General features: G+C 42.4%; 1 protein-coding gene across 1 annotated transcript; it reads right to left on the minus strand.

The window, feature by feature from the left end:
• Positions 1 to 47,999: 47,999 nt before the first annotated feature.
• LOC124616107 (lysozyme c-1-like) lies at positions 48,000 to 60,022 on the minus strand. The gene is made up of 4 exons (XM_047144367.1): positions 59,832 to 60,022; positions 49,348 to 49,436; positions 48,522 to 48,582; positions 48,000 to 48,306 (listed from the first exon to the last, which is right to left on the minus strand). The coding sequence occupies exons 1-4, from the start codon at positions 59,971 to 59,973 to the stop codon at positions 48,173 to 48,175; spliced, it is 426 nt and encodes a 141-aa protein (XP_047000323.1). The 5' UTR covers positions 59,974 to 60,022; the 3' UTR covers positions 48,000 to 48,172.
• Positions 60,023 to 62,284: the final 2,262 nt, after the last annotated feature.

Consider the following 62,284-nt stretch of genomic DNA (forward strand, 5'->3'; position numbering starts at 1 on the left):
AAGTAACTTACGCTAAGGACAACACACACACACACACACACCCATGCCCGAGGGAGGACTCGAACCTCCGACGGGGGCTGCCGCGCGGACTGTGACAATACGCCGAAGACCGCGCATCTACCCCGCGCGGCTGCCCATCTGGGAGAACATTTGAAATCCACTTGCACGCATTTTTTTTCATTCATGGACTTGTATGGTATATGTGGGTAAAGGAAAAGATATATGTAAGCAAAATAAATGAACACATTGGATCATCTGTCCTCCAGAGCCTGAATGTAAACTTGACAGAGCAATATATGGTATAAAATGTGCTCTTAATGATTGAAAGGCACATCATAAATGCAAGATCCGTGAAATAGATCTGCCTGAGCCGTTTCATTAACATTAGCTCATCTGAAACATTTTGGCATCAAGTGTCGGCAGCTTCTTCGTCCCCGTGACGTTATTTTCCTGTCCTCTTTTTAGGAAAATGTCGGTTGCGTAATCTCAGGCTGTAGCGCCAGTGTGACTAAGCCATTGAAACCCCAGCTTATGACTTTATAGCCTGACACCCACTGAATCAACGAGGAGTCCCACTAACCCGTATGACTGGACGGTCGATCAGTTTTACTGGAACTGTTGACAACCGTCAAGAATCGAAGGACCAGTTCTATGCTTGCGATATAAAGCCAGGAATCGCTTTTGCAGAAGGGAACTGTGGTATAAGTGCGAGTGCGCATTGTAGATGCCATTTTATTCCCAAGTTAGCTACTCCTCAGATAGCGTACCCATTCGTTTAGGCTGCCAACGCAATTCGAACTTGCGTATAGCCAGGCGAAAGTTGTGATATTCAGATAATTTTACCATTGTCTAGAATGAAATTTTCACTCTACAGCGGAGTGTACGCTGATATGAAACTTTTTACCATTGTCTGTTTGCAAAAATACTGTAGTAATGGTAACACAGAGGCACGAAAATATTTAGGTGAGGCTCTTTGGCTCGAATGGACTTGTGCTCAGTTTATTTACTAGACAAAACTAAAACATATTGTATTCTTGGTGTTCAAACGAAATAACGAATTGAAATTTGAAACAGTGGTAAGAAAAACACGTGGCCGAGCTGACGCCACGTACTACAAATATTTAAAACAGTAGAATTGTACAAGAAGACACAGGAGCGTATTCTTTCCGTCATATTACCTAGTTTCTCATTTAGAACATCGAAAAAACTGAGTTCAGCTTCGTTCCTCGATCGACAGAGAAAATGTAGTCATATAAAGTTCGATTCGATGTATTCTGCGTAACAATTGGTCCAACGATTCACTTTCTTATGCCTTTTCATTCTGACGAATAATTAGCAACATATCTGCATTACAGATTGATTCTATAGTTATCTCTGACTACCTATGAAACTTATTCTCCATATAACCTAGCTAACCCAGCCCGAAATCGCCGTTTAACCTATCACCGAGTTATACTCCAGTTAGGCGTTATTCCGAGCTGATGCAACCTGTTTCCCGCGCTATTCCGAGAATACAGGTTAGCCAGCATCTAACTTGAGTTTGGCAATTCACATACAACTTGCGTTAGTGGTGACAGACGTGACTCAGATTTACTGCACCAATCCTAAGGGATTAGAGGTCACCCACAAAGGCAGCTGCATAAAATGCGTCATTTTTCGTTCGTCTCTAACATTACGAAGTCGGTTCAACGGTAGACAGGAGTTGTCAATAATAGCAGTGCTATACGCCATAGGACTGTATAGGCAGCGCTGGAGAACCACCGAAATGTCACAAACTCCTGTGGGAGACGCTTCAAGAGAGACTTTCTACTTTAGAGTGAAACATGCGATCAGAATTCCGAGAAACCATGTTCCACGGGCGGCAAGGAACACGCTACTTCAACGGGTGATGTCCTCCATTAACAAAGTCTGGTGCATACACTAGAGTCGCGACATTATTTTATTCACACGTACTATTCGCAGATGTAATATGCAGGTGTTCCACATACGACATAAGCACCGCGTCCAGCGTTGCACGGAAACCAGTACCGGATAGACAGTTTCTGATCACCGAGTGGTGCTCTTGACGTTCCACAGACCTTGTGGCAGGTGGTAGGTGGCAGTTGGCCTACCAGCTCTAGCCAGAGGTTCCACAAACAACTTTAATACAGTATCCAACATTTAGGCAGCTTCCGATCACAGCGTGACGTTCCTGCCATTCCGCAGACCCTGCGGCAGGTGGCGTGCCTGTTTCAGCCATGAGTTCCACTAACAACGTAATAAGCAATGGTGTCCAGCGTTGTATCATACTCCGGCCTTTGCTCGGACCTTGTGGCAGGTAGCGTTTCGATTTTCACGACTACGTTTGTCGGGCAACGCGACCACGCAAAATAATCGACATTGGAGTTCTGAAAATCCTTGTTAGTTACTTCCAGAGCCTCTGCATGACGTCACCAAAATACAACTTCTAGTTGGTATGCGAACATATACTGCAACCTTTTTTTAAGAGAACCAATAACTGAAGAAAGAACTATTTTTATATCATCAAAAAAAAAAAATAAAATGCAGAAACACACATCATTGAAGAAGTCTCACAGAGATAGTTCAGTAGTCCAAATTCCATCGTGCACAAATTTCAATAGCTAGTTGCAGTGTTGACACCGATCAGCAGAATCTAAATTTGTCAGTCTAGATACTGCGGCTGCTTTGTAGTGTTGCAGTTTGAGTTTTGTGCAAAGTTTTGTGAACAGTCGCTACACAAATGCACACCAGTGTGAAGTGCTTAATGGCGTAGCGATTTTCTCGGATATCTTTCCAAGGCTACTCCTTACTTTTCTAATTTATATCTTATCTCTTCAGAGTTGCGTTCTACAGACGCTCCTAGCTTACCTGCTCCTTTTTTCGGCTAGAACTGCAGCCATAACAGCCATCGTGCTGAAACAACGATCGGAAACTTTCTACGCGGGTGTTGGTACCATGCGACGTTGGACACCGCGGATACCTCGTAAGTGAAACACCCAGCATACGTGCGTGGGACACCCGTTTAAAAAACGACATAACTTCATTAACGACAAAACCTAGCTGTCCTACAGCTGGCTGTCTGACCCTGTTCAAAGCTGTGCGGAATAGGATATCAAAGCGCCAGACACACGCTTTGACGAGAAGTTTTCAGACATTTTAGGAATGTATTATGTCTTGAAAATCGAAAATTAAGCGCAGAAAAAAGTGTTCGTGAATCAAGAGAAGCAGTAAAAACTGGTGTAGCCTTACGCTGGTTCTGTAATTCCTATTATTGTTTTACATCCTTACGGAAGTCAAGCTAAGTGGCGGCAGAGTAGCAGTTTATTTCGACAAGGGTGTCTAATTCAGTGCGAAAAAGCATTTTTGAAAGTGCTACTTCGACATGCTCCAAATTCTTTCGAAAAAAAAAAGAACAATAGCCAAGTGAGAACGGCTGAACAGAATTTTCCTCTCTGCTCCTACCCGAATTCCAAGAAGTTGGGTTAATTACAGTGTTACGTGGCTCGTGGGGACAAGCCATAGTCCTGTGACGCGTGTCTCACTGTCGTGGACCGGCGCTTGTTAATCAACAGAGGCATCCTGGTCATTATTCAAATAAAGTGTTTTGAACGAAAATGCACGAAATGATGTGCTGCCTCCATCAATAATTCATGTCACTTTCAATTTTTGACGCAGAAGAGTACTCATGTGCTAAATCAGTAAACATTCTCATCTGCATAATGACATCAGCTGTGAGAGAAGTTCAGTTGTATTGCAAGTGGCGATATGACAAGTATGCCTGTAGTAACTCGTTCAGAATGCGAAATGTCGGCGAGAAGGATGAGTTGCAGCAATATTTTAATCTTCCATTTGCGATTTAAAACCTACCAACTTCATACGATTATGTAGTGAATCCTTCAGTTTATAGAGCGAGAGCGCACAATAATTTCACACTCTGACCGCTTCTCCTGATCAATCGTGCGTTGAGGATTTACAGTTTCTTCAGTTATCTTAAAGAAGATAAGTAAACTACATGCTAGATTATTCCTTGAAAGATTTACAAAGAAAAGACTTAAGAGGAGAAGAAATAACAGATAGGGACTGTGGTGTCACCGCCAGACACCACACTTGCTAGGTGGTAGCCTTTAAATCGGCCGCGGCCATTAGCATACGCCGGACCCGCGTGTCGCCACTGTCAGTGATAGCAGACCGAGCGCCACCACACGGCAGGTCTAGAGAGACGTACTGGCACTCGCCCCAGTTGTACAGCCGACGTTCATAGCAATGATTCACTGACAAATACGCTCTCATTTGCCGAGACGATAGTTAGCATAGCCTCCAGCTACGTCCTTTGCTACGACCTAGCAAGGCGCCGTGTTCAATTGATATTTATTATGTGAAGCATGTATCATCAAGAGCGATGTTCTACAATTGTGGATTAAAGTTAAGTATTATATCAACTACGTACTTTATTTGCAATTCTCAAGATATTGTCCTGTTCCAGATCTCACGCCAGTCAGCGTGTAATTAAACGCGTGCATTTCGGCCTCCTCTAGAAAAACAGTGTTGGCTCTTCTGCCAACACTACAGGGACAGTTTCAGAATAAACGCGTTACAGATGGGAGGATCCTAATGTGAGGAAGAAGAGAAAACAGCTCGAAAGCTAGGCGAGAAGTGGAAAATATAAGTAATCATAGTGGCTGTATAGAGGAATAATGGAGCGAAGGGAGTTGAAAAAAACCTTAAGTGATAAACTGAAATAGCTGCATAGTCCACAGAACGCTTCAACGAGGGAAGTAGGAGAAACTCCTTCAGTAGCTTTACAATTGCGCTCACCCGCCATCTGTTCATGATGCATGTCTAGGATATACAAATGGCGTAGAAAAATGGATGACAACAATCTGTTCAGGTGTAGTGGAAGTTTGGTATTCAGGTTTGATTGCGTTGGTGTTTGAGTTAAAGTATCATTTAAATAAGAAACGTAGTTTCATGCTGAGTTCTTGAGTTGTTCATTTTACAATTCTGAGTCTATAAAACGCAGTGACGTGTTTATCTGAGTACGCATAATTTTCTTTCACACAAGTAACAGTACATACGTTGTCGTAATGTTATATTCTATGTTCGTTCTACGGAAAGCACCGCTACGTAAATCGGTAACTTACAGCAAGAGCAGAATTAAACTTACGACATTGGAAGAGAACCGTTGAGTTAGATATATTTGCGATACGACACGCAATAATAATTTAAATAAAAAGGTTTTTAATATAACACGTTTTTAAAACGGACTAAAAGATATAAAATATATTCTCCAAGCCCCATAGAGATCAATACAGGCAGATAGTCCTGAAAATTCGTGTTTGTGAATTTTTAATAGCTATGACCAATACTTTAAAATATAAAACGAAAACCATGGGAGCATACAATACGAGGGGCGTTTGAAAAGTCCGTGCAAAAATAAAAACTACTTAAATGTTTAGGGTAAACTTTTTTATTTTTCAACATAGTCTCCTTTTAGACTTACACACTTCGTCCAACGCTGTTCTAATTTGTTGATCCCTTCCGAATAATAGGAATTGTCCAAGTCTGCAAAATAGCTATTCGTTGCTGCAATCACCTCCTCGTTTGAATAAAATCTTTGTCCCGCCAGCCATTTCTTCAAATTGGGGAACAAATAGTAGACAGAGGGAGCCAAATCTGGAGAATAGAGGGGATGTGAAACGAGTTGTAATCCTGTTTCCAATAATTTTGCGACCACAACTGCTGAGGTGTGTGCTGGTGCATTGTCGTGATGGAGAAGGACTTTTTAGTGGTCAAATCGCCGGCGTTTTTCTTGCAGCTCGGTTTTCAATCGGTCCAGTAAGGATGAATAATATGCACCTGTAATAGTTTTACCCTTTTCCAGATAGTCGATGAATATTATCCATTGCGAATTCCAAAAGACAGTCGCCTTAATCTTTCCAGCCGAAGGAATGGTCTTCGCCTTTTTTGGTGCAGATTCTCCCTTGGTAACCCATTGTTTAGATTGTTGTTTGGTCTCAGGAGTATAGTAATGTCTCCATGTTTCATCCACAGTGACGAAACGACGTTTAAAGTCTTACGGATTCTTCCGGAACAGCTTCAAACCATCCTTGCAACACCTCACACGATTCCGTTTTTGGTCAAGTGCGAGCAATCGCGGAACCCATCTTGCGGATAGCTTTCTCATGTCCAAATGTTTGTGCAAAATGTCATGTACCCGTTCATTCGAGATGCCCACAGCACTAGCAATCTCAGGCACCGTAACTCTTCTGTCATCCGTCACCATATCATGGATTTTATCAATGATTTCTGGAGTCGTAACCTGCATAGGGCGTCCAGAACGTTCAGCATCACTTGTGCCCGTATGGCCACTCCGAAAATTTTGAAACCACTTATAAACTGTTCTAATCTAAGGTGCAGAGTCACCGTAATGTTTATCAAGCTTCTCTTTAGTCTCCTGAGGCTTTTTTCCTTTCATAAAGTAATGTTTAATCACCACACGAAATTATTTTTCGTCTATTTTTTGACAGTCACTCGACTTCCTTGATTCACACGAATGCAAAACACAAAGAAATAGACCAATATGACAAACTTGGTGTGCGTTCTTTCCAAAGATGCTACTAACTAAACATGACCTCGATACCCGCCGATGGTGCCATCTCTCGGACTTTGCACGGACTTTTCATAAGCCCCTCGTAGATATTTGATCCATGAATAGTTCACGTAAGTTAGTAACAATTTCATTTCTCTGCAAATGATATCAACTGTTGTGTGATTTTTCTCGCCGACAATTACTCTCTACACTCTTTACTGTCATTTTCTGTTGCCCCTCACGTTTTTCATTTTAAATTTTACGAGTATTGTCATAGTTATCAAAACTTAACAGGCATCAATTTTCAGGACTATCTGTATGAGGTTAGGAACGTATACGGAGCAGGGAGAAATCGTTTTGTATTTTTAGTCCGTTTTAAAAACTTATTATATTAAAAAGGTTTTGTAGTTAAATTATTACTTTCTCCTTTTTGATCTTGTGCGTGTGAAATTTTTAAATCGATTTCAAACATATTGATGAGATTACAGCAGACATATTGTAAATTTCAGGTTTATTTCAGTTTCTGTTCACCTGAGTCAACAAATATATTCATTCCTCCTACGTCTATGTCCCGACGAGACAGTCAAGATAAAAATTAGAGACAACATACCTCACACAGAGGTTTGCCAGCAACTGTTCTTACCACGAAGCTTTCGCGACTTGAACAGGTAGAGGGGAAAAAAAACAGCGGTATACGGAAAACCCTCCGCCACACACCAGCCAAGACAGCTGCTCAATATCGCAATGTCGTCCAGTTCTGAGCTATGTTAAAAGTCTCAAGCCTTTATCTTGTGGGAAAGTTAGCGCAAAATCAGTTGCAAAATTTGTACCGAGTAGACAAGAAAGCGACCTAATAAAAACGTTTTAAAATACTGCGTCACCGGAAAGACACATAAGTCTACTTTAGTTTGAAATGTTTACGTTGTGTGTGGAAGTCTGAGGCACTACATTAGGCTGCGGTGCGCATAGACCGTTACGTGAAAGCAACTGTGAGGTGTTTCCCCGGAGGCCGTGTCGCTCTACACGTCGTCTGCAGCGCAGCGGTGACGTCACCGCGGCTGGTTCTTCCCCGCGCGAACAGGTCCAGGTTGTGCACCAAAGATCGGTATTTCACCTCTGTGTCGACGGAGGCCGCTGTCTGCCGAGTCACTGTACCAACCGGTGTTTCACCTCCGTGTCGATTGTGGCCGCTGCCTGCTGCGCCAACAGGCCACTTCGTCGCGACTATGCGGTCCTTGAACTTGGGATAGAAGCGGCGTTTGTATAGGGTTCCCAAATCCGGTTTCAGGTAACAGCGACTTCCCAGTGTGACTAAACCGTTTGTCTGCTTTTGACTTACTGAATCTTCCTAAGACTGTCTACTAAAACTTCTCAAAAATGATTACATCAAACAAAAAGGTATTGCTGAAACCCCAAGGAAATTCTGGTCTTACGTAAAATCGGTAAGCGAGTCCAAGGCTTCCATCCAGTCACTCACTGATCAGTCTGGCCTGGCGACGGAAGACAGCAAAACGAAAGCTGATATTTTAAAGATAGCATTTGAGAAATCTTTCACGCAGGAGGATCGTACAAACATACCGCCCTTTTGAGTCTCGTACAGATTCCCGTATGGAGGAAATAGTGATAGACATCCCTGGGGTTGTGAATAAGCTGATTGGGTTGAAAATAAATAAATCGCCAGGTCCTGATGGGATTCCAATTCGGCTTTACAGAGAGCACTCTACTGCATTGGCTCCTTACTTACCTTGCATTTATCGCGAATCTCTTGCCCAACGTGAAGTCCCGAGCGACTGGAAAAAAGCGCAGGTGACGCCCGTATATAAGAAGGGTAGAAGGACGGATCCTCGAAATTACAGACCAATATCCTTAACATCGGTTTGTTGCAGGATTCTCGAACATATTCTCAGTTCGAATGTAATGAATTTCCTTGAGACAGAAAAGTTGCTGTCCATGCATCAGCACCACGGCTTTAGAAAGCATCGCTCCTGCGAAACGCAACTCGCCCTTTTTCCACATGATACCTTGCGAACCATGGATGAAGGGTATCAGGCGGATGCCATATCCCTTGACTTCCGGAAAGCGCTTGACTCGGTGCCCCACTGCAGACTCATAAGGTACGAGCATATGGGATTGGTTCCTAAGTATGTGAGTGGCTCGAAGACTTCTTAAGTAATAGAACCCAGTACGTTGTCCTCGATGGTGAGTGTTCATCGGAGGTGAGGGTATCATCTGGAGTGCCCCAGGAAAGTGTGGTAGGTCCGCAGTTGTTTTCTATCTACATAAATGATCTTTTGTATAGGGTGGATAGCAATGTGCGGCTGTTTTCTGATGATGCTGTGGTGTACGGGAAGGTGTCGTCGTTGAGTGACTGTAGGAGGATACAAGATGACTTGGACAGGATTTGTGATTGGTGTAAAGAATGGCAGCTAACTCTAAATATAAGTAAATGTAAATTAATGCAGATAAATAGGAAAAAGAATCCCGTAATGTTTGAATACTCCATTAGTAGTGTAGCGCTTGACACAGTCACGTCGGTTAAATATTTGGGCGTAACACTGCAGAGCGATATGAAGTGGGACAAGCATGTAATGGCAGTTGTGCGGAAGGCGGATAGTCGTCTTCGGTTCATTGGTAGAATTTTGGGAAGATGTGGTTCATCTGTAAAGGAGACCGCTTATAAAACGCTAATACGACCTGTTCTTGAGTACTGCTCGAGCGTTTGGGATCCCCATCAGGTCGGATTGAGGGAGGACATAGGAGCAATTCAGAGGCGGGCTGCTAGATTTGTTACTGGTAGGTTTGATCATCACGCGAGTGTTACGGAAATACTTCAGGAACTCGGGTGGGAATCTGTGGAGAAAGGAGGCGTTTTTTCGTGAATCGCTACTGAGGAAATTCAGAGAACCAGCATTTGAGGCAGACTGCAGTACAATTTTACTGCCGCCAACTTATATTTCGCGGAAAGACCACAAAGATAAGATAAGAGAGATTAGGGCTCGTACAGAGGCATATAGGCAGTCATTTTTCCTCGTTCTGTTTGGGAGTGGAACAGGGAGAGAATATGCTAGTTGTGGTACGAGGTACCCTCCGCCACGCACAGTATGGTGTATTGCGGAGTATGTAAAAAAAAAAAAAAAAAATAATTCCTAAGGTAAACTCGTGTGCTGTGCAAAACTGTGAATATATTGAATTATACTAAGACTTACTATGATTTGCTCAACAATGACCACAAATTGAAGCTGTTTCCATGAAGATGTAATTCTATCTTGAACGTAACTTCTAAAATAAATGCGCAGATGAACATACAAAGAAATTCTGACGTTTTTACATTAAATGAAACATTCCTCCGTATCCTAAAAACAAAAATGTCTGGAGGATTTGTTAAGTGAAAAAAATCGCCCAGTAGTTTAATGAACATCGTGAACAATTTCATTGATTCATTAGAATAATGATGTAATATAAGACTTCTTTCTCCATTTTTTGCCCTCAGAGGAAAAGTTAATAGGATTCCTTTAACAAGCACTAATTCGTACGATTTTTCGACATTCACTTCTCTTTTGGCCAGTAATAAAAAAAAAAGTGAGTTTCCAGTTAGCATTTTCGAATCTTACTGGATGAAGACCGAAACTTGTAAACCGAGTGACAAAATTTTGTAATACCAGGAAATAAGAAATTAATGTGCTGTCATTAGAAGTGCACTATATAAATAATTTATTACTGATAAATATCGTTGCCGTTATAACATTATCCTGCTATTTATTTATTTTTTATTTATTTATTTATTGTTCCGTGGGACCACATTAAGGAGAAGTCTCCATGGTCATGGAACGGGTCAATACATGAAATTATAACACGATTGTAGAAACAGATAAAATGAAATATAAGAAACATATTCAGTTGTAGATTGTAGAAACAGATAAAATGAAATATAAGAAATATATTCAGGCGACACGTCGTTAGTTTAAATAAAGAAAATCAAGAATGTAACACTGGAATTTGCTTAGTTTTTTAGCTCTTCCAGGAGCTCCTCGACAGAATAGAAGGAGTGAGCCATGAGGAAACTCTTCAGTTTGGACTTAAAAGCGTTTGGGCTACTGCTAAGATTTTTGAGTTCTTGTGGTAGCTTATTGAAAATGGATGCAGCAGAATACTGCACTCCTTCCTGCACAAGAGTCAAGGAAGTGCATTCCACATGCAGATTTGATTTCTGCCTAGTATTAACTGAGTGAAAGCTGGTAACTCTTGGGAATAAGCTAATATTGCTAACAACAAACGACATTAGAGAAAATATATACTGTGAGGGCAATGTCAAAATTCCCAGACTATTGAATGGGGGTCGACAAGAGGTTTTCGAACTTACACCACACATAGCTCGAACAGCCCGTTTTTGAGCCAAAAATACCCTTTTTGAATCAGAAGAATTACCCCAAAAAGTAATACCATATGACATAAGCGTATGAAAATACGCTAAGTAGACTACTTTCCGTGTTGAAATGTCACTTATTTCAGATACTGTTCTAATGGTAAATAAAGCGGCATTTAGTTTCTGAACAAGATCCTGAACATGGGCTTTCCACAACAGCTTACTACCTATCCGTACGCCTAGGAACTTGAACTATTTCGTCTCGCTTATAACATGCCCATTCTGTCTGATTAAAATATCAGTTCTTGTTGAATTGTGAGTTAGAAACTGTAAAAACTGAGTCTTACTGTGATTTAGCATCAAATTATTTTCCACAAGCCACGAACTTATTTCATGAACTACATTATTTGATACTGTTTCAGTATTACACACAAGATCCTTCACTACCAAGCTGGTGTCGTCAGCAAACAAAAATATTTTTGAATCACCTGTAATACTAGAAGGCATATCATTTATATAAATAAGAAACAGCAGTGGCCCTAGCACCGATCCTTGGGGAACGCCCCATTTAACAGTGCTCCATTGGGACTGAACATCATTACCACTCTCAATATTGCGGAGAATTACCTTCTGCTTTCTGTTCTTAAAGTAAGAGGCGAACCAATTGTAAGCTACTCCCCTTACTCCATAATGTTCCAACTTCTGCAGTAATTTTTTGTGGTCAACACAATCAAAAGCCTTCGTTAAATCAAAGAAAACACCTAACGTTCGCAACCTTTTATTTAATCCGTCCAAAACCTCACAGAGAAGAGAGACTATACCATTTTCAGTTTTTAAGCCATTTCTAAAACCAAACTGTACATTTGACAGCAAATTATGTGAATTTAAATGCTGCAGTAACCTTGTATATACAACCCTCTCGACAACTTTAGCAAACACCGATGGCATAGAAATAGGTCTATGATTATCAACATTATCCCTGTCTCCCTTTTTATAAAGTGGCTTCACTGCCGAGTACTTTAATCGGTCAGGAAACCGACCACTCCTAAGGGAAAAGTTACAGATATGGCTAAGTACTGGGCTAACATACATGGAACAATACTTCAGTATTCTGCTAGATACCCCGTCATATCCATGAGAGTTCTTGTCTTTAGTGATTTAATTATTAACTCAATCTCCCTCTTGTCAGTATCATGGAGGAGCATTTCAGGTAACAGTTTCGGAACACTTTTTTCTACGAGCACTATATGATTCCCTGTTGGGACTAGGTTTCTATTTAGTTCACTTGCTATTCTTTCTCTTATTTATTTTGTAGCTGCACAACTGTCATATTAAATATCTATCTTTATGCTAGAGATGCAACCTGCGATTACATTTTGTTATTTTTAATTAAAGACTCTGTTTATTGAATTTTAAATGTAGCCTTATCTTTTGTTCTGAATTATCTACACACTGAGAAGAATTTTTGTTGTGTTCTGAATTTATTTTTTATTTCGAAGTTCGTAGTGTTCGCTTAAAATGTTAATTGCATGTTTTGTCAAATGTGTGGAGATATCTATTTCAATGATGCCACTGTATTGAAAACAATGTCTTTGTCAGTTGACTAGTGGCAGCATCCATTTGGTACCAACTAGTGGTAAAATCTTGTGCAATATCTGGTTGCATCGAAATATATGTGAAAAGAAGTAAGTTTTCGTTCCACAAGTAAAGTTGTTTTAAAAATACTAAACAGAAGTGATAACGTTACCAACCAAATACGACTGTTCTTTTATTTGAGAGTATTTATTTATTTCTGAATATTACGGGTTGAGTGATAAAGGACACTATACATCCTTCTCTTGAAAATACAGTCATTCTTTGATCCGAAACTAAGTGAATTACGAAGACTTTGATACGACTGAATGTTAATATCTGACTGATCAAAAGAGTATTCTCTGTACTCAATATGTTTGAATATGTTATGCTTCTTATCTTGACACTGTTTCCGTATCTGTAATGGATTAAGCAAAAACCAGTAATTTTTGTAAAAGTATAATAAAACTTTACAGTCGTATTGTTGAGGATTTGTCTTAAAGCTAAATGCTTCCTGCTAAACTGATTTACTCCTGTGTAAGCGGTGAACTAAAAGACACACTGTGGTACGAAAACAGGAATTAAATGAAGGACGGTAATTCTGTCACTCGTTTAAAGAAAGAATCGCCATTGTAGTGCTCCAAACTGTTCGTTACTCTTTCATCTGGTCAAATGAAAAAACGATAACCTTCTCATTAATGTTGGGCATTTCGTTGAAATTAAGGTAACTATACTGGTATGTGTGTGATACTAATAAACAAGTCGTGCAGTTGTTAAAATCAGTGCTTTATTTCAGTTACAAATGAGAAGAATTGTAAATGTAGGGTAGAGTGTTATTACAGGAAATCAGCTATTTACTCTCCGTCACTCGCTTAGGCGTTTGTTTCAAATTTCTACACAGCTCACACAGAGGCGGCCGCAGGCTCTTTACATCTGTGGTCTAACAATAATATGACAGATGTGTGTGTGTGTGTGTGTGTGTGTGTGTGTGTGTGTGTGTGTGTTTAACTCATAGTTGCTTGATTTTATGCAGAAACCGCTTGAAAATGAGCCATGGTCAAAACAAATACCGGGAAAATGAAATAACATAAAAAGAATTAACTGCAACTGTGATGGCGCACGATTATAAAAATGGATTTCATACTATTTACTTATAATGAGGAACATTATATACAAAAACTTTTCAGGAAAATGAAACAGAGTCGGTGGAGACAAGTAGCTATGACACTGGATTGCAGATGGAGCAAAGGACATTTTTGTTGGTTTCCAAAAGATAGGAAAAGACGAAGACAACGAACTAATAGAACATGGGTAGTTGCTATTTCAAAAATTTTCCATCGAATGCTATTAATCGTAAAAAGGGTGACTCATACATAAAATATAAAGAGATACGTCCTTCTTCGTAAATCACTTGTGGAGGCGTGTCTCTGTGTATATCACGAGGAATTTACGTGGAACCCCCACCTTCGAAACACTTATTGGTTGCGATGTTTATATGTGGACCAATAATTGTTTGAAATATTGGCTTGGCTCTGAGCACTATGGGACTTAACATCTGTGGTCATCAGTCCCCTAGAAATTAGAACTACTTAAACCTAACTAACCTAAGGACATCACACACATCCATGCCTGAGGCAGGATTCGAACCTGCGACCGTAGCGGTCACGCGGTTCCAGACTGGAGCGCCTAGAACCGCACGGCCACACATGGCCGGCGTTTGAAATATTGTAAAAAGTCAGTATGAATTTCAATTTTAAGTCGTATTACTGAGAAACAAGTTTGTTCAGTCTCCGTTTCTAATAAACGCAAAAATTGTTAAAAACAAAATTTTCATTGATTCCTGTCTGTGGGGCTATGTATAGTAAGTTCTACAATTTTGTCCAGAATAAAACAAAAACAAAATGAGGAAACCAGTGCGTCTCAGAATTGTCTTCCAAAACAAAACAAATAAATATGGTATGGGATATTATACTGAAATCTGCGGATTAATTCGCGGATTCAGTATAAGAGCTAACCGCAAGAGATATTTTATTTCGGTACGAGTAGCGCATGGTGACAGGTTTACGTATCGAGTTGAAACACGTACTGTGCTATACGGTTTCGCTCAGGATAGAGACTAACAGAGATTATGGAAACGTGATCTTACGCAACTATTTCCTAACTTGTAACGATTTTATTTACTTATTATCAATATAAGCAACAAATTACTGATTGTATTGCCTCATACAGGTCATGCTTTTGCTGAAATAAACTATAACGTTGCTTTTATTTCTGTATACAGAAGTACCATGGACAGCATATCGAACTAATGAATCTATCCTGAGGCAATTCGGCATCAGAACAGGACTGTCGACTTTTGTCAACGAAAATAAGTTACAATAGTTTTGTCTTGCAAGAAGGCAAGAGGTTATGGAAAGAACAGTGATAGAGGGAGAGGTGGACGGCCGAAGAAGTAAAGGACGCGCACTATTACGGTGGATAGACCAGATTAAGACCTTGACCGGGATGGGCAAACAAGTCACCATGCGCCAGTCAGAGCTTCGTAGGGACATGTTGCCAACGGGCTTACCACATATGTTGCCGCTACATCCTTGCGTTTAGTTAGATCAAAGAGAAGAGATTGGAATTTAAATAAAAATACATAAAAGTAAGTAGAGCTTACCAGCGAAATTCGAACCAGCAACTTGACCACTACTCTCAGTTCCTGGCGAGAACGGTGCTCGTCCGGAGTTTGTTTGCACATAACACTACTCGGAAATTTTCCAGTCGTCAGAGTCGATTTAGGATTATTACGCTACAGGTGTATCATTAACGTGTCATAACAGCCAAACAAGTAATGTCAAATTCCCTGTGTATGTGATTCGTAAAAACGATGAACAGCAGGAAAACTAACTGTATAATTTCAAATCCCATTTAGTACAGTTTGTCAGAACAATGAATCAATATATGGCAGAGCTCCGTAATACTCTACTCCTTGGGTCAAGCGCGAAAGTGAAAGATACGAGCGACGAGCGGGAGAAAAACCTGTCGCAGACATAGCGTATTTCAATTGTGTGCGATATGTGCACTGTGAAAGCTGCATCAAACCAGTCTCAAGACTGAAGACCACAACAACAACAACATGTGCACTGTTTTGCAAAATCGTACCGTCGCGATTTCACCGTACAACCAGATACTGCAGAAACAGGAGACAATACTTACAGCCAGTTGTCGGGTAATCTCTCAACTCCTTCCATATCAGAATTTTAGGAATCCAGGTCACAATTGGAACTGCCGTCAGCTACACCGATGAGGAGACGATCAACAGAAGCATCACGAAGCGAACCAGTTATCGGATGCACCTTCGACCGGACAGCAGATTTTACAAAATCGTCAAAGCACTCTAATACACACGACGGTCACCGGAGACGATGTACTTAGTTCTATTTGTCTTTCCGAGAATCTGGTAGACTGAAATGTTATTTCTGATATCTGTGATATCGGTAGCCACGGAATTTTTAAAACCTTCTCAGACATAATAAGCGCAATCCCCCTGCTTTTTAACGCTTTTCCGCCCGCCCCCTGGCAATACCTCTGTCAGCATAATTAATCGCAACAAATTTCGAGAAGCTACAGCGCGGGAAAGCGTTGAAAAACATCGTTACCGATCCAACAGGTTTCAGAAATAACATCTGAGTTTACTGAAGACTCAGTGTTGATGTATTAGGTGCTCGGGAAGAAAAACAGAACAAAAATAAACTGCGTACTCCCCACATTTTTACGGCACCTGGAACGACATGAGCGCAAGAGCACCACTGTCCAATGATACTTGAAACAAGTTAACATGAGTTAAATATTTAAAACGGTAATTGACAAAAACATTGCTTTAGTATCCCTCATTATGCCATACACACTAGAATAACAACTAAAAAACTGATACGTAGTAAGTAGGGCCTTCTCTTATTGACGCCGCAACAAGTGGTGTAGGCCCACTGCGATCCACAACCAATCACTGAGCGTGCCGATAGAGCATTAGTTACATTAGGATTCAATTACGGTGTACAATATATAGGAACTATGAGTAAATATCAAACATCTGAGAACAAAGTTTTGTACACTCTATGTGTCTAGCATCGATTTTCTGCAGAGTGCGTTCGCAAATGTCCACTCACTGTCAGTACTACAGCCGGCCCGTGTGGCCGAGCAGTTCTAAGCGCTTCAGTCCGGAACCGCGATGCTGCTACGGTCGCAGGTTCGAATCCTACCTCGGGCATGGATGTGTGTCATGTCCGTAGCTTAGTTAGGTTTAAGTAGTTCTAAGTCTAGGGGACTGATGACCTCAGATGTTTAAGTCCCATAGTGCTTAGAGCTATTTGAAAATTAGTCAATATTACAGTTTTCACGGCTGTTACTCAGCAACAGTATACTAGTTTCAACATAGTATTATACAGCCAACCGGTTGCAAATAACTGTTAGATTCGTTGACCTAGGTTTCAACACCTACTAAGAATCATCAGAATGAAATCTCAATAAATCGTAAAATTACGTTGCTAAAAGGCAATGGCCAGAATTTGGAGCAGCTATGCTCAAATCAAAAGTGAAGTAAAACGTCCCAGTCTTTGCCAAATGTAGGAACAACAACCTTTGACATGAAGACATCCTTAGGAGGTGTCGAAACCTAGGTCATTGTATATAACAGTTATTTGCAATGTCAGTACAGTTTGTCTGTTTGGGCTGGTGGCGAGTTACTCGATGCGGACACGACTAGTTGAAAGGCGCGACCATCGCAGAGCAGCTATTAGCTTTCAGATAGTGCCGAACAACTAACTCCCGGTCACAAACACACTGTGAGAGTACGAAAACCTCACATATATCCGAGGCCAAAGATGGTCCTACTGCCAGCCGTAAAGAATGATCATCACTCCCTTCACCTATACAAAATCATTCAGTACAGTGATTTTAAAAACTCAGAAATTTTTCTTAAGGGGTTTAAAATTAAATACCTACGGTAGACATAATGAATTGTGAATATATGGGATCGAATTTAAAACTGTTGATGCAGTCGTCTTGGGTTCACAAAGTGGTTGATGCAGATCTGCATGCGAGCCTATTTTGAGCAAACGTCTTCTTCTCTGCATAACTACTGAAGCCTTAATCTCCATCTACAATCTCTCCCCGTTCCCCTCCCCTAATTAATAAATACATTATTAATTAAATATTACCACAGTCAAAGCGCATGTGACAGATGTAATCATACACATAGAATGTATAAAGAGAAGAACGGTCACATCATATCTTAGTCAAATCGCCATCTCTTGTTTCTTCCATTAAATAAACTTTTATTTTAATTTAAAATAATCCACAATCTATTGTGTATCTTATTTATTATCACTACCTAAGTTAGCTACAAGTTTAAACAACATTGTAGGTGTACATTCGTGCTTTATATATATTTTTATTTGTTACTTTTATTACAATACTTTTGTAAAATTCTCAAAAAAATATACTAGTACTAAAACTGAATTTGTGTGATCTAACAAGTAAAATCACAATGTACGACCTGCTATATAACAACAGGTAGCGGATCTCTAATTGATAATCAATAAATAAATCCCCTTCACCTGCCCTACTCTCCTCCTCTTCCAGGTTTAGCATCCATTAACGACTCAGGATGCGTCATACTAAGCGATCCCTACTCTTAGTCAAGTTGTGTTATAAATTCCCTTTCTCCTTAATTTTACTCAGTACCTCCTCATTTGTTATCCCGTCCTGTCTACCTAATCTTCATCATTCTTGTCTAACACCACATCTGAAAAGCTGCAACACTCTTGTTTTCTGAACTGTATACCGACCACGTTTCAACTGTGTGTAAATCAACCGTCCTGACAAATACCTCCAGAAGGAAATTTTACAGTAAATGTTAACAAAATTTTTCTTTCCATTGCCATTCTGCCCCTGTTTCGGCCTTGGTTATTTTGCTGTCCAAACAGCAGAACTCGTCCACTAATTTCAGTGTCTCATTACCTAACGTAATCCCCTCGCCATCGCCTGATTCAGTTCGATTACGGTCCATTACAATGTTTTATTTTTGTTGATATTCATGTTTTCTGAAGACATTTTATGCTCTTCAACTGCTCTTCCGAGTTCTTTACCGTCTCTGATAGAATTGAAATGCCATCGGAAAACCGCAGAGTTGTACTTTCTTGTCGCTGGACTTTGATACTTTTCACAAATTTCTCCTAGGTTTCCTTCATAGCTTTCTCAATGTGCACATTGACGTCCCTCCCTTTCGCATCCTTAATGGCAACTGGTTTCTGTACAAGCTGTGCGTAATCTTTCGCTGACAGCGCTGTCTGCTACTTACAGGATTTCATAACAGAATTTCGTATAATGTATACCAGTGAACATTGCCAAAAACTTTCGTTAAATCAACATACGTAGAGTGTGTACTGCATAGTGTCTTCTTCCATTTTTCCAGAACCCAAACTGAATTTCCCCGTGGTTGTCTTAACACTTTTTTCATTCTTCTGTCTAGGAAAATTATAAAACGACAGGTACAAAAAAAATGGTTCAAATGGCTCTGAGCACTATGAGACTTAACATCTTAGGTCATCAGTCCCCTAGAACTTAGAACTACTTAAACCTAACTAACCTAAGGAGATCATACACATCCATGCCCGAGGCAGGATTCGAACCTGCGACCGTAGCGGTCGCGCGGTTCCTGACTGAAGCGCCTAGAACCGCTCGGCCACCGCGGCCGGCCGACAGGTACAGATAAATGGTGAAGAAGAGTTCAACAAATGATACATTGCGTGAAACACAAGCTCACTGTTTTTTGAAATGTTTAGAAATGTTCGGTGTGTCCACCCTTCATCAAACGGCGCACATCTAATCCATCGATAATCCAATTTTGCCTATACCTGACCCAGGATATCTGGGGTCACGGTAGGAGCAGCTGCTGTGATGCGGTGCCTTCGAGAATCTGTAGTGAAGGTGGAACATAAACACTGTCCTTAACGTAACTGCACAAGAAAAAATGGCAGGGTGTCAAGTCGGGCGAACATGTTCGCCACTCGGGTTGCGCCACGGCAGCGGCCGCAACACGCCTCATTCAGCGACGTCACAGCGTCTCATTCGGGTAATCACGTACACAGTTGTGGAAATGTAGAAGTATAACGAAATGTCTGCTGTCAGTTTCAGGCTGTGGCATAAGGCACAACTGCAGCATGTCGAGATAGGTGGTACCTTCGTCAGTTCTCTGGGCGAAGATGAAGGGTCCATAGAGAACTGTTAGACACACGAACTAATTGCCAAATCCACGTTCAATAAAATCTTTGAAAGTTTATCTTTCGCATACTGTACCATTTGCTACATTATGTTTACATATCAGGTGACAATTATTCAACTACGTAAAATAAAGTTGTCATAACTCCTCAACGGTTTTCGGAAGGACGTTCAAACTGCATAGTTGGCCGCGGGGCGTGATGAGAATTAGTATGCGCATGCGCACGCGTCGTGTTGTTGTCCCGGCGGATGTTCGAGTTCTCCCTCGGGCATGGGTGTGTGTGTTTGTCCTTAGGATAGTTTAGGTTAAGTAGTGTGTAAGCTTAGGGACTGATGACCTTAGCAGTTAAGTCCCATAAGATTTCACACTCATTTGAACATTTGTTGTTGTTGTTGTTATTGTTGTTGTTGGCCATTTGCACGTGAAAATGTCGCGGTACAGCGTGCCTGATCTATACGTATAGCGCTTGTAAAGGCCTACTATGCGAGCAGTAACAGCCCTACTGCGGCTCAGAGGAAGTTTGCGACCGAGTTTGATTAGATTAGATTAGTTTTTCGTTCCATAGATACGTGTTGAGGAGATCCTCGTGGATGTGGAACATGTCACTTTTTTTTTAAATCTGAAATAACAATACTGATAGTATGAATATATACAATACATCATTTGTTTCTATTAAAAAATTCGTCAATGGAGTAGAAGGAGTTGGCCACTAGTAAGTCTTTCAGGCTCCTTTTAAACTGATCTTTATTTGTAACTAAATTTTTTATGTGTGCTGGCAAATTATTGAAGATGAGTGTTCCTGAGTAGTGGACCCCTTTTTGAACTAAAGTAAGTGCTTTTTAAGTCCTTGTGCAGTTCATTTTTGTTCCTGGTATTGTATGTATGAACTGAGCTGTTTGTTGGAAAAAGAGATATATTATTTAGGACAAATTTCATTAAGGAGTAAATAAGTTCAAGCTGCAGATAACCGGTCCAAGTGTGGTAACAATTAAGAAATTGATTCCGAAGTTTGAGAAAACGGGTAGCGTTCGTGATGACAGTATTGGCAATGTCGGTCGTCCAAAAATGGTGAAAACGCCTGAAAACATCGAGAAGACACGCGGTGTGTTTCAAACCAGCCACAGGAAATCGATGAGACGAGCTTCACAACGGGTGGGAATCGACCGGGAGGCACTGCACCAAATTGTTGTTGAAGGCCTGCATCTCTCCCCATACAAAATTCAAACCCATCAGCCATTAAGCCACAGGGTCATGGAACACCAGTTGTGTACGCCCACACTATTGTCCACAGAACTGACGAACAGGATTTTGATGTGAATATTGTTTGGTTTAGCGACGATGTTCACTTTCATTTGAAAGAGTTCGTTAGTAAGCAAAACTGGTGCATTTGGGGGACTGAGAATACTCATTTCGCGATCCAGAAGTCTCTTCACCCTCAAAGGGTGACTGTATGGTATGTGACGTCCAGTCACGAAATAATCAGTGCGATGTTCCTTGATGACACGGTGACTACCGAACGGTACGTGAAGGTTTTGGAAGATGAATTCATCCCCATTATCCAAAGTGACCCTTATTTCGACAAGAAACCATGCAAGACGGGACTCGACCCCAGCGAAGCAGGAGAGTGATGTTCTGCAGGAGCACTTTGGGGACCGCACTCTAGCTCTGGGGTACCCAGAGGGCACTGGCATGGGCCTCGATTGGCCGCCATATGCTCCGGATCTAAACACATGCGACTCCTTTTTGTGGGGCCACGTAAAAGCAAGGTGTACAGCAATAATCCAAAAACCATTGGTTAGCTGAAAATAGCCATTCAGAAAGTCATCGACAGCATCGGTGTTCCTACACTTTAGCGGGTCATGCAGAATTTTGCTATTCGTTTGCGCCACATCGTCGCCAATGATAGCGGGCATATCGGACACGTCAAAACCTAAATCTGAATGTCTATGGTGATGTTTACATGTTGAATAATTTTAACCCTGTATATCATGGACTACACAACTGCCCTGTGTTTTGCAGTCACTCCTTATTATACTGGTAAGCATGCCATGTCATCAATCAGACAGTGGCATCATATGGGTTTGTATGAAGTGGTGAGGCCAGCACACCGCACCCCGGCTGTTGTCGGGTTGGGAAATCTGGTGCCGCTGGTTGGCATGAAGAGGCCGAGTTTATCCCGTTGCAGTCCTCCCACCAACAGAAAATCCATAGCAGTAACGGAAATCGAACCCGGGTCCGTCGCATGACAGTAAGCTAAGCTGACCGCTCAGATATGGAGGCGAACATTACCATTAAAGTGACGGCTCGGTAATATTCACAATTATCATAAAAAATGGTGAAATGGCTCTGAGCACTATGGGACTTAACATCCGAGGTCATCAGTCCCCTAGACTTACAACTACTTAAACCTAACTAACCTAAGGACATCACACACATCCATGTTCGAGGCGGGATTCGAACCTGCGACAGTAGCAGCAGCGCGGTTCCGGACTGAAGCGCCTAGAACCGCTCGGCCAAAGCGGCCAGCACAATTATCGGAAGCTGCCTTTTTGGAAACAGAATTATTATATTCGTCGTGAAGTCTGAGGGCATGTCTTGCATACCCAGTGGAGTAGTTTTTTCGTGGCTGAGTCTACTAATGATCACAGTAATTTAAAGCTATCTGTTGTTGTTGTCTTCAGTCCAAAGACTGGTTTGATGCAGCTCTCCATGCTACTCTATCCTGTGCAAGCGTCTTCATCTCCGAGTAACTACTGCAAAATACATCCTTGTGAGTCTGTTTAGTGTATTCATCCCTTGATGTCCCTTTAAGATTTTTAGGCTTCACGCTTCCCTCCAGTACTAAATTGGTGATCCCTTGATGCCTCAGAACGTGTCGTGCCAAGCGATCTCTTCGTCTAGGCAAGTTGTACCACAGATTCTATTCAATACCTCCTTTACCCATCTAATCTTCAGCATTCTTCTGTAGCGCCACATTTCAAAAGCTTCTATTCTCTTGTTGTCTAAACTTTTAATCGTCCATATTTCGCTTCCACACGTGGCTACATACCATACAAATACATTCAGAAAAGATTTCTGACACTTAAATCTATATTCAATGTTTACAAATTTCTACTTGTTTTGCAAATCAAACTGCCTTTTCCTGCTGCTAGTTACTTTATTTATCCCATACGCGTTTCGCCTTCTCCTGTTCTAAGGCATGATCAGTGGGATCTATAACGATACATTTTTGTTAGTTATAGATTATCAAACAGCTCACTTCGCTATTTTTTGTAAAAAAAAGTAATTACTTACGATTTGCTGATCTGCGTTTCCTCACATCTGGTCTGGAGGTCGCACTACCACTTTTATCACTGCCACATATTCTTATCTTTGTGTTCTCGCCATCCACACACTGTTCACCATGTTTCTCACTCCTTTTTGTGGTAGGCTATTGTTCTTTTTTGTCACTCGATACAACTATTTCGTCGTACGCTTCTCTTCACAGCCTAAATATTGCGACACCATTACGTGGAGATGAAACACAAAGATGGGAATACATGGCAGTGATAAAATTGCTAGAGCGACCTCCAGACCAGAACTGTGTCGTTATAGGTCCCACTGATGATGCCTTAGGACAGGAGAATGCGAAACGCGTATGGGATAAATAAAGTAACTAGCAGCAGGGAAAGGCAGTTTGATTTGCAAAACAAGTATTTATATGCTTGCTGCGAAGGATGGCCACACAAACAAACTTGTTAAAAATTTCTTTTCATCAGAAACGCTTTCCTTGCCATTGCCAGTTTACGGTTCAAATGGCTCTGAGCGCTATGGGACTTAACATCTGTGGTCATTAGTCCCCTAGAACTTAGAACTACTTAAACCTAACTAACCTAAGAACATCACAAACATCCATGCCCGAGGCAGGATTCGAACCTGCGACCGTAGCAGCCAGTTTACGTTTTGTATCCTCTCTACTTCGACCATCATCAGTTATGTAAAAAAAAAAAAAATTATCGTGTGTGCGTCACGTGAAGCAATTTGCGAAGTAGAGACTTGGCGTACAAACCCATCTAATTAAACTGACCCCATTTCTACAGAGAACTAAGCAATGTGCACTTCACGTGCGCGCTACAGTCTCGAAAGGCGGCGTCAGCAGTTGGGAAGATAGCGAGCGGAGCAAAAAGAAAGCTCACGGTAGTTGTGTGTAAGAGCAGACGCTAATGAGTTTTGAGACAACAGCGCCGTTACGGGCACAATGTGTAGCTAATCAGCAGCGGCGGCGTCGAGTGGTGCGCGCAGGTGGGGCAGGGGACCCGCCGCGACCCGGCGGAAAGCTCTCGAGCAGGAGAGCCGCCAATATTTGCCGCAAGTGGCTGTCTGGCCCGCTGGCGCCGAGGAGCGCGCGCGGTCTAATGGGGCCCGTGACCCCAGCGCTCTGCTCCTCGGCGGTCGGGGGGCGAGGGAGGGACAGCACAAAGAGGCGGGCGGTCCTCCGTTCGAGCACCGGCCGGGCATTTCCCGGCCGACAAAGCGGCCCCGGCCCCTCCCAGCGGCCCGGCGAGAGGTCGCGGGTTCTGTTCTGGGCGCGCATTGTGCCCCGCGACCCTCCAATTAGCGTCGACCCGTTGCTCAACATGGCCGTCTTTTGTTCGCGCCAAGATGGCGGCCGGCCTCATTGTGCGCCCCGCAATGGCCGATGCCAGGCAGCCAGCGGGTCTTTGTACCCACCCTACCTCCCCGGCCCGAGCAGCGCTTTGTTACGCATTCCGCCGCTGCGTGTACGCGCTGCGCCGGCTCTGTTTGCGCTCTTGACTTATCCCCGTAATGACCTATTGTTTACGTCGGGAACTCTATTGTCCGAGACTTTTCCAACATGTGGTTTCCATTGTAGCCCGACGGGGCTCTCTCTCTCTCTTTCCCCTGTAGCAGCTTCCGCTGCTTTGTCTGCCCGTCCCTCTCCAAAAGCAATTTTACCTGATACGCCATTTACGATGAAGCGCTTAACGGGCTCCTGACATGTAGCCACTCATAAAATTCGCGGAGCTTCTCGAGAATGCTACTAGCAACGGGCCCACTGCCGGCAGTTGCTGCTCCTTCCCTTTTAACCCCTGACAGGGCTCTGCAGCATCCCTCTACCCATTGTTTTGTACTCGCCCCTCTCCCCCCCCCCCCTTCCACCCATCTTTTTAGATACCCTTTAATATTTATCTGTACTCGAAACAAAATGGGCATCTAAAGTTTGAAGCGTGCGAAATTACAAAGTCCTTATAATTAGAATCTTGCTTCCCTGCAGTATTGAAGCTGAGTGGATGGTGAACCCAGAACTTTCTTCCTTCCTTCACTCGTTTAGAAGAATATGCGAAGGGTAACCAGATCGAAACAATTATTTCTTTGTTTATTTCCCGGTATGTGCCTGTCGTGGTTAGGGTGACCAACTATTCCGTATTTCCCGGGGCCTTATAATCACTCATTCCGTTTAGTGCTCTAGTAATATTCCTTGTAGTGGATAGAAAACTCAAAAGAGAGAAAGGATGATTATGATGATCAGTTGAAGTACGAATATCGGCGTGCATGAGAATTAACTTATCAGTAAAATGGCATTCATAAAACGGCATCCAACTTCATTATCATTTAATTAAAATGAATATAGTTCGTTTTCTGGAACGTGCTATGAGCACTTCAGGTAGCGACGACGGCTGCCGTTCCATTCCATCATTGTGTGAAGTGGACCAACAAGGAATATTTGCTGGGATGCTGAAAAATTATTAGACGAGGACAACGCGTAAATTAACTAATACGAGTTAATAAAGTAAATCTCCAGATTTATATAATTAAAGTACTTTAAACACTCATAATAAGGCCACCTTCTATTACATCCGTTGACGAAGACGTCTGCGACAGAAGAGAAACAGTGCAAGACAGTTTTGAGACACAAGCATTTGTTATAAATCACGATGTCATAGTAAATAAGTCATGGAATATATTTATCGTGAGATCTGGAAGCTGTGATAATACTAACTGCAGGAGTGCGTTCTCCCATGTTACAGCTTTTTTTTTTTTTTTTCGCGGCTTCGTTGTTGACCGCCTGTTTCTCCTGTGTATGTTGTCACTGATCACTGTGATAATTATTAATGCCGCGAAATAATATCGATAGTCTAAATTCTCTGAATGACGGATCTCGAAAAGTTTTCGTATAATAATCGGTACTGTTGTTGATACATAGTCTCCTTTCTGTTCGCGCTTCCACGGAAAGAAGACGGTTTCTTCATTTACATGTACATCTACATCGATACTCCGCAATATTCCTTACGGCCCATGGAGGAGACTACCCCGTACACTATTAACAGCTTCCTTTCCTGTTCCACTCGCAAACAGAACGGGGAAAAACGACTGCGTATAAGTCTCCCTATTTTATCCTCGTTGTCCTTACATGCAATATACGTAGGTTGGAACTTAAATAGTAGCAACTATTTATTCACAACCGATACAAAAGAGTTACATGTTTGCACCTGTTAGTGTCCTTCAACGTAGTCACCAGCGTTGTGTAGAAAGCGTTGCCAGCGATGTGGCAGGCGTAATATACCGTTAGCAAAGCCTATTCAGTTGATCGTGCGAATGGAGCGGTCTACCGCCTGTCGAATCCCTGGGACAGTTCTGAAGCAATTGCCACGAACTGGTTCCTTCATCTTCGGAATCAAATCAAAATTACAAGGACTTACGTCCGGGGAGTATGGTGGATGGTACAGTACTTCCCAGCCCCGTCGACCGAACAGAGCAGCCACAGCTTGCACTGTATGTGCCCGGGCATTGTCGTGCAAAACGATGGGTGGGTTGGGCAGAAAGTGTCGCCTTTTCTGTCGCAAAGCTGGTCGTTTTTGGAGCATCACCTGCGACCAGCTTTGGGAAAGAACCGGCGACTCTTTCTGCGCAATCCACCGATCATTTTGCACGACAATGCTCGGGCACATACAGCGCAAGCTGTGGCTGCTCTGTTCGGTCGATGGGACTGGGAAGTACTGTACCACGCACCATACTCCCCGGACTTAGGTCCTTGTGACTTAGATTTGATTCCGAAGATGAAGGAACCAGTTCGTGGCATTCGCTTAGGTGTGATGTCAGTTTTCGCTCTTCTCAGTGTTAACAGCAATGTGTGTACTCGGTGACTGCTACTTACAAGGCAGTATGAAGAGCGATCTGTGATCGTGGGACGTGGGATCAACATGTCATCAGTTCCTCCAGCTGTTATTGTCAATAAATGTATCCTAAAGGTACAGCTTTTCTTTATTCAGGTAGTTCCTCATTTGGCGTCACGAGGCTGAGTGGACCCCGTTCTATATTTCCCACCTAACAAAAAAATCTGAGATACCGAGAATCGAACCTGGGTCGTTCCACACCGAAGCTAACTATATTTTCTTGTTTCTTTCTATCTGTGTCTTCATCGTTTTTCTTTAACAATTCTTTGTGGATGTCACGTGATATCTTTCAAATTCCCTTGATGAAAATTTCACTTAGTGTATATCAAAATTACGGGCGGTGGCCAGTCCCCGGAATGGACACGCTGGGCTAGCATACCAGCACCATTCGGCTACGGAGGCGATGACTCATTGTCATTAATTCTTCGAACGAACCCATCCATCGTATTCGGTTAATAGGAAGTGTAGAAACTGGAACAAAAACATACTATTCCGCTGTTTGCTATCATTATCTCTGGAACTGTGTGAGTGCAACGACTTCCGTTTGCGGTTAAGTTTATCAGTTGCTGCACCGGAAGAAGTATTTTTCAACCAGCGGACGAGAGGAGAGAGTTACATCAGCCGCACTGATTTGAAACTGATGCGAAGACGGAGTTATCAACATCCTATGCTTGCAATACCACTGCCATCACAGAAGGATCTGGAGTTTTCACTGTTTTTCATCTAAATATGTTTCATTATATAGTGCCTCTCATTTTAAGAGGAAAATCAGATTAGGTTTCAACGTACCATCGGCGATGAGGTCTTCAGAGGCTGATCACAAGGCCTGAATGGACTATGGTGGAGGCAGAAACCGTCCTGATTTTCAGCTTAAGCGAGGCAGGCAATCGATGGGAAACCTAGATCTGGCAATATGAAGTGAGCTCAACTTGTAAATTGTTCTTCATCAAGATTTCGTTTACTCACGGATAGTGTGCATGGAGGATGATCTTGCATCCCATCCTGAAAGGAGGTGTTCCTGAGAAGCCTTTCTTCCACATGTCTGATTTCAGACTCTGCGGTACTTCTCATACTCCTGAAGAGAAAATTCACGTTTGGGCCTTCGCTCCACTGGAGCACGCGATGTACCCAGGGCTGGTTCGATACCATTTTCCACACAAACGACATATTATATGGCGTTCTCCCTCTTTCCATTTTTCTGCACAACCAATGTACACTCCTGGAAATGGAAAAAAGAACACATTGACACCGGTGTGTCAGACCCACCATACTTGCTCCGGACACTGCGAGAGGACTGTACAAGCAATGATCACACGCACGGCACAGCGGACACACCAGGAACCGCGGTGTTGGCCGTCGAATGGCGCTAGCTGCGCAGCATTTGTGCACCGCCGCCGTCAGTGTCAGCCAGTTTGCCGTGGCATACGGAGCTCCATCGCAGTCTTTAACACTGGTAGCATGCCGCGACAGCGTGGACGTGAACCGTATGTGCAGTTGACGGACTTTGAGCGAGGGCGTATAGTGGGCATGCGGGAGGCCGGGTGGACGTACCGCCGAATTGCTCAACACGTGGGGCGTGAGGTCTCCACAGTACATCGATGTTGTCGCCAGTGGTCGGCGGAAGGTGCACGTGCCCGTCGACCTGGGACCGGACCGCAGCGACGCACGGATGCACGCCAAGACCGTAGGATCCTACGCAGTGCCGTAGGGGACCGCACCGCCACTTCCCAGCAAATTAGGGAACTGTTGTTCCTGGGGTATCGGCGAGGACCATTCGCAACCGTCTCCATGAAGCTGGGCTACGGTCCCGCACACCGTTAGGCCGTCTTCCGCTCACGTCCCAACATCGTGCAGCCCGCCTCCAGTGGTGTCGCGACAGGCGTGAATGGAGGTACGAATGGAGACGTGTCGTCTTCAGCGATGAGAGTCGCTTCTGCCTTGGTGCCAATGATGGTCGTATGCGTGTTTGGCGCCGTGCAGGTGAGCGCCACAATCAGGACTGCATACGACCGAGGCACACAGGGCCAACAACCGGCATCATGGTGTGGGGAGCGAACTCCTACACTGGCCGTACACCACTGGTGATCGTCGAGGGGACACTGAATAGTGCACGGTACATCCGAACCGTCATCGAACCCATCGTTCTACCATTCCTAGACCGGCAAGGGAACTTGCTGTTCCAACAGGACAATGCACGTCCGCATGTATCCCGTGCCACCCAACGTGCTCTAGAAGGTGTAAGTCAACTACCCTGGCCAGCAAGATCTCCAGATTTGTCCCCCATTGAGCATGTTTGGGACTGGATGAAGCGTCGTCTCACGCGGTCTGCACGTCCAGCACGAACGCTGGTCCAACTGAGGCGCCAGGTGGAAATGACATGGCAAGCCGTTCCACAGGACTACATCCAGCATCTCTACGATCGTCTCCATGGAAGAATAGCAGCCTGCATTGCTGCGAAAGGTGGATATACACTGTACTAGTGCCGACATTGTGCATGCTCTGTTGCCTGTGTCTATGTGCCTGTGGTTCTGTCAGTGTGATCATGTGATGTATCTGACCCCAGGAATGTGTCAATAAAGTTTCCCCTTCCTGGAACAATGAATTCACGGTGTTCTTATTTCAATTTCCAGGAGTGTATTATTTGACACCCCACCATCCCTCGTATACTTTCACCTGTAGCTATTTTCGCTACTAATTGCTATAATACACCCTTTACACAGATATTGACTGCACCTTGGCGCCCCTAGTCGTGCCAAATGACCGCTTATGTCCCTTGGGCTTTAAACCACAAAAGGCATTCTCAGAGTTTTCTTTTTGCTTTTCTTTACGCCCATGTTACTTTCGTTCTCTCGGAATTGGCATTTTTCCGGTCGTCACACGAATCTGTTCCAGTCTTTCTGGGTTTTTCTGCCAACTGCCAACAAATTTTTCTATCTAATATGTCAAATTATGCTATTTTGCTTCCTTCCTTCATCTATTCTTTCATTACAACGATCCATTTTATCGCAAAGATTTTATATACTGTGAATTTTTTATGATTCCAAAAATTTTCTAGTTAATCTAGTTGCTTCCAGTTTTTCAGTTCCCTCACAGAATTATGACCCGCGTTTTGCTGTATCCGAATAAAATGTGTGTCTTTGCTGTTTTCGTGGACTTACTACGAGAACCCCTTAAGTGCAGATTTGGTCATTTTTGGGTTATTTTTGCATTCTGTATCGCCGGCCGGGGTGGCCGAGCGTTTCTAGGCGCTACAGTCTGGAACCGCGCGACCGCTCCGGTCGCAGGTTCGAATCCTGCCTCGGGCATGGATGTGTGTGATGTCCTTAGGTTAGTTAGGTTTAAGAAGTTCTAAGTTCTGGGGGACTGATGACATCAGAAGTTAAGTCCTATAGCGCTCAGAGCCATTTTTTGCATTCTGTATCGGAATATGAATATCTTTCGTTTGAAGAAACCAGATAAGTGCAATTGAAGTTAAACAGATGTGGCAGATGTCTTTTAAGTGCATAGTTGAATAATTAGTTGTACTTAAATAATTCTTGCTGCACTTTGTCAACAGGCTTGATGTAATTACTCGAGCAACAATAATCCATCAAGTGCACTTAATGGTTTACAGCAGAAAAACATAACACGATGTATCGGAGATAAGTTTTATAAGTAGGTTGTGGTAAGCTTGTGTTTCTTAGCCTCACCTATCAGAAAATTGATCTAAATTACAATGCAATAATATTAATATTTAAACAGTGTGCCAAATGTTATTGTCCGTTATTTGAAAGATGTCGGAGGTAAAATTTATTAGCAGTCTGTGGTAAACACGCCTTTCGTATTCCCAACAGCCAGTAGCAATGCGGCTGTTTCAAACTTGGCTTGTACTTGTAATAATATCACTTTACATGAAGAAGGTGGCATCAGTATTATTGTAGATTATTTTAATTTTCGTGCAAGAATAGCTAAATGTCCAGTGTAGCAGAAGCTGCTGTGCCGTAGTATTGCGCCAGTTACTTACAACGAGTAATTCTAAAAAGTATTTCCAATAGGTGCCCTGCAAGTGTCAATGGCCATGAAAATGATACACACAGACGATAAAATTGAAGGTAAGCAGTAAAATGATATTGTCAGATATACTGACATTTGAAAAATACATAACTGAATTTTATTTCATACCTTTTCTTTTAAGGATACGTCAACTGGAAGCAGAGCAGATGATGCAAGCACGGTATACGCTTAAGTCCTCACTCTGAAATTACAGGCGATAAACAAAAGAAGAAATTGTATCAGCGAGTGAAACGGTCAAGCATAGCGCAGAAGAGATTTAATTTGACTCAGATTGCTTCGTCAGTGAACCTAATTATGAACCAGGTCCCAGCGATACAAAAAAATGGTTCAAATGGCTCTGAGCACTATTGGACTTAACATCTGTGGTCATCAGTCCCCTAGAACTTAGAACTACTTAAACCTAACTAACCTAACGACATCACACACATCCATGCCCGAGGCAGGATTCGAACCTGCGACCGTAGCAGTCGCGCCCCAGCGATACAGAGTGTGCAGATCTCTTGTGTAAAGAAATCGATACTGTAACAGAGAATGACAGACGTTAACGACCGAGATGGAAGAAAAGTGTTGCCAGAAGATAAAAGAAGAATACAATTAAAAAGTATAAAATTGAAACTGAAAAACAAAAACCAATTAATTGTGAAAGATGTAGATACAACCGCAACAAAATGTTCTAATATGAAATGAGGTACTGCTTTCGTAGAAGCTTCTGGGACCGCGTTTATACAAGGCAGAAGGATTTTATTCTTTGTAAGACAGTGAGTGTAAATCCAGCACGAAGACGAAATACGGATCCGCCACTGAAACAACGCAAGAATCCTAAGATTTACTACGTGACTAAAGATCATAAAAAGTGAGTCTACAAGACCTTCTGCAATAAAACTATGTATTTCGGGTGGTGTCATTGACACTGCATATAAAGGGAAAGGCGAGGGTGGGCTTTTCATAATTTGAGAGGCAAAAGAATTCTACATAAAAATTAAACCAGATGATGTGCATAGAGTTGAGAAACACACAGAGAAAAGTTTACTACAGTGGAATTACTCAAGGAAATCCACAAAAATATATCTAAGTTGTACGGTCTGTACAAGGAGGAATGTAAGAATTTTAAACCAATCAGTAAAATAACTTAGAGAAGATTATTTTGTCAGAACGACAATCTTGCCTTCTACAAATCTAAAAGTGTCAATGTCAAAAACATGTGAGCTATGAGAAAGCAGATACTAATGAAGATACTAATGAAGAAAATAAAGCACCTGGTAACAGAGTATAATGAGCATATTGCAAGGAAAAATGAATGCGACCAACAAAAAGCTGCTGATAAAAGAAAATGTAAATACGGTAAGACATTTGTGTGTACCACATTTCATTTACAATCTGTCTTGCAGATACCTTCGAGTGAAGTCAGTCAGATGTACTATGGGCTGGAAATTTGTACATACAATTTCGCTCATGAAAATAGTAAAAAATGTACATATTAAAAATACAAATCGATCATCTCTTTTTACAAAAAAAAGTGATAGCTAAAAAACTATTACTTGTTGTTTTGTTATATCTTTGTTATTTCGTAGAAAATAACCTAATCCCTACAAATGTAAATGATGAAGAAGGAGGATTTCCCGAAATCATTATTGTTGGACGTGGCTAGTTATTTACATTTTGCTGCATTACACATGTCTTTTCTTCAAGAATAGTCACCTTACGCATCAGCAAAAAGCGTCTTCAAATATTAAACTTCAAGGTAAAAAAAAAAGGAATTAATAATATTATGTATAGTCATAGCAGCTTTGTTACACATTACCACTGAGTTACAGTGACTATATAATTCATTATTAACATTAAAATGCTAACTGCTGCTAGCCACATGTTTTGGCGTGACACCTCTCTAGTTGGCAACGGCCTTGCCGCAGTGGGATACACAGGTTCCCGTGAGATCACCGAAGTTAAGCGCTGTCGGGCGTGGTCGGCACTTGGATGGGTGACCATCCAGGCCGCCATGCGCTGTTGCCATTTTTCGGGGTGCACTCAGCCTCGTGATGCCAATTGAAGAGCTACTCGACCGAACAGTAGCGGCTTCGGTCAAGAATACCATCATAACGGCCGGGAGAGCGGTGTGCTGACCCCATGCCCCTCCTATCCGCATCCTCCACTGAGGCTGACACGGCGGTCGGATGGTATCGGTAGGCCACTCGTGGCCTGAAGACGGAGTGCTAGCTTTTGTGCACCTCTCTAGTTGCTCTTCTATGTGGACCACCAGTTGTGGCGCCAGCACTGCTGTGGAAGAACTGGTTGCGTGGGGTGTTGGCTGCAGCCCCACCACTGAAGGTCTTCTCTTGAGGTGGGCTGAGGGGTGGTCTTGTGGTTGGCTGCCTCAGCGATTAGGTGGAGTTTGCCAGGACACTGCCTAACCAACAAGTGCACGGCTTCCCCACAGAGACGTCCCGCGCCCTGACAATGACGACAATGCTTGAAGACTTTCGAGTAAGCACTGACACTTGGCACGTTTTTGTGCATTTGAATGGTGAGGACTGGGATGCGGTGGGACAGAAAGAACAATTTATTTTCTATTCTCTTTATTTACATATGTACATTTTACACTCACTGTGTTGAGCAACGTTCTCCAAAGAAGTTGCTTTATATGAGCCTTAAATTCAGCTTGTATATTATTCAGTCCTGCAAGTGCCTCAACATATAGATGAGTAGATATACTATCACCGAATTCTGCTTCAGTGGACTTGATACTAATAGGCTCTCATGGCACAGGGTGAATACATGTATTTATTCACTGCTGCAGTTACATTCAAATACCAGCACGTTAGTCTGTCTGTAGCAGTCGCTAACATATAGTGCAAATCATCCAAATTCCCCACACTCGAATGTTTTATTTAAATGCGTTTATCCTCTGAAGTTAATTCAATCATAGCTTCCCTAAACATATCCACTGTTGAAACTCTCCTCTCATACATTTTAATGTCAGTTGGTGATTTTAATGCACCACTCTCTCTTGTCATCTACTTCTTTCTATACTCCCACATCGTACACAGATAGTCCTGTGATGCCAAAAACGCGCCGAAAGTTCTCTACTTCTACCGCCATCCCAACGTCACTGTCGGGTTCTAGACCTAAATTCACACTTTTAGATAGACTAACAGTCAAATTATATGAGTTGGTGAAAAGCAGAACACTTCTGCAACTTAACTGAGACATGGCGAGTTGACGAAACTCTGATGTCTGTGTATAATAGTAGCATGAGTGCAGGTCTGATAAATCTGGCAGGTAGTCTGTGGCTTGCTGCTACATTTCAGCTGGCGTTTGTTGCTCTGCTGAAAAAAATACAAAGGTATAATCGAATATATATGGTTTTTGCCCCAGCCATGCTGACAGCACTTCGTACTGTATACAAACCTGAAATGGTCCTTATTGGGCGAGAGCAGTGTGGGGGAAGAGAATAGAGTGGGGAGGGAAGGATGAGCGGACGGGAGGGCGATATACGCAGTTGTGTCTGCTGTAATATGACACCGGAACAAAAGTACTGACTGATCCTGAGTCAGCGATTTGATCGCAACCCACAGTGGTCCCATGCTGCGGTGCCTCACTGCAGTCTGTTAATGAATGAACGAGCATACAGAATAGGTTACTAGATATGTGAGTGGTTCGAAAATTTCTTATTAACAGAATGCCTTACGTTGTACTCGACAGCGAGTGTTCGTGAGAGACAAAGGTATCGCCAGGAGTGCCCTAGAACATAATCTGAGAGACAGGATGAGCTGATGAAGCTGTGGTGTACGGGGACGTGTAATTGCTGAGTGACTGTCGAGGGTACAAGATGACTTAAAATTTCTAGGTGGTAAGATGAGCGGTAGTTACATCTAAATGTACAAATATTCGAATACAACATTAGCAGTGTGTTGCTTGACAGAGTCACGTCGATGACATATCTAGGTGTAACGTTGCAAAGCGATATTAAATGGAATGAGCATGTACGGATGCAACCGAGACGGTGAATTCTCGGCGTCGATTGGGAGAATTTTAGGAAGACAGAATACAGGACACATATAAAACATTTCGCTCTTCTATCACCTGCTGAGGTCAGAGCAGGAATAAAAACATAGCTGCATTGTTCCTGTACTTTTCTTGAACAACAAATTTAGACATCATTGAACGCAAAGTTATCGAATGTAGTCACACCTTCATGGAAGTGAACAGCATGCATAGTGGAAATGAATTATGTTATTCAGGGTTGGCTAAACAAACTCAGACTTGCAAGATGGAAAAGGGGTCGAAGCAAGAAAAGTTCACCTTATGCAGTACATGGATTAAAACAAACAAAATTCAAAGATTTACCTAAACTTTCTGCATCTCTCATTAAAAACAGAAATACTGACTGTCAGGACGTAAAGTTAAATGACTAAAAGTGAAATGTTTTCGCTACCAAAAATGTAGGCCAGGAATGAATGACCTGGTGCAACTACTGTCAGTCTTCAGATTGTAAAGAAATACATGCATTTGGTAAAAGACATCCTTCAAATATGACAAATATTTACTCACAATATCTTCATGTTAAGATTCTGTCAATAAGTGGGAAGAGAAGGAAGTGTGATCAGTTATGCAACAAAGGAGCATTCCTGATGAATTTCACTCTTGGAATAAGTCTTTCCGTACTTTTTATCTGGAGGCACCGACACAGTTCCTGAACCTGGTATAGAAGACAGCGGCAGCCGCGACGCAGATTTATGAAGTACAGAGGAAGAAAAACTCCTCAGCGCTTTATTAATATTTAGTGATCTAATAAAATGATAGATTATACTGATTCCAATTATTCACTGATCCGGTTTATAAAATTGTAACCTCCTCCCCCCATGAACCATAGACCTTGCCGTTGGTGGGGAGGCTTGCGTGCCTCAGCGACACAGATAGCCGTACCGTAGGTGCAACCACAACGGAGGGGTATCTGTTGAGAGGCTAGACAAACGTGTGGTTCCTGAAGAGGGGCAGCAGCCTTTTCAGTAGTTGCAGGGGCAACAGTCTGGATGATTGACTGATGTGGCCTTGTAACACTAACCAAAACGGCCTTGCTGTGCTGGTACTGCGAACGGCTGAAAGCAAGGGGAAACTACGGCCGTAATTTTTCCCGAGGGCATGCAGCTTTACTGTATGGGAAGCTTGCACAGGATAGAGTAGCATGGAGAGCTGCATCAAACCAGTCTCAGGACTGAAGACCACAACAACAACAACAACCTCCCCACAAAAAAATCCATATAATTATATCTCATTCACATTCAGTGTAACTACCCAACAGATAATAATAAATATATAGCTTTTCAAATTTAGCGTAACCTCCCAATAAATAAATTCCGTCACCTGCCAATAATACAATGTGACTAACCTCCTAATAAAAAATCTGACTCATATAGAACCTTTCAATAATTGACTGACTGTGAAGGTAAACTGGTCAAATTGGACGTCAGTAGTGCTGCGTCATGGCCCTGAAAGATCATTCTGAATAAATTGAAAATTCTTACCTCAATTAAGTCGCCGGATAACGCGTATATATCTGCTCCTATAAGAATGTGCAATGCTGGCCGATAGATTTGTCATGTATAAAAGAAACAACTGATTTTTCTTTGCAATAATCGGGATGACCATGCATTGGAGAAATTAGTAAATTCTTTAAATTGAGATCAATAATTGTCAAAAGTTAATAATAATCCTTATTATAAAAATTAAGAGATTTATTTTTAAAAACATTTACACGGGACTTGATATAACACTACTACATATGCGCGAGGCTGTTTTTACCTTATACTACAATGGTCAGGCGCCGCCACCGCTCCACACGACCGGCCCAGCCAACTCCATACGCCAGACTGCTAGCTACTACTTACTCCTACTGACACACAGATCCTACTGCTGACAACACTGCTCTCTGGACTGAGATTCTTTTATAGCTTACATATCGCAGGCAGCGCGTGAGCAATCCATCGAAATTTCATCTGCTCGAGTGCGCTAGCAACAAATTCCTTAATCATGGACCTCTTACAAAATATAACTTCGTTCAAGCTGGCAAAAATATCAATGATGTCTGCCAGAACCATACAACTGGCGCAATATTTGCATTTTCTGTTAATTACTAAAGATTAATAATACACTAAGTAGCCAGTTATACATTAAGATTTTCTACACACCATCATTAGTTGATTACTGCAGTGTAACAATTCCTATTATGACATTTGTGGCTTAATGAAGAAACTACAAATCCAGTTTTTTCAGAACTTGCTGAAATGGAGTTAACTGGTATTTGCAGTAAACCCACGATGTGTTCCTTCTTCAGTACAATCGAACGTAAAATTTTCCTTATTACTTTCCATGGTATGTTGAATTTCTTCACTGTTTCTGTTTATAATGAGTATTTCAGCTCCATGAGTACACCCTGGTTTGATTATTATTTTAGTGTCTTCGTTTTGTGTATTGTGAAATAATTTTTTATAGGATGGCTTTTTGCATTTTGGGGACAATATAACTAATCCTGTTGTAAGGGTATATTGGGTAGTCTAGTCTGAATGTATTCTAATTGGCCCTATTATCAGACATGATTTAGACACTGTTCAAAGTAATGAATTAGAAATTCAGTGACTACTAAGTGAAACAAGAATCGCAATTGATTCGGATTATTACGTCAAAGTGACTCATGAAACATCTGACAAGCCATGGTAATTCGAAAGCAAACCTTGGCACATCTGACAAAATGGTCTGGGATAAGATTCTAATCTAATTAGAAAATGACAGTCGCGAAGTTTTTCTGTTATTGTCGAGATGTTAGTATACCATAAGAGAGACATATACGGTCCAGTCACATTAATGTAAGCGTCTGTCAGAAGCCTGATTAACTGCCTTCTACAGCACGGACGTGAATGGAGAAAGTCAGTGAGGTTCTGAAAGGTACCGAAAGGCATGTGGAGCCATACCGACTTGTGTGCCATGACCAGTGCCCCAGGTTTCTCGGTTGGTGTGAACAGTCCGATCAAGGCGGCTCGACAGATTCTCGATTGAGTTTAAACCCGAGGAGTTTGGTGGCCAGGGAGTACGACAAATTCATCTTTTTGCTCTTCGAACTACGCACGTATACTGCAAACTGTGTGAGACGTTGCGTTGTCCTGCTGGTAGACGCCGTCGTTCAAAGGAATAAGAATTGCATGTAGGGGTGTACACGGTCTCCAAGGATATACGGGGTGTTCAAAAAGTCTCGCCGCAGTGCCGTATGATTGTTAGCCGCGCGTGCCGTATGATTGTTTGCCTGCCTGGGTTACTTCCCTTCAAGTGGACTCTCCCAACATTCTACTGTTTCGTTTATCTCAGCCAGCGTCAGTAGTATCGTTGATGTGTGTCGTTACGTTTTGACTTGAACGATTAAGTTTAGTTCTTTTGTTCGTTTGTTTCGTTTTTGTCACTGTTAAAATGCTAACCATTGAAGAACGTGTGTTCTTAGTCGGACAAGTGTTCAAAGCTGACGATAAATACACAGTTTTAGTTTGTAAAGCATTTAATTCAGTTTTCCCGGAGACAACACTCCCACATCGCGATACTGTGCGAGATTTGATGAACAAATTTCGAAGTACGAGTTCAGTGACAGATGCACCGAGAAGTGATCGTCCTAGCGTTTTGTCTGAGGATAAATTACTCGATATTTCAGATAAAATGTTCATGAGTGCGAACAAGTCAAGTAGGAAAAGTCGCCCAGGAAATCGATGTTAGCCGGCCGGGGTGGGCGAGCGTTTCTAGGTGCTAGTCTGGAACCGCGCGACCGCTCCGGTCGCAGGTTCGAATGCTGCCTCGGGCATGGATGTGTGTGATGTCCTTAGGTTAGTTAGGTTTAAGTAGTTCTAAGTTCTAGAGGACTGATGACCTCAGAAGTTAAGCCCCATAGTGCTCAGAGCCATTTGAAATCGATGTTAGTGTTGGAACGGCCCACACAGCTATAAGGAAAAAATTAGAACTTTTCCCATACAGTGACAGTCGTGCAAGAACTGAAAGTTACTGATCATGGCAGGAGACTGCATTATTTTCAATGGTTCAAAAATTTCTTCCAACAAAATGGATGGGATATTCTTAATGAAACTTTTTTTACTGATGAGGTGTGGTTTCATTTATCCGGGTACATGAACTCTGAAAATTCTCGTATGTGAAGTACTGCAAAACCATTGTGTATTCATGAGGAACCACTTCATTCTGTGAAAATAGGAGTTTGGATTGCAATTTCTAGACGTCGTATTATGGGTCCCATATTTTTCAACGAAACAATAAACGCACAACGATACTGCAGTGATATTCTGTACCCATTCATAGGAGGACTTGTGTTACGTGAAATACTGAACGGTTATTTTCAACAAGATGGTGCAACCGCGCATACAGCTCGCGTTTCAATGTCACTGCTTGCTCATGTTTTTTGTGATCGCATAATTTCACAGGGACTTTGGCCTCGACGATCGCCTGACCTAACACCACCTGACCTTTTCTTTTGGGGTGCAGCGAAAGCAACTGTCTACAAGAACCGTCCAAAATCCATCGATGAATTGAGAATTGAAATATCCACTTTCATTGTTTCTGTTACAGAAGAAAGGTTAGAGCTTGTGTTTGGAAACATGATTGGACGAATTGACTTGTGTATTCAACAACAGGAGGGACACTTTCAACATTTAATGTTAGTATTTGTAAGTAAAAATGAATATTCAATAGATTAATAACTTTTATTTCACTGAGTTTTATTTGTTGTATATTCAGTGCGGCATACGCCACTCGCGGCTAACAATCATACAGCACTGCGGAGAGACTTTTTGACAGCCCGTATGTATACTTGTGTTGAACCGATGTGTCTTTCAGAATGACAAGATCATCCAACCAATGCCTCGAAAATATTCCCCAGACATTACCGCTCCACCCTCCGGCCTGGACCCTTCCGATAATGGGTGCAGGGCCGTACGCGCCAACGTCCTTCTGTTCGATGGAGCACAAAACGTGATTCGCCTGAATAGACCAGCTCTCACCACTCACTGGACGTCCAGCTGTTGTATTGGTGTACAAATTCCAGCCTTTTTCGCCGATGAACAGCAGTCAGCATGGGTGCATGGACTATGCGCCTGCTGTGGAAGCCCGTAGACAGCACCGGTCGTTGAACGGTCGTTGAGGATAGGCTGCTGGTAGCCCGTTGGTTCATCTGGTGGTCAGTTGCGCATCAGTTACCCGTCTATTCGCGCATACACATCTTTGAAGCTGTCTTTCATACAGTCATCTATGGCCTATGGTGCACCAAAGTTGCCTTGGCGCCAGTTTTGGGTGGAGCCATTTGCCACGCACAGTATACTTCAACCTTGGTGGCACGTGAACAGTTTACTGCCCAACCACTATACAGGGTGATTCAAAAAGAATACCACAACTTTAAAAATGTGTATTTAATGAAAGAAACATAATATAATCTTCTGTTATACATCATTACAAAGAGTATTTAAAAAGGTTTTTTTTTACTCAAAAACAAGTTCAGAGATGTTCAATATGGCCCCCTCCAGACACACGAGCAATATCAACCCGATACTCCAACTCGTTCCACACTCTCTGTAGCATATCAGGCGAACAGTTTGGATAGCTGCTGTTATTTCTCGTTTCAAATCATCAATGGTGGGTGGGAGAGGTGGCCGAAACACCATATCCTTAACATACCCCCATAAGAAAAAATCGCAGGGGGTAAGATCAGGGCTTCTTGGAGGCCAGTGATGAAGTGCTCTGTCACGGGCTGCCTGGCGGCCGATCCATCGCCTCGGGTAGTTGACGTTCAGGTAGTTACGGACAGATAAGTGCCAATGTGGTGGCGCTCCATCCTGCTGAAATACGAATTGTTGTGCTAGCTCTGCGAGTCGATTTTCCTGGGCTGCGAACAAATGCTTGCTGGATGCGTGCTACATTTTCATCACTCGTTCTCGGCCGTCCAGAACTTTTCCCTTTGCACAAACACCCATTCTCTGTAAACTGTTTATACCAACGTTTAATACACCACATATCAGGAGGTTTAACACCATACTTCGTTCGAAATGCACGCTGAACAACTGTCGTCGATTCACTTCTGCCGTACTCAATAACAGAAAAAGCTTTCTGTTGAGCGGTCGCCATCGTAGCATCAACTGACGCTGACGCCTAGTCAACAGCGCCTCAAGCGAACAAATGTACAACTAAATGAAACTTTATAGCTCCCTTAATTCGGCGACAGATAGTGCTTAGCTCTGCCTTTTGTCGTTGCAGAGTTTTAAATTCCTAAAGTTGTGGTATTCTTTTTGAATCACCCTGTATTATTGCACTTGGCCGTTATTGGAAGCACAGGGTGACGTCAAATTAAACAAGTACAGTGATGACTGAGGAAAACGCTTAGCACTGTCCGTGCTTTTAGATCAGTAGTCCATATATTATCAACACCGATTACATGCTGACGCATGACAAGCCTTCGGAACAGCCCTCACTCTCAGATACAGTATTGTGGTCTACTGAAAGGTCTTTGTTGGATTCCTTTCATGTTAATTTATTAAATCTGTTGTCATTTTGTCATTTACGGCATACATTCCACTTCTGAATTTACTGTGGTGTTCCTGACTCCATCTGGGAGGAGACTGAGCAGTGGAACGTGTTACTTTTACACATAAACAAGAACGATCTGTCACACTACTACACTTTAAAACACAGTTTATGTGTAATTCATGTCACACAGTCTCATACGGAACCTACATCCGCTTTCTTTTATATACTGTATATGATAAGATACTGTCATCCCCCTTCCCTTCTGTGTGAAAGGATGAATGAGCAAATGTATTTCTAGTTGCATGCTTGATGGTAGCAGACAAGCCTGTCTGCTAGAGAACAGTAGGACCAACGTCGGAACAGGTAGCTACGCTTTCTACGGTTTCTATTCTTAGTATGGTCCTGTCCATCCCTTGTCATGTTGGTATAGGAAGCTGGCTCTCTGGTCACTTCCGTTTGCATCTGTTACGCATCCTCGGTAGGGGCAGAGGCCAGTGGGTCCGCGGCGAGCGTCTGAAGTGGTAAGATCTCCGGCTAAGCGCGTCTCTGCTAAGTCCGTAGGACAATGGGTTTCTTAAGTTCAGCCTAACTGAAAATTTAATCACCTTTATTTCAGGTTTAGATCTAAAATATCTTATGTTATCTTAAATTGCAACGCAGCGTAATTCGAGTGTGAAGTTCAGAATATCTTCCAGTAGTTGCTTTGTCACTACTTTGTGGGTAAAGTGGAACCACGTGTTGAAGATCCGTAACTCTAACTAAGATCATCAATCTTAAATGCGATTTTGCGTGAGATTATAACGTCTCGTCTTGACAATATTTTTCAGTATAGCAACTTTTCTTTATGTTCAACCCACATGGGGTGTACTTTGTGAGACCAGTACCACATGCTTATACAATTGTTTGACCCATCAGGTTAATAGTAAGACTATAATGAATTATATAATGTTATTGGGAAAATATCTTTATATCTATATTACTGACTGATGAATATATGTGAATGCAGCTTGCCGCTAACTTGGTGTAATGTTTTGTCTGTACAGAGGTGTATCTGTCGCCTTTATTACCCCTTCACTCTCACACATAAATCGGTACAATAAAGTTAGGGCCTCCTGTTTTATCTTTAGGCTGATCCGTGATAAGACAGGCAAACAATTATACTAATGGAGGATTCTGAGTATTTTCTCGAATTTCATTCGCTCTCTCTCTCTCTCTCTCTCTCTCTCTCTCTCTCTCTCTCTCTCTCTCTGTCCTTTATCTATGTACAGTTTTAAATATAATATTTCATTTACGTGAAATCAGCCCAATAGAATCTCTGGTGGGGCCCTTCGTCTTAATATTCAGCGGCTGGCTTGCTGGAAAAGATCTTTACATTTGTTATTATTGTTAAGCGCTGCATTCAGTTGGGAAAATCGATCGTTTGAACAATTCGTTCATTTTACGACAGATTTAGAATTTCAGATGTGGACGAAGCCTTTTTGGACGATATTATAAAAACTCGGTGACTGCAGGCTCTCTTCGTCACAGCTGAAACTTCCCCACTAATTACAGGGCCCAGGCGATCGTCAATGATTCAGACAAAGAACTCATTCGTCATTCACTCTAGAATAAAAGGGTCACAAACCTTATTTCTGAGGAAAATTGTATATTCAATCCATCTGCATTACATGTTCCGTTTTCTGTTGATTCCAAGTCTTATTTAATTTGCGTTTACAGTCTTTCTCTCTCTTCAAATAACCCGCTAGTGGCACAAACGTTAATAGCTCGCTTTAGCGAGAAGAAAAGCAAATTTGTCTCTTTTAGAAGCCCGTCAATCTTCCAAGAGATATTTCCGAAGCTGTCCTTCTTACCCGTCTACAATAACCATGGAGAATACATATATGTATCTCTGTTATTCCAAAGAATAAACGTGCTAGAAAAATACCTTGGCGTCGACGAGCTGTCGGCGCATATATTACTAGAAAATCCGATCAGATACTTTTCAAAAGTGAATAAATGTGGATGATTTGATTGACCATTATTAATTATTGCGTGGTAGAGGGTAATTTTCCGTGGGGAGATTACAAGACGATAGTAACCAGTTCGACGTTTTCCTTTTGTAAATTGCGTTTCGATGTAAGTTATTTTAATTATCAAAATTATTGTGGAGTTACACTCTTTGTGTAAACCAAGTTGACCACGTGAAGCATGTGGTGTAAGCATCAAAGTAGCCCTCAGCTATTCTTTTCGGGAAGATTTCACAGAGAGTTAGTATGAATTTAGTATACCAGTGTGTGGTAATTTCATGACAGACAGGATTGCGCTACGAACGTAACTTCTTTGGCTGAAAATTGAATCGGTTGGTTGTGGTTAATTTCCTCTTGCATATGTTTCAACGTTCTTCATGTGTTATTTTATGAATGCAGTGTTGTATGTAGTCTCCCAATCTTGGCTCCCTATTTGATGTGTTCCGTAAGATTACAAACTCACATTTTCACAGTCCTAAATAAGCCACCAGTTTAGTTATGAATCAAGTTTAATGTGCTGAAATTTTAACGGAACAGTGATCAATGTTAAAATAAATGTCCAAACATAAAGTGATTTATTTCTTTTTATTTAAATTATCTTTATATATATATATATATATATATATATATATATATATATATAATCACCGGTTGTTGTAAGAGGACTATTAAAGGATTATAATTAATGTTAGTCTGGTTGGGAATTTGGTAAGCTAGACTGGATACCTGGGAAAAAAAGAGCAGTTGCTCAGTAATGCAAGGTTAACTTCCCCAGATTGCTCACAGCTTTTAACCCGCTTCTATTGTCTTGAATATCAGCACCGCTTTCAGAACAAATTAATGCATTAATATTACACTACTATAGTCTGATTAAACTAGTTGCATTTGACACGGCTCCCGCCACCAATGCACTACTTAAGTGTGAGCCTAGCACTGTCGGTTCCCACTTCGTTGACACTTCCTCTGCACTGCGCTGCCCAGAGCATTGTGCCAGCGAGTCCTCAGCGAATCGTTGTAGTGAGAGATTTGGGTGACTTTCGAGTTCACCTGCCTTACGATGTGTGGCGAAAGTAGTCGAAAGCGGGGCAGACCGAGGCTGCACACTGCTGAGAAACTTCCCAAAAGAGTCGGACACGGCGTGATTATACACAGTCAGTCGCAGGAATTCGTGTGTTCCACGTCAGCTAAGTTGGAGAAACATGGGAAGAAGAGGCGCTTCGAGAAGAGGATCATTTCTCAGGAAGATGCGATTCGTTATCAGATACATGCATATTATTCAAGGAAGGAATATTCGACGCTTAAAAATTACGTACTACCCTTGTAGCAGCGGACCTATTTCAGGATCTTTGTTATGAATCGTGAAAAAGTTAGGATTCCGCTATAAATCCATTTCTGGCCTCAAGTTATTAACGGAAACCCAAGATATGGTAGCCTGGCGATGTCGCTTTCTTAGAGAATATCTCAGCGTGTTCGCTCAGAGGGTTAGCTGCCCTCTATAATAAAAAAACTGAGTTAATCGATCAACAACGAACTTAAACGGATGCCTTACGACGTCCACCGCGAGCAGATGCAACGAACAAAAGCGAACAAAATGAGATCAGCGCGACAGAATGTCAATCCTAAGGGCCCGGGTTCTTTTCGTGGCTGGGTCGGAGATTTTCTCCGCTTAGGGAGTGGGTGTTGTGTTGTAATCATCATAATTTCATCCCCATCGACGCGCATGTCGCCGAAGTGGCGTCAAATCGAAAATCTTGCACCCGGCGAACGGTCTACCCGACGGGAGGCCCTTGTCACACATTAACGTTAGCTCTTTCCTACTCACGTCAGACGAATGATAGAACTTCGTTTTTTTTTTTTTTTTTTTTTTTTTTTTTTTTTTTTAATTCCTGACTAGCAGATTGCATGTGTACTGTTCACTTTGAACGTAAGTCCTCATCTTCGTTTTGTATCTCAGCCTATTGGCCCATTTGGCAAGAATCCAACTCTGTTGTTCTCAGCTCGCCACCGTGTCGTGACTTCGATAGTGTACTTTCTGTTTAGGGGCCCCTCACATAGATGCTTTTCAGCGGGCGATTTAGGTCGAGTAATCAGCTCCGCGCGCACGAATGTACATGTGAGCGCAGTCTCAGCAAGCAGGCATGTGTACTGATAGACTACCACTTGCAGTGCGCAGTATTATCTCTGCAAGAGTCGCATTTGTCTTATTACTGTCAAGTAGGTGTGGACGATCTTTCCTATTGCCTTCGATATTAACTGCGGAGTTATAAAAAAAATGGTTGAAATGGCTCTGAGCACTATGGGACTTAACTTCTGAGGTCATCAGTCCCCTAGAACTTAGAACTACTTAAACCTAACTAACCTAAGGACATCACACACATCCATGCCCGAGGCAGGATTCGAACCTGCGAACGTAGCGGTCGCGCGGTTCCAGACTGTAGAGCCTAGAACCGCTCGGCCACCCAGGCTGGCGCGGAGTTATATATCATTAATCAAGATATACTTTACATAATCCGCTTACAAGTCGACAAGGTCGCAGTACGTACTGTCCTACAGTCTCTTACAAGGGCAGCTGAAGGAAAAATTTTTAATCCTTTGGCACATGATATGCTGAGAAATCTCAATCAAGCAAAGGAGCTGCGTCAACGGATTCACCTTCAATGGATAACTGGACATTTTGGAATTAGAGGCAACGAACGTGCAGATCAACTGGCGAAAATGGTGCAGCATCTACTTCCCATCGACGTACCCATACCATACAACGATTTTCATCGTAGGCTCGGCAGACGAGCAAAAACGGAGTGGACAAAGATAGTGGACGTGGACTGTAACATTAAAGGTACTTGGTATTAGGCGATTCCACGCCACCCATAGATTTTCAACTTGGCGCTCACGAGAAGAGAAATTGTTACTGGCTCAAATGGCCCCGAGCACTATGGGACTTAACATCTGGACTCATCAGTCCCCTAGAACTTACTTAAACCTAACTAACCTAAGGACACCACACACATCCATGCCCGAGGCAGGATTCGAACCTGCGACCGTAGCGGTCGCGCGGTTCCAGATTGAAGCACCTAGAACCGCTCGGTCACAACGGCCGGCGAAATTGTTACTCTTTACAGACTAAGAGCAGGTCATATGAATACCGATAAAACGAGACATCAGTTAAAATTAATTCCTTCTCCAAGCTGCGATTCCTGCCTCATTGGCCGCGACCTTTTACTTATATTCATAGAATGTGATGATAGCCTCATCCGGGAACAATTACACTGTACAATGTTTTAAAACAGAATCGTTTCTTTCTTTGAGCAGCTCTTAGTCCCATGAATAAGACCATTGCCAAATGTGTAGATACTTCATTCATCTTTCTGAAAGGGAACTTCAGAATTTGAGGTTCGACGTTTCATTATGTAGGTATTAGATGTTAAAATTTCGCCACTTTTATTGTAATGGTGCAGTCAGACTAATGTACTTTGTTGACTTCTTATTATCTCGTTTAATGAGATTTTGTAATGAAAGAAGAGCAATAACCCTTTGCATCAGTATGTGCACTAATTTTATCTGGTAAAATGGGATCTCACTATAAATCCACAAAAATTTTCTTCTTGGTTACCATGGGATGACACGCTGTCAAAAAGGGCACAAAAACCCATAAGTAATAGCGCAGATTCAGTAGTAGTGTAATTTTCGGGTGAGCAATCGAAACAAATCAAACCAAATGCACATGCTATAATTTTTAGGCCTACAATAGAAAAATTATTATAAACTTTGTATTACAATTTATAGAAATGAAAATTTGAAACACAAAACGTAACACATAGATGTCGAAGCATGTCTGGGTGAATAAGAAGAAACAAATAGTGACTGCATAAGGCAGTTTTTCAAAAGGACCCAAGTTTTATATAGCAAACACGGTAAAATGTCAAGATGAGCTTCAAACCTGAGTACGATAATTTCTTTTCGTTTTGTGGCGGTGTCAGCGAGAAAATTTTTCGAAAACATTTGACATTATTTGTAAAATTTGTTGAAGCCGCTAAGTGCTGTCATTCTCAAAATCAAGACATCGGCGTACATGGTTTCTGTCTTTAACACCTGACTTATTGTGTTGGATCTTTAACGTAAGATTATATCTCGAGTAGATTATGACAATAGTTGCAATTTTTGATGTCGTTCGGTAGTTATATGAAATACTGAAAATCAGATTTTTGCTTCAACTGGAAGCCATGAGATAGACAATCCAAGTGGAACCGTGCGCCCGCTACATCCGTTTAGTAATATAGTTTCAGGAGAGAATGGAATGAACTAAGTATAGTAACTACTGTATTTATCTACGTACGGTGATGTGTTTGCAATGTATCTTTGTCGGCAAAGTCAAGGCGATATGGTAGTCCACTACGATATTGATATAGTATGTTACATTACATTCATTTAATTATGTTTATTTTGTGAGTATTGTTATTTCAAGGACAGTTTCGTTAATGCATAAACTTGACTGCAGAAGCTTATTGTAGGCCACAACCAAACATCCCCCGCCGCACGGCGAGTCTGAAGTGCGCCTATCCGCCCTTGGCAATTATAGATCACCGCACGCCCTGTCTAGCAGGTGGACACGTTCTCCAGGTGGACACCCTTGCAGCCTTTCCGCCATCCGTCCCAGGCTGAGAAGCGCCGCTTGCGGTAGATCTTCAGAGCGCACTCAAAGTCGTCGTACAGGTCTTCGTTGAGCAGATCTGCAAAAGGAGAGCGCACTCTGTACACCCATCCCGATACGCTAAACATTTCACTTATCCCATGGGTCTTTACTTTTTAACAGCGTGTTTAATTTTCAACTCTACTCTTAAGTAATTACTAAAAATCGCAGAACTGTATATTCTGATGTTTAAAGAGAAGTGGAGTGATCCCTGCTGAGCAGCAAACACTCAGCGCTGACGAACAGGCCGCTTACCTTCGCATTTCACGTCACACTTGTCAGGGTTGCGAGAATCACCACACCAGTACTGGTTTATCTGCAACAAAAATTTTTGTCATCCGACACTGACTCGCTCTTCTGCATGCCATATTAGTAATACCTTGCTTTCATCCGTCATTCTCAAACTGATCGAAGTTCTAGCAAGATAGTCTGGCATATTGGGGAGCCAGTTCTTCTGTACATGTAGAGAGGAACTCAGCACTAATTCCACCCTTCTACACATGTGACATCAGAAAATGGTTCATATGGCTCTGAGCACATGGGACTTAACATCTGAGGTCATCAGTCTCCTAGAACTTAGAACTGCTTGAACCTAACTTACCTAAGAACATCACACACATCCATGCCCGAGGCAGGATTCGAACCTGCGACCGTAGCAGTCGCGCGGTTCCGGACTGGAGGGCCTAGAACCGCTCGGTCACCGCGACCGGCCATGTGACATTAGAGGACGGGAAATATGGAAACGGGAAATCTTACAATCGATATCATTAGTGATTACCGATTTTAGGCAGGTCACAAAAAAAGTCTGGAGAATTAAAGCAGGAAAGTCAGCGTAAAAGATGAATATGACATAGAAGATGATGATCAAGCGCGTAAATGAGTTAAGGATGAATAGGTGAGACGGCCTTGTTATTTAACGATACTACTGAGGTATTAGTATTTAACATTCATTCCTTAAAGTCCGCCGCCTGGCCAGTTTAATTTCAGCTGTTAGCAGACAACAGTAAAATATCATGCATACAAGCAACCATTTAAATGTTATAATTTTCTCATGGTCGCATTCTTTTCACCTAATATTTACCTGAAATATGCCGTAATTTGAAGACAGATCTGCATTTTCACCAACGCGATCTGTAGTTAGGTAGCTCTCGCTCTCTGCCAGACAGACCCCTGTTGGAGATAAAAACGATTCGTGTTAAACGAAGGGACACACTACAACATATCTCGAGTGCGTAGGTACACACGCACACACACACACACACATACACACACACACACACACACACAGTACTTGCTCATCTGAAACATCGGAAAATTGTAAAATGAACGAACCATCAACTTGCAGTTTACGTCATCGCACAGCAATCGTTTCACTTAACTAGATATCAGTCTGACACTTAAACATCTACGTGCGCGCACACGTATTTATGTAATTAACAGAAAACAAGCCAACGGTATTTCATCATACTGTGTTATGGGTTACGAACACCATTTGCCCACCTTTTGCGTCTTGCCGTCACGATATTGGTTGTGATGAGAAGCTCCGAATGTTAGATTCTTGTCGCTAGCTGCTGATGGACTACAGAAACAGACTGTGCTAGGAAACTGAGCTAGTAATTACATCAGTTACATCCCTTTGCCTCTAGTGTTCTATTTGCCAACCGTTTTCAATTTCGAGCACTGAGGATTTGGAAAGTAGGAGAGAGGTAGTGTCTGAAGTAATCTTGTGAGGGCATCTCATTAGTTACCTGCACAGCTCAATCGATAAGAGCACTGCCCTCAAAAGGCAAGGTTCCCAGTTCGATTCCTGGTCAGGCACGCAGTTTTAATCTTAAAGGAAGTTTAAAAACAGGACACACACTGCTGCAGACTGAAAGATTCAATTTTCGTCCAAAATTTGATTCTGCTGAAAATGTCTTCCTACAAGTCGTGTATGATGTCGTCACGTTGGACACTGCTTTGCTCTATAATGATGCAGACTGAAACCTTATTCAGAATGCTCTCTCTCTCTCTCTCTCTCTCTCTCTCTCTCTCTCTTTTTTTTTTTTTTTTTTTTTTTTTTTTTTTTTTTTTTTACAGAATAACGCTAGAAACTGATCCACTGCAGTATGAATCGAACCTTTTTCAAAAACATTTATCTTTGCGGCCGGCATAGAGTCAAAACCATAAAATTTCAAGCTCCTGTGAAGTGACTCACCACGGTTGCGCAGACAGCATATGTACCTGAGCGAAACACTAATGTCCAGAATTGTAAGACTGTTCATGGCTTGCAAAGGAGCTTCGTTACGGTCATTCCAATTAAGAAGGAAACTAGCTGATCGACGTATGTTTCGATAGGGACATTTCAGCCAGTCCGTGTAGATAATAGTAACGAAGGTACAGAATTAGGACACCAAAGGATGACGAAGACATGAAGTTGCAGCAAATGCTTTTGGAGAAAGGAAACTGTACCCTTTCCAAAGCAGTGAAGATGATCAATTTGAGGCGGTCCTCAGGAACAAAATACAAGGACGACCTGAAGCTGATGGTTGGTGGATCCTGTAAGGTAGCTAAAAAAATGGCTCTAAGCACTATGGGACTTAACATCTGAGGTCATCACTCCCCCAAACTTAGAACGACTTAAACCTTACTAACCTAAGGACATCACACACATCCATGCCCGAGGCAGGATTCGAACCTGTGACCGTAGTAGCAGCAGGGTTCTGAACAGAAGCCCCTAGAACCGCTCCTCCACAGCGGCCGGTAAGGTAACTCATTTTTCATTGTCTCTTGAGTAGTGGTTTGTAAAATTCTAATGCATTCTGCACATCTTTTAATTCAAGATTTGAAGACTATTCTCACAACACGATAAATTATAAGTCAGATGGAAAAACAATTATTTATTCTTTAGAATAGTTACAAGCTGAAGAGGAAACTGATTCTTACGCGTGTATTTGTTTTTCATTTCAATTCATTCACCACCGGACACCGTCGGAAAAGAAAATGGCACCTAGTCATGAGTGGGAAACTCATCGATAGGCAGAGATAACGTAAGTAGTGGATGAGATGAAGTGTATGGATCCGCCAGCCAGACGCGCAATTATCAGCACCAGTTTAATTTTGCGGCTTCTGAGTAACGACAAATTAAGTGACATTTTCTCTCTGACAAGTCTACATAAAAATGCAGGAATACGAGGGTCGTTCAATAATTAATGCAACACTTTTCCTCTAAAAGCCAGATGGTTTTATCCAGGACTCCAGTACAGCACATTATTCCCCACTCTTTTGGCCTCAGACCCCCATTTTCCAACAATCCCCATTCAATGCGACAGCCTTTCACCATCTTACTTGCAGCACCTATGTGCCAACATGGCACCACTCTACTGGTCGACGTGGGGGCCAACGTCATGCTGCATCAGTAACCTCCCCAGCACCCACGTAGTGCTTTCCGTGGAGTGTATCTTTTATTGGGCCAAACAGATGGAAGTCTGAAGGTGCAAGGCCCAGGCTGTAGGGTGGATGAGGAAGAACAATCCAATGAAGTTTTGTGAGCTCCTCTCGGGTGCTCAAACTTGGATGAGGCCATGCGTTGTCATGGAGAAGGAGAAATTCGTTTGCGCTTTTGTGGCAACGAACGAACCGAAGTCGTTTCTTCAGTTTCCTGAAGGCAGCACAAGACACTTGAATTGGACGTCGCATCATAAGACAAGACATCAAACAGAGTAACCCATTCAGGGTCCCCGAAGACCGTCGCCGTGACTTTACCAGCTGAGGGTGCGGCTTTGAACTTTCTCTTCGGAGAAGAGGTGGTGTGGCGTCACACCTCGGATCGGCATTTTGTTTCGGGTTCGAAGTGGCGGACCCATGTTTCATCACCTGTGACGATGTTCAACAAAAAATTGTGACGATTGAACTCGTAACGTGCAAACAATTCCGCACAGATGTTCGTTCGTTATTATTCATGGTTTTCTGTTGGTCAGCGAGGAACCCAGCGGACACATACTAGAGTACCCCAACCGGTTGACAAGTGTGTCAGCACTAGCGCCGTAGACGTCCAGGTGGGCAGCGAGATGTTTGATTCTGATCCGTCTATCAACTCGAGTGAGAGTGTCCGCACGTTCCAACACTGCAGAAGTCAAAATTGTGTGCGGCCGTCCACCATGCGGGAATCAGACAGATTTGAACGACCTTGTCGCGATGATGACACACGCCTTGCACAACGACTCACCGCGCTTTTGTTCATTGGCAGGTCTCCGGAGACATTCTGCAATCGCCTATGAATATCTGCGATACTGTGGGTTTCCGCCAGAAGAAACTGAATGACAGATCTCTGCTTGGAACGCACCTCTGTTGCACTCGCCATTTTGAAGGCTACGTGTAGCCCCGCCGCATATCGGAGATTCATGAAACTGAAAAGTCTGAAGCGGAAATATTCCACGATGTCCCATGACAAATTCTGCATTTTTCAACCGAAACTGGCCCAGAATAAAATGTGTTGCATTACTTATTGAGCGTCCCTCGTAAAACTCGTCGTATCTTTGGTCAGAGCTTGAATAGGTAACAACTGTAACTGAATTAGTTTCTGTGTTAAGTCATATTTTCATGCATAATGAAATATTAAGAAATGGGGAAGTGATTATTCTTTTGAATAAATGACTTCATCGGGTCTTTACTTTCGTAGTAAGATGAGGTAGGCGATTAGATCAAATTGTTACGGCAGTGTTGAATTATCTAACATGCTTGTTTCTGTCGGCGCATTTGCATACAGTAAAAAGTATATGAAAGAGTTGTGGGTCAAACTTTGTTATAATATAGAAAAGAATTTTGGATATATTCCTGTTCCACAAAGCACTATAATTTTACTCTCGGCGAATCGCCTTGCTTGTGTCCTCCCAATTACAAACTGACTTTTCACTATTTTCTGGGATTATGGGTAGAATTTTGTTCGAGGTGGCTGAAAATTGTGGTGATGAAGATTCAAACGGCTTTTTCCTTCACTGAAAAGTGCTGAGGCAACGAAATAGTTTTTAGATGTGATGACAGCTTTGGGTATACTTGTAGCCTGGTGGCTCAGTGGTATAGTGCTAAACTACAAGCCGGCCGATGTGGCGGAGCGGTTCTTATACTGGAAGCTTCACATAGAAATTGTTGTGGAAAGGCGAACCAGAGAGAACATTTTAATCGCAGAACGCCTAGAGGATGCAACAAATCTAAAGACATTACGTAAGCCGGCGGCGGTGACAGAGCGGTTCTAGACGCTTCAGTCCGGAACCGCGTTGCTGCTACGGTCGCAGATTCGAATCCTGCCTCGGGCACGGATGTGTGTGGTGTCCTTAGGTTAGTTAGGTTTAAGTAGTTCTAAGTCTAGGGGACTAATGACCTCAGATGTTAAGTCCCATAGTGCTTAGACCCATTCGAACGATTTGTAAATCACAATCTGAAGATCCAAAGGAAACAACAATTTGACCTCATATTTTAAGGAGAAAAAAAGCACACTTTAAAGACTTCCGCCTTAGCAACCGATCCTGTGAGAAAATTTGGGCCGTATTTCTGATCGTACGCAGTTACGATGTACTGAACATGCAGCTTTTAAACTGGTCGCTAGCCCTCGCCCAACCCCGTTGCACCCGCTTAATACCCGAGCGCGAAGTACTGTGCAACGTAGTGACAAATACAGCCCTCGTATTCGCAGGATGTTGTTGCGAGGAAAGACGAGGGGTAGGGATCGTGGCTAACGTATTTTGCAAACTTTTTCGATTTTCAATTCAATCATGCAAATCGCATTGAAGAACTATGGAACTCCTGCAGATGTACTTTACTTTAACAGTGTCAGCTTTACAACAGCCCTACGCTACTTCTTTAATTACACATTCATTTACACTGCATGTGTGAATCTCTACGCAAAATGCAACAGTTTAGACAATGATCAAAGCTCGTTACCAATAACAAAATAGTAAAAACAGTATTTCACATGTTGAAAGGCATCTGCTCCGTCACGGGTGTAGCCACTTCGGTACCAAGCCCACTGGTAGACGACCAAAATATTGGTCCTCATAACTGCCTGTAAGGAAGAGCGCATTTGGAGGCTGTTGGTACCCTTAGCTGAAGTTCACATCGACGCCCAGAAGTGTGGCGTAGTTGGTAAACCTGGGGACAAAACCCTCGATTACGCGGAAGTATCCTGTTGCGCCTGATGGTGTCATAATCAGTACAGAAACCGCAGTGATTTTCACTCCGTGCTCTTGATGCTCTGACAAGCTTTTCTGAGCGGAAAACGAGTCTACAATTAAAATTATCGTACTGTCTTCTCAAACGATTTTGGAGAACACCTTTTGTCATGACATTCGTAAATGTTCCTTGTTCATTCATCCAGAAGATGAGGCAACTGCTAAACTATTACGTGCATGAAACAAACTTTGCCTAACTCACAGTCGAAACGTCCCGGTCGAATTTTTGAAAACTACAGAGGTGACAGAAAGTGCCCACCTGCAGATACCGATAGCACTATTGTATAGATGTGCATCGTGTTATTGACGGACTGCGGGACTTTGCCGGCCTGTTTCGTTCCTTTTTTGACGACAGAGCGGTCGAACGTCTTCTCCAAATTAAAGCCGCTCTGATTCATATTGAATAGATTCTGTGTGCCGACCGTGTCCATAATAGCTGTGGTGTCAGAAATAAACTCTTCAAATGCTATAAGTATGGCTGTCTCGTTATCTACCGTAGATTTTTAGTTGTACTAACACGAGATATTTTTTGCGATACAGTACCATGTTTCTTCTTGAAAGCATACATACATCCGGCAGATACTTTAAAAATTTTTGATTCTACCTCCATTGCTGCTTCAACGCTCCACTTTCGTATATTAACGTCGTGGATCGTTACCTATTTTCTGTAAGCCTATGCACTATTAAATTTGTCTTGACAGGTTGTGTTGACCTTCGAAAACTCTCATTGACCTGTACCCCAGTTCTTCACTCCAAATGTACAGATTCCTTTCATGTTTAAATAATTTAAAGTTCCCCTTCGCCGTCCTGAAAGACAGATTACCCTGTATTGCACTTTTCCAAAAGTTGACACCGTTTCGTGCAATCCTGTGCCACGAGCAGGGGCAACGTGGTATCCGAAGATACTACATCATTGACTGGCACGTTTTCACATCGCTGCTCCGTTATACCAGTGAAGCTTTCGACGAATGTGACTGATGAAAGGGCTGCCTAGTCGTCGTCGTCATCATCGTCTTCTATACGTTTTTCTCTGTATCTAACACGCCTTCATTCGTGATGGTCTATGATTTCTTCAACGAAATTGAAAGGTATAAGTAGTAACACATAGAAAGTCCTATACGCTTTCGTTTGCTTTGTATAAAGGGTAGTCAGATAGCCGCATGTTAATGATGTTTACCAATTGCTACTTTCACTTTCATCGATAAAGTCATCGCCTTGACCAAACCTCCAACGCACCAACTGTCCAGCTTCCAGTTGTACTCCAATAAAGCCAAATCTACAACAGGTGGCCTAGAATTAAGTCGGACAAATTTCAGTTGCTCTGTAGTTTTTAACACGACTGAAAGTCTTACGACGTATTTACTTATTTGCTTTATTTCGAGAATGGGTACGATTTATTGCACCACATTCGAGTAGTTAGATGTTTGTAATTGTATTTGTCTGTTTTCTATGTGTGGCAAAAGCAAGTACAGCTCAATGCAGAGTTTTATACAATCGCTACAGCTAACCACGCTTTTACACTTTGTTGAAAGAGAGGCGATATCCCATTTCTCCTCGCCTACATCTGGCTGTTTCCACGAACACATCTCACATGCCGCCAAGCGTACCGCGAATATGCTTCCTTCACGGGAATAAGAAATGGCATCACACAGAGGCACTGTAACCATTAATTGTGGTCGATGTTGGCATCTTGCTTAACACTTCATCCGCCAGTGCCGTAAATATTGTGTCGATTTGGTGTTCCCCTTCTGAGTATAATGTTGTGCATTGGACGTCAGCAACTAACTCTAGCTATGGTCCCTCGCGGAAGATATGCTGCGGATGATAAATTCACTCTCCTGGAGGGTATTTAAATAGATAGAGGACAGAAGTTATCGTTAGGAAGATAGTGTTTGACGTCCCTTTGTGAGGGTACTGGTGTGTAGTATCTGTAAGTGGTTATCTTTGGAGGGCGACAATGCCCAGAGGCCCAGAGTCGCAAGCAGAGGCAGTTGTTGATTTATCTCTATGTTTAATAGTAGCGGCACACAGTTTGAATAATAGTGTATTTATGTTTGTGCAGTGTGATGAAGGAAATAAATTAAATTTTACCAGTTCTTAATGCGTCTCCTTCAGTTAGTACCACACCATTGCATTTAACAATGAACTAAGTCTCGATATACACGGCTAACTACAACAAGAGGATTGTAACATAATAATCATTAATTAACCCATATAATCTCCAAGGAGACGGGAGATTATTCCTTCAACTATGAGATCATCAGATGTCGAACACAAGTCCTTATTGAGGAAGAAAATAGGTCGTGTCCTTTCCAAAGGAATTGCCCCTCCGTTTGCCTTAAGCAGTTTAGGGAAACCACGGAAAGCGTAATTAGGATTTGAATCTCAGTCCTTCGAAATTCGACTCCAGTCCTTCGAAATTCGACTCCACTGCGATACCTCGCTCGATAAATTATTGTTAAGTCCGGAACAGATTTAAAAGCGTAGGCAATTATTATATAGACGATACTAAACTGTTGATAAGACGTGTACATACTCTTATTCCAAACCGTATTTGCCATTCTGGTAAACTAAACATGATTTAAGAAAGATGTGTAAAATGCAGGAGAGGCAGCTGGCAACGAGTTAAGCAGTGTGCATACGTCAAATGGCTGAACCAGTGACATTTTATAACCATTGTCCAGACTATCTCCCAGTTTAATGCATCACTCATTAACGCGTTCTGGCGAGACCATCACCGTCTGTGATAAAAAGCAAATTACGATGAGACGTGTATTCTGAATCACAATATAATGACGGCATATACCAAAGATTTATAATACATACAATAGATGCAGATGCACTGTACCACAGCAGGATTAGTACTTCGACGAACTATCGATAATTGCATATCTCAACCACATTTGATGTTCAATATGAAGAAAACAGAACGGTGACTCGTCACACGGTGCTAAAAGACGTACGAATGCACTAAAACAAACTAAACAATAAGACGCAAAGAAGCACTAATCTTAATTTCTGTATATGTAAATGGTAATTTTCTCACTATTCAAATTCTTCCGACTTTAAATATAATAAATGGTTCAAATGGCTCTGAGCACTATGGGACTTAACTTCTGTGGTCATCAGTCCCCTAGAACTTAGAACTACTTAAACCTAACTAACCTAAGGACATCACACACATCCATGCCCGAGGCAGGATTCGAACCTGCGACCGTAGCAGTTGCGCGGTTCCGGACTGAGCGCCTTAACCGCGAGACCACCGCGGCCGGCAAATATAATAAATGTTTATTGTGCTTGCAAAGGAAGTTACGTGTGGTGAAATACAAAGACATCATACATAAGTATGTGAGAAAGAAAAATTCCAGAGATATTCGTTATCAGCATGAACGCTGTTCTCTTAAGTGTTTTTCTCCTTCATTATGAACGGAAAACTGCATCCAGTATGCGTCACCACGACTTCTTATGATACGAAGCTATTGCGGAGTCGAAATAGCTCAAAAGCAGAAGGTACCATTCAAAGCAAAGTGAAACCTACGAACTTTTTATGATAGGCTATATCAGTCGTTACCTACACTATCCATGTTAGTTCTCGTAACATCACATTAAGAGACTTTGCTTAATGACTAGCAAACTATCGGACTTTGCGCAATGACAACCAAACTATCGACTTTCAGGCTTAGGCCCCGAGCTATGCCGTAGATCAGTGTGTCACCAAAGCCCTTTATCTTCCCGATTCTGTTAGATTTCGATTGCTCGCTCGCAACGAGACAATAGCGTATCTCAAGCAGATTGCTAGTTCGTACATTTTCTAGGTGGATCCTTTCGTCTCGTATGCCGCAAAGTGTCACATTCTTACAGGAGGCCGCAACTAAAACACATGTACCTTGTGAGATATGGGTTATTGCAGTTGTATAGAGAATTATCAGTACTTAGTGGTGTAGGCTAACTTTCTGCTGAAGTTTATTGCTGATCTGTTTTGCTCTCTTCTTTCTGCAGAGCCTGTGATCCTGTTATCTATTATGCCAGTTCCCGTTTACCACATCATCCGTTCCGTGCTTACAGTACTGAGCGCTGAAGAGCTACAGTTCGTGGTTTTCATTTTATTTGCGACTGAGACAGGATTCGTGTGTGTTCCTTTTATTAATCTGTTCCGCACTTTTTCATTTGTCTGAGTTCAAAAGTTATTAATAACTTATCCTCAAAGGCGGAATATACTTTGTGGTGATATAGTAATCTGTAGTCTAACCCGAAGTCTAGGTTAGGTTCCAAGCTGAAAGTTTCATTTTCCTTTATATTCTGTTCAGTGGCGTCCCTTTTTCCATAATTTCCTATGAACGCTTGCAACAGGCATTTCCAACGTACCGGTACACTATATAACACTTTAAGGTTAGAGCGGGGGCAGCTTCTCGTGAACTGCGGAAAAGTGTGACAAGAAAAGGCCAGATAACGATAATACAGTGTGTTTCACTGTTGTAAAACGTTGATGATGGAGACAATGATGATGATTTTTTATCCGTATGGCTTGGGCCCCCAGTTCGGACAGACCGTTCGCCAGTTGCCCGTCTTTCAATTTGACGCCACTTCGGCGACCTGCAGTCAATGACGATAGGATGATGATTAGGACAGCACAACACCCAGTCCCTGGACGGAGAAAATTCCGCGACCCATCCGGGAATCGAACCTGGGCCCAGAGGATTGACACTCCGTCACGCTGACCATTCAGCTACCGGGGGCGGACATGGTGGTTTTGATTTGTGATGATGGTAAAGATGTTGACATAGTAAAGCATACAATTTAATTTTCGTTTAGCCTGTTCTAATAATTTCTTTGTGTGTCGAATTTTGCCCAATAACTATAGAAGTTTACCCCAAACCTGGAGCAAAAATACATTTTCATCATTTGTAAAATTTTGTTAAATACAACATTAATATATCATACAAACAATCTGCAACTTATGGTATCGTGTAACGTACGAATATGATCCCAGGTGTATTGTCTACAATTTTCATTGTCATGTTATCGGGAATGTAGAAGGGAAAAGCAGAAAAGTGGTAAGTGCACACTTCTGGCACCGCACACTTACAACTTTTACATACACTTCCAACTTTTTACCGTGATGCAAGTAACTGAAGTAGATTCATACCGCTCAAGGGGGCGAGACTAGCTGGCTAAAGCACGAAATGAAGTGGTTATTTCAAAACTAAAGCAGCCTGCGCGGGAAAACGACTTCTGCAAGAGTCCAGCTCAGGTGGTAGCCGCCCCCCCCCCCCCCACCGGCCACACACACACACACACACACACACACACACACACAGTCAACTGCAAGATCGAGACGCGTAGGTGTCTGGGTACTCACAGTGTTTGACGAGGCCCACGGAGACGTTGTGGCGGAGTATCTCGTTGGCAAGCTCGCATCTGGTGATGACGCGGCCTCGTGCCACGGCGCTCAAGGCCACCAACAGTCCCGCCACCAACACCAGAACCTTCCCGTTCCGCATCCCGACAGGTACTGACTCCTTACTACTAGCCGAGCGCCGTCTGTCGCCAGCCGGCGAGCCGATCCGTAATCAGGTACAGCGCCACATGCGGACTCGGCTCTCAACTGACACCCGTGCCAGGTTTCTACGCGCAGCTGCAATGACGTCACTCCAGGGGCATCACTAAAGCTGCGTCTGGATACACCCAAACACTGTCACTGCACGCCGCTATTTACCATGTCACAAAAAGTTTAAGGGTTTTAATTTTGCAAACCGCTGTGGCCGCGCGATTCTAGGTGCTTCAGCCCGGAACCGCGCTGCTGCTAAGGTCGCAGGTTCGAATCCTGCCTCGGGCATGAATGTGTGTGATGTCCTTAGGTTAGTTAGGTTTAAGTAGTTCTAAGTCTAGGGGACTGATGACCTCAGATGTCAAGTCCCATACTGCTTAGAGCCATTTTTTGTTTTAATTTTGAAATTACTAACGTGTGGTTCCTGAAGAGGGGCAGCAGCCTTTCCAATAGTTGCAGGGGTAACAGTCTGCATGCTTGACTGATCTGGCCTTGTAACATTAACCAAAACGGCCTTGTTGTGCTGGTGCTGCGAATGGCTGAAAGCAAGGGGAAACTACAGCCGTAGTTCTTCCTTAGGGCATGGAGCGTTGCTGTATTATTAAATGACAATGGCATCATCTTGGGTAAAATATTCCGGAGGTAAAATAGTCCCCCATTCGGATCTCTGGGCGGGGACTACTCAGGAGGACGTCGTTTTCAACAGAAAGAAAGAATTTTGAATCATTGTCATCGTTTGGACTGGGATCCCAACCCCTTTTTCGAAAACAGATTTCGCAATGTCACTTGTGGTTGGTCATGTAAACACTCCAATACAGCTTCATGTTTCCTCTTCCACACTCTATTTTCACTCGCGTGTACACGCACGACAGTCTTCGGAACGTTCATCCATTCTGTTGTTTTTAAAAACTTTCGGCTTATCTGGACCGTGTGATTTTTTTGTGCAATGGAGAAGTGAAAATACTAAACTCAGTATGAAATTTCCGACTCCGATATTTAGCTGAAAGGAAACAGCCGTTGTATTGGATAAATCAGAAACCAGGACAGCTGATTCCCAAAGCTTGTGTATGGAAAACAACTGACGATCGGAACGCCGATGTTAGACCGGTCTAGCAAAGCCTCTTCAGGCCTTAACATGTAAACTGGTCAGCGGAAAACGATTTTCGAAGTACAATTTTCGTCTCACGTAAACGCAGCAAGTGATAAAGACCGTTCGATTATCGCCTACCGGCTGCATTTCGAAATGCCGTCAGTTTGTTTAGGTTCTCATCGGGTACCACAACAGTTACACGAAAACAAATAATCTGTTGATAATAGCACGAGATTCAGTTTGAGCCGCGCGGGATTAGCCGAGCGGTTTAGGCGCTGCAGTCATGGACTGTGCGGCTGGTCCCGGCGGAGGTTCGAATCCTCCCTCGGGCATGGGTGTGTGTGTGTTTGTCCTTAGGATAATTTAGGTTAAGTAGTGTCTAAGCTTAGGGACTAATGACCTTAGCACTTAAGGTCCATAAGATTTCACACACTTTTTTTTAACTCAGTTTGAAGTGGTGTGTTTTGTACAGTTATATGTGCAGAGTGTATTTATTATATTTTCGGAAATGCATGTGTCACTTTTCTTCTTTTATGTCTATTAGGAATTTATTACATCACAAAGGATGTACAGCCTAATGTCTTTGAGCTGGATTAACACTTAATTTGTTATTACTGCACATCATATCTTGTATGATGACAACTAATTACTAATAACAGAAGGCTGTTTGTGGTTTCCCAGATGTTTTTTTTCGTTCATTAAGTGAGAAAATTTAAAGAGCTACAGTTGATGAGAATCCTTCATTCACTATTCTTAGTTCATCCATATTCTCTTAACGAAAGCTTGATCTGACTATAAATGAACTTACAGGGGAAAAATGATTTCGTGTAAGACTTATATTCCTACTATTGATACTTACAGCGTAAGTCGTACTCCAGTAATATCTGAGCCCAGGATTACAAATGGTTCAAATGGCTCTGAGCACTATGGGACTTAACATCTTAGGTCATCAGTCCCCTAGAACTTAGAACTACTTAAACCTAACTAACCTAAGGACATCACACACATCCATGCCCGAGGCAGGATTCGAACCTGCGACCGTAGCAGTCCCGCGGTTCCGGACTGCAGCGCTAGAACCGCACGACCACCGCGGCCGGCTCCTAGGATTACAAAGTGCGACATTAAGTAGCGTGAAACTGAACTAAATAGTAGTGCGAGTGGGCACAAACAAGTG

This window comes from Schistocerca americana, chromosome 5 (assembly GCF_021461395.2).
Source record: "Schistocerca americana isolate TAMUIC-IGC-003095 chromosome 5, iqSchAmer2.1, whole genome shotgun sequence".
NCBI classification, from domain to species: Eukaryota; Metazoa; Arthropoda; class Insecta; order Orthoptera; family Acrididae; genus Schistocerca; species Schistocerca americana.

Coding starts and splice junctions, on each gene's coding strand:
- LOC124616107 (XM_047144367.1), bottom strand. CDS start 59,973: ATGCGGAACGGGAAGGTTCTGGTGTTGGTGGCGGGACTGTTGGTGGCC. Junction 49,437..59,831: donor CGTGGGCCTCGTCAAACACT/GTGAGTACCCAG, acceptor TATCTCCAACAG/GGGTCTGTCTGGCAGAGAGC. Junction 48,583..49,347: donor CAAATTACGGCATATTTCAG/GTAAATATTAGG, acceptor TTTTTGTTGCAG/ATAAACCAGTACTGGTGTGG.